Raw genomic sequence first — 59,013 nt, 5'->3', positions numbered from 1 at the left:
GTAGGGAAAACTGCCGAGCCTGCAGTGACTTGGAGAAAGGTGTAGTGAGGGTGTTCATCAGCAGAAGTCATCCGAGTGCCAGAACCTCAGTTATTGCACCGAGAGGGCAGGACAAAGAGCTTTGATATAATACTCCACAGCCTGGGGGTTGATGTCTCTGGGCTGTTGCAGAGGCTAGAACTCAGTTCCTGTGTGCTAGCAGAGAGGCCTGAACAAGAGCAACCGTTAAGATGTTCGGTTCACTAATGCATTTCCAGCCAGAGGAAGAGATGAGAATCCTACTGTTTGTCTGGGAAGTCTTTAACAGACTGATAGACCAGCAGAGAATCCCCCAAAGGTTTTCCATGTAGTGCTGCCAGGTGCACAGTCTGTTCTGTGAGCAGGATGCACACAAGGCTTGCAGGAGGTGCTTTGTGCTCTGTGTGACCTGCTTGGCCAAGGTTTGCAAGTAACAAACTGAGAGGTTGGAAAATCCAAGGCATCAGTGACCTTCCTTTAAGTCATCTTTCTGCACTTTATCAGCTGAAGCCAGGACCACTGGAGGAGACTTACATAGCTACTATTCTGAGAGAAATCCTAAAGGGTTTGGATTATCTGCACTCAGAGAGGAAGATCCACAGGGACATCAAAGGTAAGATTGGAGAGCTTGTAAGGGATGTTACTAACATAAGATTCAGAAGGATTATACAGTGATAATCTGTGAGGTTTCAAAGACTCAGTGCTGCTTTTCCTCTTGGGTTGCTTGTTTGTGAATCTGATGCTTGTCACTGTATCACAACTCATGGTTTTCATGTCTTTAGGGTTTGGAGTGACAGTAAGCATCTGTAGCTCTTCCCTGGCAGTTCAGCTGGACAGGCAGGGAGCTAAAGTAAGGCAGTCGATGAAAGGCATGCTCAGACATTAGCTGACTCTTATGTCTGGACATTTGCTTTGCTGCTGGACCACGAGGGCGTGTGGTTATAGCTCACAGTGAAGGTGAGCTGTCCTCACACAGGGTTCACAGCCCTAGAAAATCAGGGCAGCTTTTGTCAGCTTATCCTGTTACTGGTTTTTAAAGCCATTGGCTGCATGCAGTGTGGACAGAACTGGCATCTGGCTCCCAAGGAGCAGTGTCAGTGAGCCCAGGACAGCAGGAGGGTGGGAGGGCAGAGCTGTGGCACTGCTGGGTGCTCCCTGCTCTGACCTGCTGCAAGGAGGGGTGTGAGCAGGCAGAGCACAGGCACCTCGTGCAGGGAGGTGTGGAGTGAAGGTTCTGTTGTGTGTGTAAGGCTGCACATTTTTGTTTGGCTGCCAGCAGAGGGGAAATGCTGGAAGTTTGTAGGTAGGATCTCAGAATTAAAAGTCCTGCAGAAAACCCCCATTCCCAAACCTGCACAATGTCACCTGTACTAAGCTGAGTGAGTGGGAAGAAGTACAAGATCAGGACTTGAGCTGTTCAGAAGGATCTGCTATATAACCTGTGCTGAATGCTACTCTGAAAACAAAGCTATTTGAAGCCGTGTTACTCCCTTCTTTGTGTGGCCAGGAGTCACAGATTCTATGGCTCTTGACATCTACTCCTTGCTTCTACCCTAGCAATATTCCCCTTCTGATCCAGCCAAGTGCATGAACTTGTTCCATGTGTCCCAGCAGACTTCAGAGCGTGAGAGTGGTGTGAGGCTGGAGATCTGAGCTGAGGGTTACTGCTGGGGTGGAGGGGGATGGCACAGGAGGTCCCTTGTCAGTGCTCAGTCCTGTGTGGTTGGAGGTGGCCCAGCAGACCTAATGCTTGTTTGTGTGAGCAGCTGCCAACGTGCTGCTCTCGGAGCAAGGAGATGTGAAACTGGCTGACTTCGGGGTGGCTGGGCAGTTGACAGACACCCAAATCAAGAGGAACACCTTTGTGGGGACTCCATTCTGGATGGCTCCAGAGGTCATCAAACAATCTGCTTATGACTTCAAGGTGAGTTGGGAGCAGGAGAATTGCACTTGGGGCTGCCATGCATGAGGTGGTGCTAGGGCTGGAGCAGGGGTTGGAAGTGCTGCTTGCTGCAGGAGTGATTTTTTTCCTGTTCTGGTTCAGGGCCTGCTGGAGAAGTTTGTGATTTTATGTGATCAGTCTGTGCTAAAGCTGTGTGCTTTCATGTTGCAGAGTTGCTCCTTGCTGTTCTGTGCTGATACTGTTCTTGCTCTTCTTTCAGGCAGACATCTGGTCCCTTGGGATTACAGCCATTGAACTAGCAAAGGGAGAGCCTCCAAATTCTGACTTGCACCCTATGAGGGTTCTCTTTTTGATCCCCAAAAACAACCCTCCAACACTTGAGGGTCACCACAGCAAGCCCTTCAAGGAGTTTGTGGAAGCTTGCCTCAACAAGGACCCGAGATTTGTGAGTACTGCTGCCACCCGTGGGTTTGGGGGAAGCTCAGCAGGGTCAGAGATCCCTTTAGCAGGAAGGAGCCAGGCTCCTGGGGAGACCAAGTGCTGAGCTTCCAGAGCCTGGCAGGAGTTCCTCAGGAGCGGAAGCAGAGGGGCAGTCACACTCTTCTCTGGTGGTCAGCAGTAAGAGCCAAGGGAATGGCCTGAGGCTGTGTGTGTGGGGTTTAGGTTGGATATTAGGAAGAAGTTCTCCCCCCAGAGGTGTTTGGGCACTGAACAGCTCCCCAGGGCAATGGTCACAGCCTCAAGCCTGACAGAGCTCAAGGGGTGTTTGGACAGTGCTTGTGGGCACATGGTGGGATTGCTGGGGTATCCTGTGCAGGGCCAGGACTTGCACTCGATGGTCCTTGTGGGTCCCTTCCAGCTTGGGGCATTCCATGATCCCACTGAGCTCTGTGTTGCATGTTTGGTGTGCAGAGCTGGTTAGGTGTGACATGCTTTCCTTGTCTGCTCCAGAGGCCAACAGCTAAAGAATTGCTAAAGCACAAGTTCATCACACGCTACACCAAGAAGACCTCATTCCTGATGGAGCTGATCGACCGATTCAAGCGCTGGAAGTCAGAGGGCCACGGAGAAGATTCCAGTTCCGGTGATTCCGATATGTACGTACATGTTCTGCAGGGAAGGGTGTCCTTGCTGCACCCTATGTGCCCTGGGGGGCTCAGTCCTTTCCCCACCTCCACTGGAGATCTTGCAGCAGCTCAGAGACTCCTGTGAGCATCCGTGTGGGAGCAGGTGGCAGCTGCCTGCAGAGCCAGGCTGGTACCTCTCTGTGGAGCCTGGTTCTCTGTTCTGCTGTTACTCTGCCGGGTGTAAGAAATCAGAGCAGTGCCAAGAAACACCCAGTCTGTGTGTAACTAGTACATCAGGGCTCCTGGTGCCTGGATCTGTGCAGGTGCTGCATGTTCTGTTAACGACAGAGCCACAGGCTTCGGTGACCGTGGCCAGAGCTGTCGTGTGTTCCTGTACTCGTGGGTAGAGAGCTTTGCTGCTGCTGTGCAGGACAGCCAGGCTGTGAGCCTCAGGTGGGGAGAGGGCACTCTGGGGCAGCAGCTCGAGTGACCAAGGGCTCTGGGAGCTTGGCCTGTAACATCTAAGCCTTGTCCCTCAAATTGTGACCTTCAATTGTCTCTAAATTCTCCCAAATTGAGCCGGCACTAGAAGTGTCTTCCAGCTGACTGGAGTGGGAAGGTGGCTGTGGTGATTTGGAAGGATGGTGTGGTACTTAGCTCCGCTCTCTCTGGTGCTGTATATGGGCTGAAGGGACTGAAGCTGTTTCTCTTTAGGATGTTTTCTGGAACAGGGAAATGCTGAGACCCTGCAGTGTTATGGCAGGTGGGGCAAAGCGTGTGAGGCTGGGAATGCACAGGCAAACCCCCAACATGTGGAACTGTGGCTTTATCTCAACCTTCCCCTTTTCCTTGGCAGTGATGGAGATGCTGAGGACGGAGACCAAGGTCCCATCTGGACATTCCCACCAACCATTCGCCCCAACTCCTTGAGCAAGCTGCACAAAGGGATGGCTCTTCATGGTTCCCAGAAGGTCTGTGTGCTCTCTGCCCTTTCAGAAGTAGACTGAACTAGCACAGGTGTTTGGGTGTCTGGGAGAAGCCACCAGGCACTCCTGATTCTGACAGAAGTTTACTTCAGTCTGGCAACAAGGGCTGGTGCTCTGCAGTTGCCTCTTGCACATTGTCAGGGTGCTGTGACCCATGGCTTTCTCCAGACCTGGTGAGGGGAGTGCCATGGAGGTGCTATGAATTCACCAGAGGCGTAGTGAATCATGTGCCCATGGAGGTTTTGACCTGTGCTTGTAACTTCATTTCCTGTTGCTTTCCAGCCTACTGAGCCCATCAAGAGGCAGCCACGGTCCCAGTGTCTCTCTACTCTTGTTCACCCAGTTTTTGGGGAGGTCAGTAGAACCTTTTTGGTGTCTGTTTTGGTTGGAGATGAAGAGATACTTGACATGGATAAGTAAATGGGGCTGGGACTGGGCTTTGTGAAGGGAAATCTGACTGAGGTGCTGTTTGTTAATCTCTTACACACCTTGCCTCTGTGTGTGTTGCTGGATGTTAACACTCAACATGACCCATGGGGGTCATTAACAGGTGTGGGCAACTGCAAATCTGGAAACCTTGTGGGGCAGGGAGGGAAAATTACATTTGGGCCTGGAGGGCCAAGCAGTGAGCAGACAGTTGCCCTTTATGGCTGGGAGCTGTTTGTTTCCAGCAGGGGATGGGGCACAGGAATGACTGCTACTGGGGATTAGTGTTCACATTGTCCTGCTTTCTGGAGCATGGAGGGAAGGTGAGCTCCAACAACAGGAAAGGCTGATACTAGAATTGCAGGCAAAGAACTGAGTTTTATGTAAAGCCCTTTAATCTGAGTGGCCTAATGGGAGCTTAATTGAACTGGAGAGTGGTAGGCTGGCAGGCACTGCTTGTTCAACAGGGAGTTTGGTTGTAGTTCAGCTCCTTGTGTGATGGTGTACTGGGGAAGGGGCTGTCACATATCAGCAGCTGTGGGAACAAGGTGAGGATTGCTGCAGGGGGTGGGAATGGGGGTTTCCAGCAACAGACTCCTGCAGGCCGAGCACCAGTGCTGCCATGAGTACCTCCAGGAAAGGCTGAACCCCACACACTGGATTCCCACTTTCCTGACCTACAGAAAGCCTTTTTTGGCTTGTTCCAGTAGAGTGTGGGTGCCCTCCCGCACCGTGGTGGAGTCATACAGAAAGGGAAATGGCCCTCAGGTCTGTGCTGCACTGTGTGGCCCCGAGGTGAGGACCTAACCTGCTGTTTCTGGGTTGCAGCTCAAAGATAAGCACAAGCAGACTGGAGGCAATGTGGGAGCCATGGAGGAGCTGGAGAATGCCTTCAGCTTGGCTGAGGAGTCCTGCCCAGGCATCTCTGACAAACTGATAGCACACATGGTGGAACGGGTACAAAGGTGAGCGTCCCAGGGGGAGCTGGGGTGGAGCTGCGGGAAGGGTTGGTGCTGAGCATTCAAGGCAGACCAAAGTGAATGTTTATGACAGCTGACAGTCCCTGTGTCACTCCTTTCAACTGCTCTCATTGCATGCAAGCAGTTCTTCCTGCCTCAGAAGTCCTTCCTCACCCTGGACAGGCCTTGTTGAATGTCACTCCGTTGGCCTCAGCCCATGGGTCCAGCCTGTTTGGGTCCCTCTGCAGAGTCTTCCTACCCTCCAGCAGATCCACACTCCCACCCAGCTTACTGTCATCCACAAACATATGGAGGGTGTGCTCAATCTCATCATCCACACACCAGTAAAGACTGAACAGGACTGGCCCCAGCACTGAGCCCTGGGGAGCACCACTGGTGACCAGCCCCAGCTGGATGTACCTCCATTCCCCACCACCCTCTGGGCCAGTTTTGCACCCAGAAAAGACTGTACCTGTCCAGGCTGTGGCTGCCAGCTCCTCCAGGAGAATGCTGTGGGAGACAGTGGACAACATCCGTAGCCTTTCCCTTGTCCACTAGGTAGGTCACCTGGCCAGAGGAGAACAGGTTGGTCAGGCAGGACGTGCCTCTCCTAACCCCACACTGGCCTGAGCCCCTGGTTGTGCTGTTCGTGCTGCTGTGGACCAAAGAAGAGCTTTAGCTATTTGGGACCAAAAGCACTGCCCAGCCTGGAGGGCTTTGTTTCTGTCATCCAGGCTTTGCAGCAAACATGCCATGGGTCTCAGTAGATCCGTCACCTAATGATCACTTAAAGCTGGAGGAGAACACTCCCATCCTTCTGGCTGACCCACAGAGGTCAAGGTGTCCTGGACCCTGCACAACCTGAGCCTCTGGCCGAGTGGGAGGTGCTCGGGGGTGACTGCAGAGAAGCTGTTCAGCATCACTCTAGAAATGGCACTGCTGCCTGGGCTGGCGCCCAAGGCACTGTCTGGGGGCTGGCAGGACCTCAGAGACACTGGTGCTTGCTCACTGTAAAACACAAGTGTGGAAAATTTCTTACTAGTTTAGAAATGAATCTGAAGAGCCTGGAAAGGAGTTTGTCCTTCTGTTAAATTGCTACATTTGCCTTTCAGGACTTGTATCCAGCAAAGCCTGGCAGGGGCAGGAGTGTGGGGACAGACCCATCCCTGCCTGGGGCAGGGCCCCTCTCCCAGCTGAGTGCTGCCAAACACCAGTACTGACCTGTTCCTGTTGCTCTTTGCACAGGTTTTCACACAGTCGGAACCACCTGAGCTCCGCCCGCTGACACCCACGTTCCCTGCTGCTGCTGCCAGGGGGGAAGGATTTCTCCAGCTTCATAGGAACTACATCTCTAATCCAGACCACCATCTGCGTTGGATGTGACATTGTGTGACGGACTCCAGGACATTTCAGAGCCTTCGTGTTCACCGTGTTTCCATGATAACCCAGGGTGGGGTTTGCGATGCAAGTACAATTCAGACCTTTTGCAGAACCCGAGATGGGTGGTCTGATTGTTTTTACAAGGTAATCAATGCAGTTTTTAATTGTTTCCCTATGGATGTGTCCATTTTGGCTTGGTTTGATTCACAGCTTGTTCCTGGTAAATGCCTGGAATGAAGGAGTTCCTCCTCCACTGAGAAATGTTTCACAGGCGAGTCTGATGGGTTTAGCCTCCTGCCCTTCCTACAGAAGTGTTTGTGAGCAGTTGTGTGTGAGTGCAGGGGTGCTGGGAGGCTCTCCATGCATTAGGGCCTCTCAGAAGTGAGAGCAGCTCTCCAGTGGTGCTGGAGATCACTCCACCACCTTCACACACACGTAAGAAACACTTTCCAGGGCAGCAGCAGCTGAGCTGACACTGCTGCTCTTTCCCAGCCTGTCATTTCACAGGAGGATGACTTTGCTGACTGTACTTTTTTTTGTCTCTGGGACATCATTTTGTATTAGGCCTTGGTTCATCTACTTCAGGCAACAGCAGAACTTGCCTTGGCTCTCCAGGGACTGGAAGGCAAAGTGGGTACGTTTGCTGTGGGAACTCATGGAGTTCCTGCCCTCGGTGCTTTTGGCAGCTGAAGCAACCAGACAGGCAGGCTGTGCTGAGCTCTGAGCTGAGCAGACATCCCGGGGCAGGAGGGGTAACAGAGGGGTGGGGAACACCAAACGCACTTGCGGGGCCTCAGCTCACAAGGCAGAGGGACACTGCAGCACTTGGGGCAATGACTGTCCTCTGCAGGAGGCCTAAACCAGATGACTTACGGCAGAGGGGGCTGTGGTGGCACTGGGGCTTCCCACAAGCTGCTCTAGGCCTCTCTCCCCTTCTCAGCCTTCCCTTTCTGGCCCCTGGGATCAAAACTTGCTGCAGCCAGGGCTCTGCTCCAGCGAGCCAGGCTGGTGTTGGTAGCAGAAAAATTGAACCATCTACTTCCCTGTCATGGCTGCTTAAGGTATTCCAGCAAGAGCCATCCCCAAGGAGCTTTGCTTTCTGTATCATACTAGTTTATAAAGTAAATCTGTAGTTCAGGTAAGCACACAGACCTTAAATCTAGAGGTTAAAGGTCTAGGAACACAGGAAATAACTCCTGGCAGTGGTTGCTTAGGGAGCTGCTCTAGTTGTGGAGATTCCCACAAAGTCAGCACGGCCTTGGCTGTCTGGGTCTGTGTGAGTGTGTGTGGATGATGTGGCTCACCTGGAGCTGCTGAGAGCAAAGGCTGGAGCTGTTCAGCATTTTTTTTTAGACAGGCCCCGTGGTTAGAAACAAGGCTTGATTTCTGGTACTTGGGCTCAGAGCTGCAGGCTGTGAGTGGCTGCCCCTGGCTCAGGACTGCGCACTCACTCCCTCGTCCCGGGGTGTGGTGTTCCCTGTGGCTTACGACTATCCTTCATTCTTCCTGATGGATAAATCCAGGCTCAGCAACACTCTGAACTTGTCCCATGGAGAACAGGTGCTGCTCCTGGAGCTCTGCTGAGTTGTGTTCAGCTGTGGGAGTGCAGCTTGGACCCTGCAGGGAGGGAGCACAGAGCAAACCCACTGCTGCCTGGGAGGAAAGGTTGATGTGGGCAGGAGCCGTGGCAGGGGAGGACAGGCTGCAGGACAGCAGAACAGCTCCTGCTGCTCTCAGAGCTGCTGTTCACGAGGGTAGCAAACCGTGTCGATAAGGTACCTGTTGTTACTCACGCTCTGCAGTGTAACAAGTAAACTTTCTAAAGGAAACAATCCCCACACCCTTGTCCAGTATTCAAAGCAACTATGGGTTTAGTTTTTAAAACCGTTGAAGGGATCTGCCACTTTCAATAAAGTAACGAAACAAACGAGGCTGTGTAACTGTTTTTAGGGGAAAGGATTGGGTCCTGCTGCTCTCTGGGCGTTCTTGTCTTCCTCCCCATCCTGTGTCCGACTGGAGCCTGCACAGGAATGTCCAAAACCCCAACCTCCTGTGGCTGCTCCAGCTCCTTCTGTCTCCCAGAACACCTGGTACCCATCAGCCAGATCTGTGACCTGGTGACACTGACAGCTGATGCACAGAGGTAATTCAAAGCCCTGAAAACACACCCAGGCTGGTGGTACTCAGCTCCACAGAGGCTCTGCCACCTCCTGCACACCACACTGACACTCAGATGGAGCAGAGCTGGTGCTGGTGAGCTGAGAACCACAATCTTGGCAAGCTACCATTAACTTGAGCACAGGATGGTGAGTCCAGGAATGAGGCTGAGAGAGTTTTATACCAAGATGCTATTTACTTGGAACAGTTGTGTTCGGCCGCAGATAACATGTCTAGTCAATCCACATGGATGCACCTACAACAGGTAATTAAAAAAATAACAAAGGAAGAGGCTAATAAATTAAGTACATTAACTTAGCTGAGACAGTGGTGGCGAAGGTTGGATCTGCAGTCACTCCTCTTCTCTAGGATGCAAAAGCCAAGTGAGAAAATCCCTCTGGATTCCCCTACCTGCAGTCCTCATCCTGCATGTCTGAGACCATGTGCTGGTCTCTGTCCTTCCTGTTGTCCCAGGGCTCTCCACACTCCTCCGTCCTCACAACAGGCAACACTTCCATTTTGCTTTCACTGCACTATGGCATTGTTCCTTCTGCTAGTACAAACACTTGTCTATCTAATGACACACAGCAGTCCCCAGAGCCCATCAAAGCCACGTCCAGCAGCATCCTGTGGCACTTGGCAAGTCAGTCCTTCTGTGGAGGCACCCAAAGGTGACAGGTTTGCAAAAACAGAACAAACTGCAAACATTTCCAATTTAATACAGAGATTTAATGGAGTCCAGACACTAATGCTCTGTCTGGAATCCAGTGACCTTCACACCTTCATGAGAAAGAGAAGATGGTCCCACCCTGAACTGAAAGGTAAGAATAGGGATTTTCGGAAGTCTTTGCATGACAAAAGCACAAGCAATGGTGACTTTCAGAGAGGCTTGCTCTGCTACTGTGCTCAAATGCCTTGAACACATCAGCCACACCAGAGTGCAGTGTTTGCCATCCTGTGCCTTACCTAATTCCTTACTACAGGACAAAGAAACTGGAGCTGTGATAGAGAATAGCAGTTGAGTTCAGAGGAAAACCATGCACCCCCTGCACCACCCCTCGGTGCACCGACCCCTCAGCAGAGCTTCACTCCTGCTTCCCCAAAAACCACAGCCAGGGCAGCTCCCGAGGAGCAGAGCTGGTCCAGGAGAGCTGCAGCTTCTGCTCAGCAGGACCTGTGGGAGAGCTGACACAGCTGTGTGTCCCCATGAGCCGAGACACGGACGGGGGCTGTGCAGCCACCAGGCTGAGCCCTGGCACCTCTGCTGGCACCTCTGCCGCAGGCTGGCACCGCCCTGGCGCTGCTGACCGCCCATCCAAGGCGTGCAAACCAGGGGCACCTGCCTTCAGGGCAAGTGAGGGTGTCACTGTACAGGCAAACGGGCCCAGAGCCCTTCCACAGTGTGTGCACACCAGGGGTGTGGGGTCTCTCTAAGGAGGTTCAACTGGAACGGACTCGACCCTTCCACAGCGTCAGGAATGGATGGGATCCCCACCTGCCAGCCGGGGGAACGAGCCTCCTGGGGCTTGGCTTTGTCAACTCCAAAGTCTCCTGTTCCCACCTGCCCCTCGCGGTGGTGCTGCCCGCAGAGCTCCAGCTCTGCCCCAGTCAGTCCGAGTGACTGTCCTTCTCCTCCCTGGGCAGCAGCAGGCTCGACCTGGCCGGAGAGCTCGTGGCTCTCTTGATCACCTCCATCCACCTGCCAAGCAAGGACACGGGAAATGCTCTACCCTTCACTCACAGATCATCGTCCTTCAGTTAGGAGCTGCATCCCCTTCCCAAACCTCCCAAAACAGCCATTTCCTTCTACCAGAGTTCTAGGAAATTAACTCTTCAAATGAACAACTTGAGAAGTGGCAAATCCCCTCCAGGACGTGGCTGTGGGTCCAAGGCACAGTCCCAGCACTGAGCTCCCAGGAGAGCTCACCATGTTCTCACTGCATATTTGTCAAAGCTGACAAGCTGACAATAATTGCTGCTTATCTTACAATAAACTAGGGATTGGGAAACAGCCTTGCTCATGTGGAAGAAAGCAGAGCAAGAGTGAAAAAAGCAAGACAAACCCAATTTTCCCCCTGAAATCACTCCATGAGCACAGTGGATTACAGAGCACAATTTATGGCTCGGGTAGCTGACGCCAAAGGTGCTCCCAAGTGTGTGACACGTCCAAGGAAGGAGGACAAATGTGACACCTCAGTAACACCACACTCCAAAGCAGCCAACACAGCCCTGCACAGCAGGACCCACTGCAAGGGTTCTCAGCAAAGGTTTGGGCATGATTGAGACATGGTTTGCTTTGGACCCTGCATGGAAACCCCTAAGAGCAATTAACTGTAACTACAGAGAATAGTAAGGTAATTACAGAGACACCAGGTGAAAGGCAGCCCTGCATGTGTTCCTCAGCCTTGTGCTGCAATTCCTGTTTCCAGAGATCAGAGACAAAACAAGTGTCTTTCCAGACCCTGGAAATCTGACTCCCAGAGCTGGAGGGGCTGCCTTTCCTCCCCAGTGCCTCCAAGGAAGGCCCAGCTCTGAGGGTGCCCCCAGCTCTCCCTCACACACAGGAGGGATCTTCAGACACCATCAGTGGGGAGAGGAAGGGAACATTGTCCCTGAGAATGTGCTGGAAGGTCACTCGGAGCGGGAGGACAGAGAAGGCTCAGGATGACCAACCCCCGAGCTAAGGGCAGAGAACACAGAAATTACCTCTCGAAGGTGTATTTGCTCTCAGCCCTGAAGAAATACACGTGGGACTTGAACTGCAGCTTGAAGACGTAGTCCTTCTGGATCCTGTCAGCCTCGGCGGGCGCGCTGACGGCGTAGCCCAGCAGCGGGAGGCTGGCCAAGGGGTAGTCGTCCTGGAAGAGCCGCACAGCGCTCAGTGCCAGGCCCTGCCACCCCACAACAAACCCCTCCCCAGCTCCTCTCCTGTCTTTACAGAGCTCTTTGCTTTAGTCACGGCAGGAGATGTTTCCCCTCACCCACAGAAGGTCAGTCCCATCAGAACTGGAAATGCTGACTAAATTCCACACGAGGGGCCCCAGAGCCTTTCAGAGAGCAGCTCCACTAGGAGCTCCCACCTCTTCCACTTGCTGCTCTCCTCCAGAGAGCCCCTGGAGCTAAAGCCAAGGCCCTCCAGGTGCCCCTGAACACTGTGCCCTCTCCTGCCCCAGCTCACCTGGTGCGTTTTGTAGAAGAACAAGCAGAAATTGGTGAAGACAACCCACAGTTTCTGCCAGCCATTGCTGTTCTTGAACTTCCTCAGCAAGTACCCAGAGAGCTGGTTCTGGTGCAGAGGGAAGAGAAGCGCAGTGAGCAGGAGGTCAGCGCCCGCCGCGGGCACCACCACCCTCCTGCTCCCCGGGCACAGCCACCAGGGCCCTGCCCTCAGCCACCCCCGGAGAGCAGAGACCGTGGGAACACGCTGGGGAGGGGGGAGACAAAGCAGAGAGGAAACAGAGGGTGGCAGAGCTGAGAACAAAGCCAAGCAGTGTGGGCTGGGGGTGCCCTGGGCCAGTCAGTGCGAACGGGGAGTTCACGGCCTGGAACCACAGTGTGTGGAGTTTGCAGCTGGAGAGAAAGGCAGGACATGTGGCAGATTTGCAAGGAGAACCATTTTGGGGAGCACAAACAGGAGGAAATCCTGTCTCAACGTGGCACAGTACAACTTGCTGCTGGGGAGGAGCATCCTCACACCAACACGCTGCAGTTACAGAGCAGGACATTGTCCTGGGCTCCCATGGCTTCTCCCCACAGCAGAACATGAGGCATCTTTACCTGGATCATGCACAGGTAATCAGACAGGGATAGGCTCTGGTTCCGGTACCAACAAACATGGGTGATTGTGTTGGGCCGTTGGGCCTGGCCCAGCAAATAGCGAGGAGGAAGCTCTGGAGAAACAGCAAGAGAGCAGAAAACTGAGCAGAGAAAGGGGGAGAGAAAGAGAAAAACAAAGCGTTAGGGTGAGAGGAGTCATGCAAGACAGGCAGCTGTTGAAGGCAAATGGATTGTGAAAAAAATGATGGTGTTAGAACATGGAACAGATGAGAGCGAGAGCGAGTGCAGGAACTCAAACATCCAACCCCAGAGCCTGGAGCAGGGTGGTCTCACCACCAGGCACAGAATGGGGACGGAGCCTTTCCCAGGGGTGGCAGCAGGGAAGGACAGGCCTGTTCCCTCCACTAGGGTCCACTCTGCCAGCTCAAGTGCCCAGGTCACATCCACAGCACCTCCCTTACCCAGCTGACCCACATGTCCCTGCATCAGGAAGGCCCAGGAGTCCCAGAGCTCAAACTTCCAAGCCTCCAGGAAGGTGTCCTACCCCACTGCCCTGTCCAAGTGCCACCAAAAGGGACACCACAGTGCCAGTGCAAGTAGATCTTGCCTGGATGTGGGCAGGACACAGTACCCAAACATGCCACCAGTGCTGCACCACACCATGCTCAAGGGCAAGACCTAACAAATCTCTGCTCAGCGTAACAGGACACTGAGGGGAAATGGCACTTTCTAAAGCTTCGGCTCAGTCCCACCAGTGAGGGAAGATGTATCCCCACCGAGCCAAGCCCCCTCCTCTGCACTCTGGGTGCAGTCCAGCAGCTAACCACAGCTCAGCACAGCAGAGACAATCTCTGCAGGGAAATATCATGGACAGGCAACTTACACAATCATGGAGTCATTAAGGTTGGAAAAGACTTCCAAGATCATCAAGGCCAATGTCGACCAAATACCACCAAGCCCAAGTGCCACGTCTGCTCCTTTTCTGAACACTGCCAGGGATGGTGAATCCACCACGGCCCTGGGCAGCCTGTGCCCATGCCTGACCACTGATTCAGGGAAGAAACTTTTCCTGATATCCAATCTAAACCTCCCCTGGCACAACTTGAGGCTGTTTCCTCTGGTCCTGTCCTTTGTTCCCTGGAGCAGAGCCTGACCCTCAAATATTTCCTCTAATATCCAACCTGAATCTCCCCTCATGCAACTTGAGGCCATTTCTTCATGTCCTGTCCCTTGTTCCCTTAGGGCAGAGCCTGATCCCCACCTGGCCCCAACCTCCTGTCAAGTAGTTATAGTGAGTGAGAAGGTCCTCCCTGAGCCTCCTTTTCTCCAGGCTGCGCCCCCTCAGCTGCTCCTCATTAGACTTCAGCTCCAGCCCCTTGCCCAGCTCCATTCCCTTTCTCTGGACACCTCCAGCCCCTCCATGGCTCAGCCCAAAAGTGAGCCCAGGATTCGAGTGCCTCACCAGTGCCCAGCACAGGGCACACTCAGTCCTGCTGCAGAGAGGACGAACCCCAAAGGAACAACTGAGCCCCAGGATATCCCAGGACTCCTTTCAGCTGGCCTGAGCTGGCATGGGACGGACACACGGACACACGGACGGACATCACTCGGCGCCCCAGGGGCCAGGGCTGCCCGTGGTACCTCGACGGCCACACTGTGGTCGGCCATGGAGACGCTGGTGTTGCGGTACCAGCACACGTGCATGGTGGTGTTGGCACGGTGGTGGCTCTGCCTGTCCAGGGAGCTACGAGAGGAGTGTATGTCATCTTCGGACTCCTGTTCTAGAGAGACCTCATCAGAGGATCCTGGGGGAGGAGAATTGGGCAGTGGTTTAAGAAAACTGTGCAGCACCAAGAGCAAGGGAAGCTGAGCTCCTGAGAAAGGCTGTTCTCCTGCCACGGTCCAGTGTGAAGTACATCGGGTTGAACTGGTTACAGCTCCTGCCACTCTGAGCAGATCCATGGGGCTTTGGTACCCAGCTCTGCCTGGGGCAGGGTCGAGATGGGCTGGGATGGAAGGGACCCGAGAGCTCATCTCATTCCAACCCCTGCCCTGGGCAGGGACACCTCCCACGAGAGCAAAACCACACAGTGGTTTGGCTCGATGCTGTGTCAAGCAAAACACCCCACACTTCATCTTCAGTCAGCTCCCAGTGAGGAGCAGCACAGAGCTCCAAAGGGGACACCCGTGTTTCAGCACAGACCACCACCAGACAGGCACGGAACACTGGGCCATAAAACCTGATCTCGAAAGACCACATTGTGGACAACTCACCACGTGGTACAACTGAGCAAAATTATCTAAGAGATGAATAAAGACCCCAGAAAATCAGCAGTTCTGCAACGGGAGCATCTTTGCTGCATTCAAAGCTACCCTGAACATCAGGCCAGGAAGACAAGCACATTTCTTTTGGTTAAAACCACAGCACAGTTAACTCTCCATTACCACATGAATCATAAAACTGCTCCATTTATGTCATCTAATTCACAACAGGAGAAACAGAAGCACAGGACAACTGCTGCTTCCCAAGGAGGGAGGGAATGCCACTTACTGTTGGAGCGGTTGCACACAGAGTTTTCCAGAAGCATCTCGGATTTCTCAGTAGATTTCTTGGCCATTTCAATTGCCACGTTCAGGTCTTCCATCCACTTCCCCATCTCCAGACGGGTGCTACAAGAGAGGCAGGGAATGGAGAGCTGCAGCCAGAGCTGTGTCTGAGTGTGGCTCACCAGACCAGGGGCAATCCCTCTCCATCAGTAAGTACAACCAGAACTCCCCTGGGGCAGGAGCTTCCAGGGCTGAAGGTGACCTCACACAGCCTGCACACTACACCCAAGCCTTGAAACAAGACTGAGATATCCACTGAACACCAGGACTACGAGCAAAGGGAATGAGCAGACACTGGGGGCACCAAGTGTCACCCACACCTGATCTATAAATGTCCTGCGGGGGTGTTTTCAACAACAGGTCACCAAGCAGTAAAATACCCTGTGACTTCAGTGCTCCCACCCTGCATCCTTGGCATTCCCAACCCCAGCTGCCTTCCAGCAGACCTGCAGCAGGACAAAGCCTCCTGGAGCTGATCCTGAGAGACATCCCAAATACATTTCAGCTAGAAAGCAAAAAAGGCACCAAACTCCCTGCCCAGGGACAAGTCAGACTGCAAAGGGATTGCTTTTATCTCTACATCAGCCTTTAATTTTCCTCTCCCTTCCTGGCTTCCTCCACGAGATCCTGCAGGACCTCTCCTCTCCTCACAGCCATTCACATGTTCTGCATTTAATCCTTTGGGGTCTCTCAGATCCCTGCATGTTCAGGTTCCATTCTGTCTCCTGCAGTGGTCTCAAGGACGACACTGGTAACTCACAAAACCCCAACACAATGCCAGTGTTACTGCTGCTGTGTGTCTCGGGTGAGCCACAGACTGGGTTGGGTTGGAAAGACCTTAAAGCTCATCTCATCCCACCCCATCCATGGGCAGGGACACCTCCCACCAGCCCAGGCTGCTCCAAGCCCCATCCAGCCTGGCCGGGAACACTCTCAGGGATGGAGCAGCCACAGCTGCTCTGGGCACACTCACAGTACAGAATCCAATCCAACCCTGCCCTGTGTCCATGTGAAGCCATTCCCCCTGTCCTGTCCTGCAGGCCCTTGTCCACCAAAGCTAGAGACAACTCAGCAAAAGCAGAGTTACCTGGCGGCCACCACGATGGTTTTCTGTGCAGAGTAGATGGTGAAGCAGTGTGGGACAGCCCATTCATTCTCACTCTCCTCCACCTGCAGGAAAACAAAGTTTTTGTCATCTCTGCTCAGTCACTAATAAACACCAAAACTGTCCTCCCTGGCTGGGAAGTGGAGCCAAATAGGATTCCAACCCGGCTGCAGGAAGTGCAAATAGCTACTCTGACAAGTATCACCTACTCCCAAGTCTATTTTGGCTCTATATGAGAAGCTATTGTGTGTTTCTACTGCAGGAGCACAACACCACATCCAGCAGGGCAAGGAAAGATTGGGGTGGAGCAGATTTGGCTCATTACTCACCGGAGGGTCAAGCACTATCAGCTGCAAACCAAAGACAGAAAGAACACTCCCATTAGAACAGGGGGTGAGGAGCCAGGAGGGCTGGTAGTATGTCTAGGTGTGTGCAAGGGGACAGAGATCCAGGCTAAAAAACCCCCTATTTCCAGATCAGCTCCTCGCAGCAGCATCAAGCAGAGTGGACAAGAGGGTGTACTCCAGCTGGTCGTGGTAATGTGGCTCATCTCCTGCAGACAAGGACCTGACACACAGGAAGGTCCAACTGCTGCTGAGACCAGCCTGGGAGCAGTTTATGGCTTTGGTCCTTATGCCCCGAAGGAATTCTTCAACCTGCCTTAGGCAAAGGCATTTCCTTAACTGTGATGAACCTCGAACCACTTACCAACATGCCATGCAGAGAGAGGTGTCCATGGATCTTGAACTGGTTTGTCCCTGTGACCCCTTTGCTTGTGTACAGTAACATATCTGAGAACTGGAAAGGCAGGAAGAGGACAGTCAGTGTTCTGAAAGCAGCAGGCAGGGCCATCTCCTCAAAAATCTGTTGTTTAAAGGCCAGTGTTTAATGGCCACACTCCACAACGGAGCCATGTCATTCAGCGGCCAAGCTGACCAGGCAGTGGTGCCACAGTCACACTCTCTCTGAACATCCCTCAGGGTGAGTTTTCAGTCACCTGTGCTGGTTTTTGACACAAGCACATGAAAACAGACTTTCCCAACAACCTTCTCTTGAAGCCTTTGGGTTTATGAGAGCCAGAAGCAACACCCACCAGAAAGAACATCCTCTGCTGCAAACCCTTCTTAGTGAGCTTGTACAAGCAACCTTCCCGGATAAACTCCTGCAGTGCAAAAGACAAAGTCAGACAAGGCTTGACCTTTCCCCAAGTCCAGAGAATCTCATTTTCACCCCAGAGCACACAGATGTTGATTGGTGCCCAGCAACGGTCACTAACAGATTTGTTCAAGGACAGATGACACTTTGCTCCTATTCTGTGACAAGAATCAGCTCTCTCTGCAGCCAGCATTTAAATCAGTGGAGGAGGAGAAGGGAAAGGAGCAGAATTCCTGTTGGACACCAGCAGTTCACCTATCACACTTACATCCCACCGCAGTGACTGCCAGAGCATCCCCAAAGCACCTGCGATGCTCCTGCACTTATGCCCAGTACATCTATTAAAACAAAGAAACAACACACCAGGCCGGAACCAACCACACTCCTGTGAAACAGAGGCTCCCACGCCAGCTCAGCAGGGCCACGGCTCCTGCCACTCCTGTGCTCCCCAAGGCTGCACCAGGCAGACACACACAGGGCTGGGAGTGGATTTCCACCCAGCAGGACACACTGTGTCCCACCCAAACACCCAGTACCACTCAGGGTGCCCAGGAGCTGCACTAGACACATGAAATGCAGTCACAGTCTGACAGAGGCATTTCTGGTCTGTCCCTCAGGACACCACCAGGGTGGTGGTCCCATCACCCATGGGACTTACTGTGGGACAACCACACAAAGCCTTTGAGTCGTCCCACAGACCAGAGAGGCAGCAATGGCAAACCCAGGGCTCAAAGGCACTTCCTGGGCAATGACACCACTCACACCAAGCCGAGGCACTTACCCTGCCAGGTGCTGTGAGGTTGTCTATCCCAATCAGGTCATGCTGCAGCTCTGTTAGCTTCTGGAAGTTCTCCAGGCGGATGAGGCTGTTCTGCAGCTGTGATGTCATTTCTGTGACTTCCTTCAGCGCATCTGCATGGAAAACAGCACCAAAGGGATCAGAGCAGAGACACCTCAGCACTACACTCCTGGAAAACTGAACCTGAGGTGTAGATCTGAAATTCATAGCCAGATTTAGAACAGAACAGCTCAGGTGGAAGGGACCTGCAATCATCACCCAGCCCAACTGCCAACTCCTTAGTGTGATTTCAGAGCTACTCAGAGAGCAAACAGAGACTAGCAAGCAACTTCTTAGCATTTCCAATGCTTCTGGGGATCGCTGTGTACCTTAGGCATTCCTCATATAAGAAGCATTTAGCATGCAGTCAAAAGCAAACTTAAAGATCAAAGCCAAACAGTTCTGCCAAAGATTACTTGGCATGAGTGGAATTTGCCACACACACTTTTGGTGCTACAAAACAAGCACTTTATGTCACACTTTTATTTCTAAATGACAAAATGTTCCTAAAAACCCCTGGGTTTTTTTCTCTGCTAAAAAAGGAGACACAAAACCAATTCATTTCACAGCTTTGGTTGAAACACTGAGGTCCATCAAGACACCAGGAGACACAGCTCTTTGGAATGCCAGAAGAAAAGCTCTGAGTTTGTGGATGCAATTGAACACAAGTGAATGTCAGCATTCTAGGCCAGGTGGATGTGGCTCTGGACACCCTGGGCTGGTGGAAGGTGTCCCTGCTCGGGGCAGGAATGAGATGAGCTCTAAGGTACTTTCCAGGCCAGACCCTGCTGTGATGGCCTCACTGGGGTGGAGAGCTGTGGGTGCTGTGGGAGCAGCTGCCTGCAGTGGGCACAGGCTGGGGACTCACTGCGGCAGTCGGCGAAGTCCCGGTGCTCCGCCGTGTAGTGCTTGCACAGCCTTCCCAGGATCAGCTTGTAGTGCATCAGTCTCTGGATGGGTTTGAGCAGAAAGGTGTTGAGGGGCAAGTAGCAAACCTTCTGCAGCTCAAACTCCTTATAAACCATCTCCAGCCTCTTGAGGCGTTTGGTGGCTTTCTCCAGTTCCGTCAGGACCTCGTCGTGCTTCTGCAGGTAGCTGGTGAACTCCTGAGGAATGGGACAAGAGACTACTTGGACACAGCCTTCCCTCAGCAAGGACAGGGGCAGGGCAGAGCAGGTGTGTGGCACTGTGCCTGTGGGAATACCAAACGTGGTGGTGGAAACAGAGTCCCTCCCTCCTGCACACCCATTCGAGCCACAGGTTTTAATGGATCATTGCTCCACCACTCCAGCACAGGTGCAACTGTTCCACACAGGCACTGCTCCAAACAGAGGAGACTTCATTCCAGAGGAGACTCCTCTGCCCTTAAAACATGTGTATCTTTGGATCAGGGCCTCAGCAGGGGAGCCAAATAGATAATTTTCATTGTTTTCTGCTGAACAACCAGCAGTGACTCGGAGCCTTCCTGCAATTATTGATGTCCTCTCTTTAAATTGCTTATCGACAGGAACTGTCAGTGACTTCAGGACTGACTGACAGAGGAGGTTTAGGTTGGATATTGGGATGGAATTCCTTCCTGTGAGGATGCTGGGACACGGGCACAGGTTGTCCAGAGCAGCTGTGGCTGCTCCATCCCTGGGAGTGTTTCAGGCCAGGTTGGATGGGGTTGGAGCAGCCTGGGCTGGTGGGAGGTGTCTCTGCCTGTGGAACAAGAGGAGCTCCAAGGTCCCTTCCAGCCCAAACCATCCTGTGATTCCATGACCAGTGGAAATACTAAACCTTGAACACAATCCTTGACAAGCTGAACAAAAAGAGACTCAACAACCCCGAAATTCTTTGATCAATACTCTGCTCCTGTACCTACCTTTAAAGTTCGCATGTTCCTGAGCATGACGTCTCCGATGCGCTGGTGATCTCCTCTCCCGTGGGCATTGCTTCTGCCTTCCCTGGAACACAAGGGAGCAAACATGAAGGCAACAGACATGGGGGGCACTGAATTTCTGTTTCCTCCCTCCATCCTCCCTCATAGCTCAAAACAGACTCTTTAGCCACTTGATGTTCCTGTTTCACTGTTCAGACTGAAAACTTGGTTCAGTAAATATGGAAACTGCAGGAAATCATGCTCAGAAGAGTGAGAAAGGAGAGCAATGAGTAGTGTTAAAGTCCATTTGGGAGTTCAGTCCCCTAGACCTCTGACTAAATCTCACAGCACAGTCCCACCCAAGCTGCTGAGTTCATGCTGGGGTTAGGCTGAGCACCAACTTTTGAGCAGCAATGGCCTCATAAGATGTAATATCTCAGGTCAGGAGAAAGGAAAGGAAAGGTTAAAAGACTAAACATGGCTCTGTGAAACAAACTGTGCTGCAAGACCCAAGCTCAACTATAGAAAGTGTTTCCTGCATTTTCACCTGGAGATTCATTAACTGGAAGGTGTGGAAAAAACACACACATTATCTTTTTGACCTTGTGTTCCTTCTCTTTTCTGAGGCCTGAGAGACACCACCAGGTTTATTAAGAATTGGACTCGGTGATCTTAAGGGTCTTTCCCACCCTGAGCGATTCTGTGGTTATGAGACCCTCGGCCTGGGGCACAATTTGTGTGCCTGCAGGATATTGCACACAAGGCAGAGCCTGAGAAATGGGGTTGGCACCACACAGCACCTTTATTCTAACTATAATTTACTACAAGACTTCCCTGTGTTCTGTGGGTGCAGAAACACCTGCTCGAACAGCAGTTAAGTCTGGTTTGACGTGAGGATGAAGAAGCAGCTCCCCCCGCTCGCTTACCAGAGAGACAGCCTCTGCTCAATCTCCTTCAGGAAGCCTCGGTGGAACTCGTAGATGGGGTCTATGTTGGAGAAGAGCAGCGTCATGAGACCCTCTGGCATGGCATTCTCCTTGAGCACCGCGCTGCGGAACCACTGCCAGAAAACCAGAAATGCTGAGGGACCTCTCTGCTTCAGAATCTCATGGTCAGCATGAGAGTTCCTGTCCCTGCAGGATGGGGGAGCAGGAAGTGTGCACAGGGAGAGAGCAGGAAGGAAGAGAACTATGGAGGCAAGAGGTAATTTGTGAACAATGAAGCAATGGGATGCGTTCCCTCGTCAGACACTAGGCAGATGAGGCTCTGGGCATGAGCAGGTCCCTGGATGCAGTGATTGATGGGATGGCTGGGACAGCTGAGTGACAGGGCAGTTACCCAGTGCTGTCACTCCCACGCAGACACAACTGCTCATGCACCTCGGGGCCTGTGCACGCTCCTCAGCAGCTGGAGACACCTTGTTCCAGGTCACGTTCTGCACCTCCCTACTCTCTGGCAGGGACAGGGATACCACAAACGCCTCTGAGGTGCCAGGCATCACCCCACTGTGAGGAGAAGTGCTGGGAAGCCTGCAGGGAGAACTGGAGTGAGATGGTGCTCACTGAGCTCGTGGGGAGCACCTCGACTGAGACACAGGGCACTAAGGGACTCCAGCTTTTCTTTGAGGAAACTGAAACCACAGCTCACAGCAGTGCAAGTCACACTGGAGTCTGTGAACACAAAGCTCCTTCAGAAACAAAGCTGGAAGTTCACACTGCCCTCCAAGTCAGGGCTCAGCTGTCTACTCTGGCTGAAGGGAAGAGAAAGAAAACAACAACAAAACAAGACAAAACCCCTCAAACTCCCATGGGCCCTTGATGCCCTTTGCAACTGCCATCTGCTCTCAGACCTAGAGGCACGAGGATAAAAGCTTCTTGAGGAACACTGCAGAGACAATGGTCAAGTTACAGGCTGAGCTGGCAGCGGCCACTGAAGCTCAATGCAAAACATTTTTAGGCTGTTTGGTTTTCAGAGCAAAAGTTTGGCTAAGCCATCAGGGTGACATGGGATGCAGCTGCTGGAGCTGATGACAGAAGACCAAGGACAGTCCCTGCTCTCTCATAGGGAGGACCTCTGGAACAAGGAGGGGAACAACTACTCGTGTCATGGGTTGTGCTATCTCATAGGAAGAAGTCCCGAGTTTTTTCCCAACTAACAGTTGCAGTCTGTAAAGAAAAGAATCACAAAGTCAAAGCTCCTTACCACTGTGATAACTTCCAAGTCCTTTAAATAGGTCCTCTCTGTGGCCAGAATCTCCTTGGCTATGAAGTAGGCCTTGTCCGTGGGGCAGCGCTGGAAGGACACGCAGCCATCAGTGAGGAGCCAAACACCTCTATGGACCACCAAGCGTGAGCTCAGCCTTGCAGCCACTTCCCTCGCCGTGTGCAAGTGGAGCAGCTCACTGCTAACTGCATCACATTCCCAAATACTACACAATACAAACCACCAAATGCTTCTGCCTTTCGAAATTATTAAAAAATAACGCCAGTTATCACAGCACAGCAGAATGGGTCGGGTTGGAAGGATCTCACAGCTCCCTCGGTTCCCTTCCAGGACTGTCACATCTACAAACCAGTTTCGGCCTGGAGGAGAGCACAAGCTGCTGAACAGCAGACTTTGGGCTTCAGTGCTTCAGGCAGCTAACACAGCCACTGCTCACTATTTCCAGGCTAGAAGGACAGACCAGAGGAAGTATTTTAAAATAGCAATGGAAACTAACAGTGCAGTGATCTGCTAAAGCCATAAACTCCACCTCAGCAAGCCCAAACAAGACAGGGAGGCCTCAGCTGGGAGGGCTGGGTGGTCTTCAGCTCAGATCCCAGTTACTGGTCAACCCTTCCTCTCTCCAGCCAGCACTTCTGACACACCAGCCACACGCTGGGTGGTTCCCAGCAGCACCACACGCCCTGCCTGGGGGAGCACTGCCCACACAGCTCTGCTGACAGGAGATCCCTAGGGGAAGGGTCAGCCATGGAGAGGACACAGACAGCTCTGCTGACCAAACCCACAATGGACCTAGTGCAAGAAACCTGCGTGTCGTGAACACCAAGGCTGAGCTCCCTCCACATCACCTCAGGACACCTCTAAAGGTCCTGCTATGACCAGAAAGCAGGGCCTGGAGGACTGGGATGAGACTGCATGGGAAGGAAGTACCCTAGAAAGGACAGCCCTTGTACATTGACAAATCTGGGTCCCTAAGGATCGTTGTGTCCCATTCCCTGCTCCTCGCAGGGACACCAAAAAACAAACCATATGAGCATTGTCCAGATGCACCTTGATCTCGGCAGGTTTGGTGCTGTGACCTCTGCCCTGGGGAGCTGTTCCAGGGACCAACCACCACTGGGTGATTGATTCCAAAAGGCAGAGGTCGAGCCCAGTTCCCTGCCACATTGTTACTGCTGACACAGGGTGGTGTGGTCCCAGCAGCAAGGCCAAGAAGACCCGAGAAGATGCCAGGAGGGCAGTGGGGACTCCTACCACAACAGACACACAGAGCCAACCAGACCCTCAGCACTGGAGTTTTTAACACAGTCACCAAACCATCTATTCTACCACAAAATAGAACACACAGCACACACAGCTCCTCTCCTGACACCACCACGACTTCCCAGCTGTGGTCCCAGCAGCAAGGCCAAGAAGACCCGAGAAGATGCCAGGAGGGCAGTGGGGACTCCTACCACAACAGACACACAGAGCCAACCAGACCCTCAGCACTGGAGTTTTTAACACAGTCACCAAACCATCTATTCTACCACAAAATAGAACACACAGCACACACAGCTCCTCTCCTGACACCACCACGACTTCCCAGCTGCATCAAGACCTTACCTTCCGTCTCATTTCGTCCTCCTCTTCCACCCTGGCGCCGCCAGCGTCGCTGAGGACAGGACTCAGCAGAGGGGATGAGCCCTGGGCAGCTGCACTCGAGTTCACCTGAAAGGCTGGGGCCAAGCCCAGGGGACTCTTCAGCACGAGGGAGGAGAGCTGGGGATGGTCCACAGGGAGGCCTGGGTGGGAAGAGAACAAGAAAATGGAGTGGAAAAGGAGAGAAAATTATTTCAAAGACAGTGCAACTATCCCACATTACTGCAAGGCAGAATTGCAATCTCCTACGACTTGTGAAACAGGCAAAAGCAAAGGAGCAAACAGGCACACAGATCAGACCTCAGGGTGCATCTCAAGGCAAGGGGAGTGTTCCCTGCACCCCACGGCTTACGTGGCAGGGCAGGAAGGATGGACACAATTACAGCTGCAGACAAGGAAGGGCTAAACTGCTCAGAGCCACTGCAGGATTGTTGAGGAGTAGCACACAGTTCACAGCACAGGGTTACACTGCAGGGGTAGAATACAGCTTCTCCCTTTTCCTTTCTAATGCAAGAGCTACTGTTCAACCTAGGGAAAAGCTAGGGCAAATCATTCCATGACTTGCCACTGCAGAAGGCAAAGTATGTTAAAAATCCATTCAGAAACCAGCGAATTTCCCAAACTGGTCCAATGGGAGAGGAAAATGTGTTGCTACACAAAGAAGGAGCAAGCAAGGGAGTGAACTCCTGGCTCCTCTAAGCCTACGAACAGAACAACCTCAAGGAAAACAACTGCAGCACTGAGTATCAGCTGGACAGACACGACCCACAGCAAGACCTGACAGAAGCAGGAGCAACTTGTACTGTTTGGCTTAGACTATTAACTGTCTTTTAAAGAAATGCTGTTATTTAATAAACCTTTGGAGGTTTCTGACACATCACAGTGGGTTGAACCTCCTCTTGGCAGCACATGGATCTCCTCAGGGGTTCACAGGGAAAGCGACTGTTCAAGATTGGCTTTTTGGAGCCAAACAAATGCAACAGACACATCAGTTACTCACACTGCACCCACGAGATTCCTCCTGACCTCACCTAGTACTTTTTCTGACCTTCCCTATGACAAACAGGAGTTTTCTCAGACCAGGCAACGGAACAGGTGCCAGCTCTCCAGACCTCCTGCTCATAAGGCCTGTGCTCCCAGCCCTCCCCAGCAGGATTTGCTGTCACACCTGCCCGAGGCAACCAGCCAGCCCCAAAGGGCAGGCTCATCATGTCCAGACTGCAGGAATCACCACAGCAGGGTTTAGAAACCAGCCCCATGGGCACACAGTGTCTCCGGGCACGGGCACAGGAGAAGGCACTGGGAGCTCTCCCAGCTGCTCCAGCTCCGCCGCAGCCCCAGGGCGAGGCAGCCCCAGGCTGGGAGTGCACATGGACAAACGCAGGAAGCTAAACAGTGCTGCATTCGGTCACCTGGAAGAGATTCAGACGATCCAGGCTGCGCAGTTAACTATTCAGACACTAGTCCAACGCCAGGTCTGGAGCAGATTTTTGTTTCTGCCTGAACATTTGCTCCTTTCCCACTGCTTTAAACATCAGCCCAGGAAAGCAACGCTGCCTGGCATTTATTTCACCTATCTGGGGAGAGGAGTTCATTGCAAGTTTGCTTTGCTGTGCCAGGAATGCTGACACAACAGCCTCTGAACAAATGAACAAATGCAGGGGTGAGGAGCTTCTTTAATTTCTTGGAATTTAACTCAGCACAGGGACAAGTTCCAGAATCTTACAACTTGGATTGCTTCTGGACAGCCTGAAAGCTCAGAGATAGCCTGAGAGCAAATGGGATACAACTTTTTCCAAACTCCTCTGCCTGCCTGTTTCTGTCGGGTTGTTCTGCCTTTTCCCCCATCCAACAGAAGCTGCCCAGGAAATTAGTTCCAAGTGCTGCATCTGAAGCAAGAACTGCCCTGCCCAAAGCAGAGCCACTGATGGACAGGACAGGCACATTCACAGACTCCCAGGCTGGTTTGGGTTGGAAGGACCTTAAAACTCATCCAGTGCCACCCCGGCCATGGGCAGGGACCCCTCCTACTAGCCCAGGCTGCTCCAAGCCCCATCCAGCCTGGCCTGGAACACTCCCAGGGATGGAGCAGCCACAGCTGCTCTGGGCAACCTGTGCCAGTGCCTCGGAACCTCCCAGGGAAGGATTTACTCCTAGCATCCCATCTCAATCTACCCTCCTTCAGCTTAAGGCCAATCCCCCTTGTCCTGTCACTTCCCAAATCTGCCTTTTCTAGAAAGGACTCGAGAATGTCATGGAGCAACTCAGGTTAGCTTTGTGTCTAACATTTGTCTAATTAAATGTTTGACATCAGCTGACGATGTCTTGACAGATTACGTTCTCATAATCCAAGTCTTCTCCACCAGAGCAGCACCGGGAGACTCCAGGCAAGGAGGGAGGACGTGCAGTGACTCCTTATTCTCCCGGGGAAGGATGGTAAAGGGAAAGCCATTTCAGCAGTTGTTCAACGTGGAAAGCTCCTAATCACGTGGAGATATCGATGCAGATCAAAACACACAAATGATTCCCTCTGACATCAGACCCTGCTGCTCCAAGGTCTTCCCTTCCCCACAGGCAGCTTCCTCCAGGGACGGAAAGGGATGACTTTCAGAGGCTGTTTCCATGTTTCACCGTTCTGCACGAAGTGCAAATCTGTTCTCCACAAACACCCCGAAGTGGTGCCTGCAGGTGCTGCCAGGTAGAGCTGCACTCTGTAGACAACAAACTTCTCCCACATCACAGCTCGATGTGCTCACTGCAGCAGCCAAAGATGCACCAGCTCAGTGTCGTCTCACACACTCAAAGATCTCCAACTACTTCTCAGTGAGTTGTACCACGGAGTTAAACCAATTACCTTACGCAAACAAACCCACAGTTCCACAGAGAGACCAGCACGTGTGCAACTGAAATAAGGAATACCAGCTAATCAATAAGCCACTGCCAGAGCTCTGTAGTTTGCACGAGCACAGCTACAGACTCAGGTGGGGACGATGGTCCTGCCCTCCACAGCCACGTGCAATGCTGGCTCTGTGCAGCAGACTCCGTTTGGTCCTCGCTGAGATAACACAGACTGAGAAGATAATAAGCTTCTGGCACAGTTATTTTTTCAGGAGGATCTCCACTCTTCCATCTTCAACCCCCACGACAAAAAGGCAGGTTTGAGTACACAGTTTGGCCAAAATTAAACGCAAGTAGAGATTCTGTAGACTTCATGCTTGGATGCTTAAAATGATTCAAGGACAACTAAAAGAGCACCCCGATCCCAGAGAGCATTATGGGACGGACCACAGCTCTGTGAGGGTCCCGTGCCCAGTGCTCACCCAGTGGAGTGCCTCCTGCACTTCACAGGCTGATTCCTTTTGGAGAGGGAACTTCATTGCTATCACTACTACCTCAAAGAGATGAGACTGTTCTGAGGCCCAAGCCCTGCAGGGGGTAACCAAGGATGGTTCATAGAGGGAAGTCATGAGCAAGCTGAGGTACTCCAGGTGAAATCCTGGAAAATACCCTCTCCTCCTTATTCCAAAACATCACAACCAGTACATTTCCCCTGCAAATCCCTTTGATAAGGTAATTGGGAGATGAATCTTGACAACTATCTAAGAGCCTAAAACCCCTAGTTAAGAGACTCTAAATTCAAAGTACTCTTTCCTTCTCATCCTCAGACAGGTCCAGGCCACACTGAAGGTTAAAGCAGGTTTACAGCACTTGGCACCTGTAAAGTCACACCTACACGTGGCACTGTCAGAGTCCCAAGGTTGGTCCTGGTTTCGTGGTTACACCCAGGACCTGAAACCAGCACCCTCCTTTCGCCACCTTCCCCCCTGCAGGAGAAGAGAACATACCTAACATGGGTCACAGATCCTGAAGGAGAGCTCTGCACCCAGAACACATGCAATGGCCTCCACATGCTGTGTCTGCCACAAAGGACAAACTTCCAGTAAAACACATGTACAGGAGAGACTTGAGGGACACACCCAGTTCACAAGAAAAGGTCTCACAATGAATGTAATTCCCACAAGGAAATCCGAACTCCTAATTCCATTTGTATCCTGGGCAAAAGGTCTGCACAAACCAGGAATCAAACCCACACAGCAGAATCTGCCCCAGCTTTTAACAAAGGGTACAGGGAAAACTGCCTGGAGACAGCTGGGAATAAAACTCTACGATGCCTTGGCCAGGAGAACAAATATTTATTCTAGTTCAAACACAGGGTAACGAAAATAAAGCTAAAAAGCCCATGGTGTCGTTTATATCAAAGTTTTCCTTGTTTTATTGCATAAACAATTAAAATTATGGATTAGTACAAATCTGCAGGTTCATAATTGGCAAATCTGAACAGACACAAAGATATTCAAACCCAACATATCATTCAATAAACATTTACCATATAAAAGATAAAGTTCAACAGATCAGTTAAGAAATTCCAGCCTTCTCTGTTGGAATGCAATGCTTTCCTGGCAAAGGTAGCACCTATGGAACTGGGCAGCCCCCTCAGCCAGACCCACGGAAGCACCGTGGGACGTGCAGGAACAGCTTCCCACAGAGCAGGTCCTGCTGACCATGCCCCAAATTCAAACCTCCAAAGCTCCAGCTCACCTGCTGGACCAATCCTATGGGAGCCCACCAGGAGGTAGTAAATTTAGTGGATTTTATGGTGTTGTAAAGTCTCTCCATCCTCCCACAGAGAGTGTACGTGCACCACCACACACACCCCCAGAAACTGCGAGGAATGAGGTGTCAGAGCCCCTGAAAACAACAGGACTACACTGAGAACTGAGTCCAACCCATCAGTACTGAGCACCTATGGCTGAGAAAGCTTTGCAAAATGACAATAATGGGGATGACTTACCGACAGGTTTGCACCAAAATAAAGTTACAATGGCTTTTATTAGTGTCTTTGCAAAACCTTACCAAGACGTGCAACCAAACAAAAACTACCACCACCAAAAATGCCCAACACCAAACCACAACCAAGCCACCAACAAAGCAAAAACCCCTTAAACAAAACCACCGAGACCACGATACAAATAAACACAGGAGATCAATACTTGCTATTATCCAGTAACTATGAAATTCACTGGAAATTAAAGGCAGAGGTGAGAGCAGATCAGTATCTTGCGCTGTCCACCCTCAGATACAATATGGCAAGTCCTGGGAATACACAGCATGTACCACTTGGCTAAGGGATGAGTCCTTTACAAGGACAAAGGCTACACACAACAGGTAACACAGGTTAGCAAATCTACCAAAGCGCAGCCAGGGGTGGGTAGGTCAGGCAATATTCCATGACCTGTGTTTTGTGCAAATTAAGAGTCCCACTGCCTGCAGAGGGAGACCAAAACCTCTGTGACACAGTGCTTTACATCTAGCAGACGTGTTTAGGCAGAGAAAGGCAGCAGGAACACCCACGAGGAGCACACACTGAATGGCTCACTCGAGACACGTTCCCATGTCTCAGTCGCGGCTCAGTGCCACAGAAAGCTGCCAGCAGCTCCCTGGGAAAAGCCACGAATATTGACATGGCTCCTGTGCCTGCTTGAGTGTGCTACAGAAGGTGGAAGGGTGGAAAACTGCCCTCCTCCCCACGGAGCAGGAGCGATGGCCCTAGCACACACGGCAAAGGTCAAGCCACCTCTGCCACAGCTGCAGGGCACACTGCGTGGGGCAGGAGGAGCAGCCTGGACAGCCCCTGTGCTTCCCCCTGGGAGCAAAACACAGCTCTAAACCCTGTGCCTTCACTAGGAACATGAGTACCTGTGACTATCCCCAGCCTCCCGCAGAGGCGAAAGCAAACACAAGGACCTACCTGCAGAGGTGAGTGCTGGGGAGGACAACCACTCTACACCTAGGCCTCATCTGCTCTACCACAGCTCCTCGAACGCTTTCTTCTTGCGTGGGACACTTGAGAAAGATGTTCTCACTTTTCCTAAGTCCTCTCCCTGTTTTCCACACCACGCAGCTCCTGCGGCAGCGACGGCTGCTCAAGGCTCTGGCGAGGTGCCTGGCACCAGAGCCACAGCTGCCAGCTGAGCACTCACCATCACGCGAGGAGAACTTGTGTGCCCAGGCAATAAAGAAATCAGGACTGGGAACTAAGCTTTAGTATCGACGCTGTGAAAAGAAAACGGAACAGGTCACAGGGAATAATGCTGGAAGCTGAGCAGCACTGCCCACCTCACCACACTGCCCCAGCTCCCTCACACTGCCCACACACAGGTAGGTGATGGGGACAGAGCAGCAGGAGTCACTCCTTCCTGCTTCCCAGACACCTCTGGAGGCAGTGGGGGAGAAGAGGATGCCTGGCACAGGTCCAGTGCACTGAGATGCCCCACAGAGTGCTGAGCTCCCTGCGAGGGTGTGAGCCACCCATTCCCCCCAGGGCAGCTGGTTTGCTCTCCACATCGACTGCAGGGAGAATTTGGACTCCCCCTCTGAAGGACCTCGCTGGAATAAACACTTTACTTGCAAACTAAATTTTCTGGCCTTGGAAGTCGAGAGAAGCCCAGGGGAAACCACAACAGCTCAGTGCTCAGTCAGCCAGAGCACAGGCACAACTGGCACAGCAGCAGCACTGAACTCACTCTGTAACTAAAACCACCAACTCCACAGATCCGTACCAGGGTCAACGGTCTCCTCACTCTGCCCTCACCCGTGAGCCACACAGTTTGCCCGAAGCTGAAGGACTGAGACCCTGGTCACTCCCACTCCTTGGAAAACACAAGGGGCACTAAACCAAGACTCTCATTACTTTCGTTAGAAAAACTCCCTGAGATTTAAAGCTGCCAGCAAAAGATCTGCAAAACTGCAAGATACCAGAAGGAAACCACTGACGATGTCTTTTCAAACCAAGCAAAGCAAACTGGCAATCCTGTCCATGAAAATACAGGCAGTTTTTTCCCAGGATCCTTTGGAAGCAGAGAATGGAGCTGGATTCATTCTCATGCCAAGCAGTTCTAACACATGCAGAGGGAGTGAGTGTGAGTGAGGCACAGGACATGAGGCAGAGGCAGAACATGGTTCCATGCAAAGCTTTATCCTGACTCCTGTTTTAAAAGGCCAAAGAAATGAACAGCCGTTCTCTACATCTTCGTCCCTGACGCCACCACCCAATACAGACTTTGCAGACAGAATTCTTTTTTCTGGCTTTCTTTTCCCTCCTTGTGTTACACAATGTAGTTTGTCTGGGAAGAGCTCAGACAAACCACCTGCAAAAGCCTAGGAAAGGCACCAGCTCTGGGCACACCACAGACCTCCTCCAAGCCCCATCCTGACACGTCACACCACACGCCCACGACAGCATCTCCACAACCTGAACAGGTCAGTCACCCACTCCAAGGGTCAGTCACCCACTCCACAGGAGAGAAACACGAAGAGAAGTAACACAGAGCACTACAAACACCAAAACCAGAAGCAAACCGATGTACGCTCCTGGAGCTCCAAGCTAACACTTTGTTCTACATCTGCTTTGGCTTTCTGTGCCACTGGCAAAGGGTTTTCCATGGGACAATAGAGATTCCAGTCAAACTCAGGAGCCATGAGGTAAGAGCAAGTGCTGTGCAGAATAACCATATCCCAGTAAAACTGAACTGGAAGAAATGGGTGACTAAGGAGGTTTTACCTCTCTCGTGTTCTGCCTCAAGGTAAGAACTCAGAGCTTCAGTGATCAGAAGTCTGAGAAATAATAGTCTTTTGTCAATGTTTGAGTAAACCATGAGGGTCTTTCACAATGTATCAAGGCCACATTTAAACTGACACCAATAATATTGAGCATGAAGTTATGATTGTAACCACGGTGCTTCTTTCGGAGGCACTGACTGTGTTTGTCCTGCTCTCTCTCTGTGAAGGACTGAACTGGGCAGCAGGGAACCCCAGAGCCTGGGGTTGGAGGAGGTGATGCTTTCCATCACGAGATCTGGGTCAGGTGCCATGGATTTCACATCCTGGCTTATACAACAGCAAAACACTCTAAAAAATGCTACTACTAGCTGAAGGTCAGAATTTCAGCCCCACAATCCATGCCAGATGGGAAGGATATTTCACTCTTCCTGTTTCACCTCAATAAATGTTGCTAACTTAGCTGTGACCAGGTCAGTAACTCTCTCCAATTACACTTTCAAACTTACAGCTCAAGCCTCAGGTCAAAGACACCTGCCTAAGAGAATCTGTGAAAGCCCTGAAGCTCTCTCTGACTGTCACCTCCAGCATTCACCCCTCTAACACCTCAGTTTGTCAGAGCAACTGCAGCATTTTTCTGAACACAGCCCATGTTCTGAAGCAAAATTCAAAGCCATTGCCAGGTTTGGCACCACTTGTCCTTCACAGATACAGGACAAGCATTTTTGTGCAGTGATTCAATGATGAAAGAAGGTGAGCCACTAAGTGCTTTGATAGTCTCTGTCTCTCCAAACTGCTGCGACGTGTTTGCTGCTGCACTGCTGAAGGCACTTGGGAGTCAGCAGGTACAGTGATTGTCTTCACAAGAAGTTTGGTGCTGCTGTTTTCAATTTGGTTGTGTGCACATTCCAAACTGCCACATGGGTCAGTTATTCCTCGAAGCTCCAAGCAGGCAAGTTGCATAGGTTGATATTTTCAAACTGTCCCTCAGAGGTGATCTGAAGACTGTTCATTTTTCATTTGATTGTGGAAACAGAAACACACCCAAACTGAGGATCTTGCTACAGTACAAGGAAACAGGTACCTTGGTGGATGCAGCTGCTGGTTAACAAGGACGTGCAAAAGTGACTTGTATTTGTGTGCTGGAGGAACAGCACATTGTCAGACTGACAGAAACATTTACAGCTGAGGAAATCCTGCAGTACACTGCAAATCGTCTGTGTGAGCCAGCTGATACTGAACTTCTCTGGAATGAGTGGTTTCTCCTAAATGCAGTATTTTCCAGCATTGTGGCCCATTACAGCCATTCTGGATGCACTGGATGCATAGAAACAGCACCAACGCTTGGATGCTCCGAGGGAAAGTGAAGAGGCACGTGAATTAAAACAAAACAACTAAAAGATCAGCTATGTTATGTGATTTAAAATCCTGCCACTGGATTGGGGTTTTCTTCTGACATCACACCCTTTTGACTTCCCAGCCTGGACAGCACAGAGGGATCGATGGAGGGAACTCAAGGCTCCATCAGTTGACATGTGACTTCTCTGTCCAGTCTTCTTGAGTGAGATTTTTCAAATTGTTCTGGAAGTCAAAGGCAAAGTTATCCCCAGCGGCTTGAGCAAAAGGGTTGCTAAAGAAGAGGTTTACATCCAGAGGTGGCGCGGTTCCAGAGTCCCAGGAGTCCGTGTCCGTGCTGCTGGAGTCCTCCGTGGTAGTAGGAGGGTAGCTCAGCTGCTCCAGCTGGTCGATGATGTCTGTGAACTGCAGGGCGGAGCTGGACTCGGAGCGCACGGAGTAGGCAGGGAAGTTGACCATGGAGCTGGCCTCGGAGTGGTTGGTGGAGCCGTAGGCGGGCAGCGCCGCGCCGTTCAGGTTGTTCAGGGAGCTGCTCTCCGAGCGGTTGTTGAGGAGGGAGCTTGTTTCGGAGGGGCTCAGGAGGCTCTGCATCCTGCTGGCTTGGGCCTTCACCTCAAACAGCTCTGAGGTGTCCGACGGCCTCTCGTTGCCATTGAAATCACTCCCCTCCTCGAATTCAAACTCCTCTTCTGTGTTCATATCCACAGCCTCGGTGGAGTACCTGTCGGGGCTGGACTGCGCCGAGGCTGCGCTCTGCTGCAGAGCTTCTGCAGTCAAGCCAGGAGACTCTGACATGCCTTTGAAGAACTCGGAACCCTGCAGCTCTAACCCACCGTACACAAAGGAAAACGCCTCAGAGCCCCCAGCAAAAAAGGACATTTCTGCTGGGTCATCATCTATGAACTCCTCTGACACCTGCAGCTGTGAACTGGTCAGAGAGAAGACAGGGCCCCCCCGGCTGCTGTGCTGCTGCTCCTGCTCAGCAGAGAACACACCTGCGGCGAAGTCATCCTCATCATTGTCATTGGCACAGCCAGTGCCCCTGCCCCCCCGACCGCTCCTCTCTACCTCTGCACCTGCACCACGACCCCTCTCCACAACAGGACACGGCGGGTTACAGTTCCCTGCAACACTACCAAACCCAACACCTTGGAGCACAGGAGATCCAGGCTGCTGCATCAGCTTCCTCCCCACGTCCTCCGCTGGAGCAGCGGTGTCCGGAGCCCTGGCGCACGGCACGCGTGAGTCCAGGGAGGCAGCGCTGGAGTCGGCGAACAGGGGCAGGATGGGCACGGCACCGGGCGAGGAACGGAGCGAGCGGAGCGGGGCAGCTGCTGAGGCAGGAGACCCTGGGGCTCTCAGGCCCTCCGTGAATGGGACGCTCTGAGAGGGGAAAAAAGGCAGAAACACAACAAATAAAAACATTCTGCAATACAGAAAACCAAATGTAACATTCAGCTCCCAATGCAGAAGGAAAATGTGCTTCAGAGGAGCTCACTTTACAACAAGCCGAACACTGTAAAGTAGCTGATCCAGCAGCCCCTGTAAGGGGCAAGGTCTTTTCTTCCCTACTGGATGGAAAATTAAATCCATGCCTTTTATAGCCTCTACTGAACAAGCATCCGTAAGGGAAAACACCCAAATGAACGTGAAATTCCATTACACCTCCTTAACCTTTCCTGTATAACACAAGTGCACCTGGTGAAACACTGGTTTCTTGCCATGGCCTGCAGAAAGCATCTCTGCAACAACCTCAGGACTGCCAGGGAGCAGGCACACAGTACCTCTGCAATAACAACATCCTCAAAAGTCTGACATTGCCCTTTCCGTTCAGCTGAGCCTTGAAAAGTAAAATATTCCTCACTTTTCACTCTGCTGGCTACAGTTATGAGCCAGGAACACCCACAGAAAGAGCAGAGCAGCAGGGGCAAAGCTCACACGTGCAGGAGCTCCTTCCCCACGGCCCCCAGGCTGCCTGGCACTGCCCCTGCCCACACTGCCGAGGCTGCAGAACTGACCTGTTTTGGCACATCCGTGTTCGAGGCGCGCGTGGACGCTCTGACCTTGCTGTGCCTCCTGAGGAACAGAGCAGCCTGTGAGCATCCAAGCCAAGAGTCCTCCCTCCCCCCAGCCACCCACCAGAAAGAACACCTCCAGCTGTAGCTGATCATGGGTTGCTAACCACTAGTTCAAGATTCAAAAGGTAAAGGAGCTGTAAATGAAACAATGCAGCAGGAACAAACACACAAAGTGGGATCAAGCAAGGCACAGATCATTCACAGAGTCATCCAGGTGGGAAAAGCCCCCCCAGATGATGGAGTTCAACCTCAGCACTAACCTATGACCTCACCTATGACTAACCTATGACATCACATTTCCATGTTTTTTGAATACCTCCAGAGATGGTGACTCCATCACTGCCCTGACAGCTGTGTCAAGCCCTGACCACCCTTTCAGGAAGAAATTTTCCCTGATATCCATCCTGAGCCTCCCCTGCCACAACTTGAGGCCATTTCCCCTTGTCCTGTCGCTTGTTATGTGGGAGAAGAAACCAACCCCCCTGGCTGTACCTCCTTTGGGGCAGCTGTGGACAGGTGGAGCTCAGTCCCCTGGTGACACTGACCGAGAGCTCGAGAGCAACTTTGGGCTGAACACCAGGCTAAACAGCACAGCCACTCTAACTTCCTCCTCTGCCACCAGTACACACACCTACGAATGAGTGGCTCCGGAATCAGAATGAATTCATCTAATTCAGTCAACCACAACCTTTGTGGCACCTAAAATTCTGTGTGCTGCACCCAAACAGTGGCACACTGCGTCACCCTCGTGGCTGGATCCATCCTGTGCCGATAATTTACTAGAAAATCAAGCTTTCCCATAGAAAAGGAGCTCAAATGGAGTCTGAGACATTAAAAATATTCATTAACAGGGGATTAATGCAAACTTCTTAAAATTCCCATTAAGTCCCTATAACCTTTCAGAAAAAAAGACTAGGAGGAGGTTTCCACATGGAGAATGGATGGATTTGGAGCCAGGTAAGGAAACCACAAATTCATAATGAAAAGGCACAATCTTAATTTCTGTGTCTAGAGACTAATAAGCATTTAAGGTCCCAGTCTGAGCAGAGCAGACCCCGAGCTGAGCTGCGTGCTCCGTCCTCGTGGCTCCTCAGCAGGCTCAGGGAACCTGCAGCACATGTGGAACTCCAGGGTGGCCAAGACATGCACTGTCCACAGACACCAAAACGTGACCCTGCAGCTTTCCAAAGCTTCTCAGATCAGCACAAACAGTAATTTTTAAACCCTTACATCTGGAGGAGGCCTCAGTAACTGGGAATGACCATGCCTCAGGAAGCACTCAAATCACTGCAAGGTGAGCACTCAGGCGCCGTGGAAGTTCAGCTACATTGCACCTTACACAGCCATCTGACCTTACCTCTCATATGGGGTTCTCTTCATCCCACTGTCCTTAATATAATCCACCAGTTGCTTCTGTGTTCGGCCACTGTGAACCCACAAAAGTACAACGTTACCAAACACAGGATGAGAACCAGAGAGGGAATGACTTCAGGAGACTTCTCCCATTTGATCTGTCTTTCTAGGACATGCAGAATTCAGCTTTGCTGAACCTGTTTTCTCCCTACCTGTATCTGAACGAGGACCCTCTGGTGAAGAACACTGCTTTAGCCTTTGGCTTTGGCTGATCAAAGAGCCTGAAGAATGTGTGATACTCCACACAGATTTTCCAGAAGTTTTTACACTCATCTCTACTTCCCAAAAGAAACTCCAATGTATCTTGATAGGGGCCCTGGGAAAGAAACCCAGAGAAGTTAAATGACACATGGCAAGGAGGAGGAGAGGAAAGCACAAAGAGATGCCAACCAAAGGGCTGAACTGCAGCGACGCAGGATTTTGCTGGTCACTTCCACAGGCCTTGGAGCAACAGGAGTGATCTGAGAGCAGTGAAATCACTTAACAGCTTTCAAAACTGGAAAGGTGTTTAAAAGGCACTTGGCTTTAGAAATATGCTCAATATAACCCAACCTTAGAAACTGGAAAGGAACTAAATCATTCAAGTGAAATAGTAGCAACTTTCAAACACCTTTCCTTTTTCAGGAGTTCTGATGCTTCTCTTGCTTCCTGAGACCACATGAGACTGGAAAATACTGTATCACCAGGTGAAGCTTCCGAGGCCTCTGCAGACATTGACCACACAGGCAGTCAGTGTCCTGCTCAGCCCCTGAGCCACACAATTACATTAGGCCCAGAGGTATTTTCCCTCTGTTAATCTAAGTTACACATTGAATGCAACCCAGTCACCCAGTGTGGAAGCAACAGCAACCCTGATGACATCTGCCATCACAAACATCTGCTGTACATCAGCCAAGCACGAACAGCAACACTTGGGCTATACAGACGTATAGAAAAGGCAAAGCATCCTTAAAATTAAGCTCCAGCAATATAACCTCAGCCACCTACTCTGTCCTGAGGAGTACCAGGTTATCTCATCTGAACCAAGGGACTGGATGCAACGTGTTCAGAGCAGGAGGACTGACACACCAAATACTTGGGTTTAGCAGTTCTTTCCACTCTGACACTTCTACATGTGTATGCCTATGTCAAGGGTAAGCTGAGGCTGGAGCACAGAGCTCAAAGACCCAAGGTGACAGACATGGGGTGAGAAAGGAAAGATGTGTCCTGGAATGACACAGCCAAGCCTGCCCTGCTGATGCTGCTTTACAAACCCACAAACTCCACAAATGCTCCTAACAAAATGAGGCATGGGTATCTTTTTCAACCCTGACCAGTCTGTATTCAAGTCAAACTTACACAGACCTCTGGGTGGAGCTTAATAAGGAATCTTTTCCTCTTGAAGCTCAGTTTACGGACCTTGGACCAGTTGAAGGTGTTGATTTTCGTGTTACCCTGAGGGAAAATGAGAACAGTTAGAAACTGGCAGAAGTTTCAGAAGCAAGAGCAGAGCAGCAAACAAGATTCTGCTGCAGGTATATAGACATGTGCACATGGACACACCCCGCACCCCAACACATTCCACTGGATTTCCAGTTCTGGGGACAACATTCCCTCGAGCAAGAGAGGCCACTGAGGAGACCAAGAGGCACCTCCAGAAACAAGTTGTGCCACAGTAACCGAGGAACAAGTAAGACACCAACTGAAGGGAAAGTGAGTGCCCAGACAAATATTTTGGTAGGCTGGCTGCCTCTCTGTCCTGGGGAGAGGAGAACAATGTATTGCATCCATAAACAGGACCGAGGTGCTTATTTAGTATAATAACGTAGGAACATTTTGGTCCAATCACTTCAGTCAATCAGCACTTTATACACTGAAAGCAAAGGTATCCCAGCAAAAATACACCGGAACATGAACAGGAGGGAACCTGAACCAAACTCTAGGAGGGCAGGCCTGTTTCAAATGAACTGATGACTCCCTGAACACACACCTAACTGTCAAACCAAACCACCCTCCTTCACTCTCACCGCTGGCTTTGATGCTCTTCACTCTCAACCAGTAAGAACAAACTGCACCAAACAGTGTTTTGGGGGCTTAAATGACACTCCCTGAACACCACGTGCACTACATTTGACAGTCAGCAGACACCTGCTGTGGATGGACAGATAGACACAGCCCCCAGCCCTCCCTCCTGGCCGTACCTGGAACACCAGCACGCCCATGTGCGACACCGCCAGGTGGATTTTGGTCCCCTCGCGGTCGGAGGCAAGGTGGAACCTGATGCCATACATCTCCAGTTTCCGAGCGATCTCAAGCACTTGAAAGTCGGATTCAGCCGGAGTTTGACCCCTACGGTGAGGAAGAAGAACAAATTTTTGTTAACAGTCTGATGCTACAACAGTGCCAACGTGGCTAATGCATCCAAGTATGAACTCCAGTGCCAAATGTGTGTCCTGTCTCACCGAGCTGGGCAGATTCACTCCACCACACCAAGCACCACACTGGCAGTTCTGTAATAGAAGCAGCGTGCCATGGCAAACGGCGAGCCTCAAACCACCCCAAACAGAGGCTCAAACAGATGTTAACTAGCTCAGAGCTTTCTCAGGTTATAAACGATAAAGCTGAACAAATCTCAATTCAACCCCCAACGCTCCTCTACACACTGGCACTGACCAGCAGGGAGTGAGAGCTGGTAGAGCTGTGCAGCCAGTACGACACACACGCAGCAAACAGTGCAAGTGACCCATTTCAGGTCTGATTTGGGGACCATGAAACTTATGACCCTAGTACTGCCAGGGGCAACATGTTCTGCCAGGCTTTGGTTGGCTAATTCCCTCCCTGCCAAAGAATCCAGAGAAGCATTTTTAAAGCAAAGCATCATCTGCTGTGGAACTCACTCTGAAAACAGGAGGAAGCTGTACACAGACAGAGCAACTCCTCTTGGAGGGTGCACAATATCCAGAGCAGGGTCAGAGACTGCTCCAGACTCCAGCACAGACCCATCACCGACTGCTTCCCAAGTGTGCTGATGTCAAACCACTGACATTTTGTTTTCCTGCATGACAAACGCCCTTTCTTCCCCTACCCCTGTTCCTCTCCATGTGCCACGTGCAAGTTCACTAGAATAAAGGTAATGACACGAGGGAGACACAGAGGAGAAAGCTTTTATTCTATTTACAGCCAGTGCTGAAAAAAGGTGAGACTCCCGCACACATTAAGCCGAATTAAAAAACCCTCTTTTCCAAGGAAGTTTTCCTTCCACAGATCTGCATTTCACTAAAACAGATGACAAACTGTTTGTGGTGTGACCTATTTTCGTGTGCTACGCAGTGCCAACCACAACACAGATACCAAATCAGTTCTCCTGCTCCTGACTTGCCTTTCTAGTCATGCTCCTTAAAACGCTTCCTTCTCCCTACCCAGTCACGTGTTAGCTTAAACAACTGTTTAGCTCCACATAGATTGTTTTTAAAATACAGAGAATATTGAAGTGAGTTTCTGTTAGATCTGAATTTATCAGGACCAGGGACGATGCCAATGTATATTAACTCCATGTAGGAACTGACTCCACAATTCAGAGGGCAGCTATTGAGTGTGCCAGTGTTTCAAAGCTGGGAGCTGGGACAAGAAGCAATGCTTCCCTAGAGCCTGGTGAAACACTCCTCAGAGTAACACACACACAGTGCCCTGAATTTGACACTGCCAACAGGATCTCAGCACTGTCCTGTTGCCTTATTCATTCTGGAGGGGGGAAAAAGAATCTAAAGCACTGCCACAGGAAATCCCAAATTTATTTTGCCATCTGCAGAAGGCAGGGATTGAGTGACACTCCCAACCTTCAGTTCAGCCCACAATCCACCCTCATGCAAACGTCAGCACTGTGTGGCTGTGTGTGTAAAGGGAGTGCAAAGAACACACAGAGAACAAAACCTGACTTCAGACGGAGAAAGACATGCCAAACTACAGCGAGTTGTGGCTGCATCTCCACCAGTGCTGCTGCCACTGTGCTAGTTAGTCTGAGAGCTTCAGCTGCTGAAGATTTCCCCTCACTGAAACAAGTCATGCTTTTAAAACTGCCTTCAAGTGCTGTTTCTAATTCTACCTCAGGTTCCTGAACTGTGTCAGAAAAGCTCCTGTTTAGTAACACATACAAGACAAGGTAGATCACAGATCCCACCTCTGGCCAGAGCTCCCCGAGTCTCCCTCAGAGCACTGTGTGCAGCTCCCACCCACGCTAATTCCTGCTACAACTCCTCTGAGGGCAGCGACATTCAGAATCAAAGTGGAGCTTTGTCTGCTGAAGAGGTTGGGAAGGAGGGTTGGAAGGCAAGAGAGACAAGAATAACATGGCAACTAGAAAACTGGAGCTCTGCAGTCCCCACAAGTCTTGGCAGAGCGTTGGGTGTAAGTGGTGTGGAACCACTGAGCACTGCTCCCCATGCCCTGGGCCTGAGCCAGGCACAGTGCAGCTCAGACAGGCAATCCCAGGAATGAGCCAGCACTGCCAGAGCAGTGAGGAGCTGCAAGGACAGGCCCTGCAGGCCCTGCCCTCAGACACTGCTGCAGGCTTAGCACACAGCCCAGCCCAAAACAATCTGCTCTAATTCCGTTCAGCCATTAAGCAGATAAATCTCCTTAATCTTCCCCAGGTCAATGGACAACAGACTATCCATGACCAGTATTTTCTAGCAAAAGCTGCTGTTAAAGCAACAGCTTCTTGCACAAAGGCTCCTCATGTCCTTCCACCTAGGCAGATATTGGTGGTGCGCTGAGATATTCCTGTGGCTATGGGTTCAGAATAAATCCTATTTGCCATTACTGCATTTCCAGAGTGTTCCCTGGGCAGGGACACCCTCCCCTGGGCAAGGCTCTCCAAGCCCCATCCAGCCTGGTCTCGAAAGCATCAGCCTGGCAACAGGTCAGTGGGGGAATAATAAAGTCAATGAAGGGACATAAAAATGAAACTGTTGGAGCAAGTCCACAAAGCTGATAAGAGGACTGGAGCATCTCCCCTATGAGGACAGGCTGAGGAAGTTGGGGCTGTTCAGCCTGGAGAAGAGAAGGTTGTGTGGAGACCTCAGAGCACCTTCCAGGAGCTGAAGGGGCTCCAGGGAAGCTGCAGAGGGATTCTGTGTTAGGAGCTGCAGTGACAGGACAAGGGGCAATGAGCACAAATTGAAGGAGGGGAAATTTAGGCTAGATCTTAGGCAGAAGTTTACCCTGTGAGGGTAGTGAGACACTGGCCCAGGTTGCCCAGGGAGGCTGTGGCTGCCCCAACCCTGGCAGTGTTCACAGCCAGATTGGATGAGCCTTGAGCAACCTGCTCTGGTGGGAGGTGTCCCTGCCCAGGGCAGAGGTTAGGGCTGGGTGAGCTCTAAGGTCCTTCCAAGCTAAACCATTCCGTAATTCCATGACAAGGGACTGCATGCATTCTGATGAATACTGTTTCTCCCCCACTCCCTCCATCCTTCCCCACCTCCTTCGTGCCTAACGAGCACTTTATGTGTACACTATGTGCTCAGTGAGAATGAGCATGATGCAGTTGGTTCCTAATGACTTACACAAAAGCAAGACCTATGTGTTTGCTGAGCTCAACTTTGTAGACCAGAACTTCTGAAGCATAATTTTGCTTAAACCATTATTGCATGATTACTTTCTTTGGCACGTTAGTAAAGGTACTGCAAAAGAAAGAAACACTGCCAGACAACTCAGCCACTTACACATGCTTCCTGTGGAACTCAAGGATCTTTCCTTCAATTTTCTCCTGGTTTGGCAAATACTGGTTTGTCTTAAGGTGTTCTCGATCCTCTGTTTCATCAAAATCTCCTATTTCAGCTGCGACAAAAACCCAAAACACTGTTAGAGTGAGAAGAAACAATGGAAAGGGAACAATGAAAAAAACCCACTTGGTAAGGAATTACAGAGACCCCGAGAGCAAGAATGAATATTCCTTAGAGTGCTTTGAATCAGCTTCGTTTTGCCCAACTCTCACACTTGTCCCCAGCAGATTTCCTGTGGATTACAGCAGGATTTGTCTCCACAGCCACCATCCCCGGGCACAGGGAAAGGGGGAGCGAAGTGGAGGGAGCACAGGGCAGGTGGGAAGAGCTGTGTGCCTGGAGGGTGCAGAGCGCTGGGGGGACAGCGCGCTGAGCCAGGGAGCACAGACACCACATGGGGCTTGGGTTGGAACAGCCCTACACAGCCCAAGTTCTCTCACACAAGCACCAGCTGCTCCTGCCCAGGGCCAGCCCTGCTGCCCAGCCCAGGGCTGCAGACCAAGGTGTGTGCGGCAGAGGACACGCGTGGGGCAGGGAGTGCCATGGTACTCACACTGCAGCAGGTGTGAGACCAGCAGAGCCGCCGTGTTGTCGCTGCAGGTCAGACGCTCCTCTGCCAGGTCCCTCTTGATTTGCAAGGCAAACAGGTACCTGAGGGAGAGGTACAAGGGCTGGAGTCACGTCCTGACAGACGAGAGGATGACCATGACTGCGCAGGAGCTCACAAAACCAGCGTCTCCTGGTTCTGCCTCTCTCCCAACCCCAGCCAAGGGCAGCACATCAGACCAAGTCACCTGGGACTAACCACGTGCAATGTATCAGCACAAATGGGCTCACACGAATGAGGAAACAGCAGGAAAAACACAGGGGCTCCAGGGGAGCTGCAGAGGGACTCTGTGTTAGGAACTGCAGGGACAGGACAAGGGGCAATGGATTCAAATTGAAGGACAGGAAATTTAAGTTAGATAGCAGGAATAAGTTTTTCCTGTGAGGGTGGTGAGACACTGGCCCGGGTTGCCCAGAGAGGCTGTGGCTGCCCCAACCCTTGTGGTGTTCAGGGCCAGGTTGGATGAACCTTCAGCAACCTGCTCTGGTGGGAGGTGTTGGGGCTGGGTGATCTCTAAGCTCCATTCTAACCCCTAAAATTCAGTGACTCTATGAAAATACACACTGATTATTTTACATAGGCCCTGTTTATAAAGTTCAATATTTTCTATACACTCTGACTCTTCTGACGCCCAAGCCGTGCTGCTTTCTATTTTGAGAAGTACTTTTTCTGACAACATCCACGTGCCAACACGTGCCTCTGAGACACAAGTGCTCTTCCATTCCTCCTCCACCTGAGTTTGTCTGGGGGCAGCTGCACTGCTCTCCTCCCCTCACCTCCCTGTTAACCCAGCAGGTAATGCAGATCCAACAGTTCCAAAAATACTTTACCTCGTATATTCCTCTTGCAGCTGACCTGGGTCTGGAGGGAAGAACTTCACAGCTAGACGAAGCATTGTAGTCTTCGGTCCTGGAAGAAAAGTTGGTCATTTCACAAGAAACCCGGTGTTCTTCACAAGCACATGCACATTGTTTGCAGAGAAACACAGCACACACTAAGCCTAGTCAGACTTCAACTCCCAGCCAGCCACATCAGGTTCTGGGCGTGGATTGTCCATGTCAACAGAGACACAGCCACTGGTTTCCAGAGGGCTTAAAAACCAATGTTGGCAAAAGTCAACATCATGACCTTAGAGTTGAAAAATTAGCTAGAATTGGCGATTTGATATTTTCTGTCCATCAATCTTAGGCAGAAGAATAACTGAAAACTACTTCCCAGTACTAATTTTCCACAAATTTCATCAAGATTTGGAAAGGAGTTGGAATCCACCACACCCTCCTGATCTCACTCTTCCACAAAGCCTCCACCACGAGAACCAGGAGACAGGCAAACAGTTTAACTCTGTGCTAAAGGGGAAAAGAAAGCTGGACCTACTCTTTCGACACCAGCAAAGCCAACCAGCATGCTGCGTTCCCCAGCCATTCCTGGCCTTGGGAGTGCCTCTCACATTTCCCTTCTGAACGGTGCAAAGCCACTGCAGTGTCCTCTAGGCAGGGAGCAGAACACTTCACAGCAGCTGCAGAGCCTCCCAGGTGGGACATCCCTACCCCTGCTCCACCAGCAAGGCTGCTCCCGAGCACATGGGAACTGGCCAAGATGTCCCATCTCCTTCCCACCATACGGCAACACAACTGCCAAGAGCTCACAACCGCGCGTTCCGTTTCACGCCAGCGTGACAGCAGCGACCCAATCCATCGAGATAATCATCAGAGAATCAATCCTACCTGCCCCAAGTTTCCATTCCACCCACACGGGACTGTGAGAGGTGCCAGGCTGGCATGCCCCAGCAGGAACCATGATCCCCCCCACCACGTGCAGTGTGCAGGGAAGCACAACCAGTAAATCAAGTAGTCACCGTGACAGCAGCCCACAAGATGCAAAGCAAGGAAACTTCCTTTTCCAAAACTACTTACTCCGTACTTGTTTAATAACAGGTTTCATAGGCTCCAGCCAAATCTGAAATTGAAGAGAAAGAAATTGCAAACTGACGTTCTCATTTGCATAGAATATGAAAACATCAGAGTCAGTTCAAATGAGCAGTGATTCAGGAGCAGCATTTCTCCCACTACACAGGAACTCCTTAGCTTCACGGAAAGTGTCCTGATCTACCTGGACTGACCTTCCACCCATCGCTGGCCAAGCCACAGTCTGTGCCGCTTCCTCCAGCACTCTCACCTACCCACTCCAGGACTCTGACTGGCTAGTAATTTCCCACCACGTTTTCTGCCTTAACAAACACATTTCAAACAAAAGACTTTGCTGTTCTAGTGAAAGGAATACCCACAAAAGCAATGCAAAATATTCTGGATGCTCCACCTTTTATTCTCCCCACCCCTCTGAACAGAAATTATTACAAGGCAATTATGTTACTCTTTACTCAGAGAGGCAGCTGGGGATTTTAAGAGCCTTATTAGCTGCAGAAACAGTTTGGATACTGTGCAGAAGCAGTGGAAACTAAGTGAGTTTTACTGCACTTCCTTGGCTCGAGAGCAGCATGGACTAATGCCATTCCCTGTTCTCACTCACATTTCCTGCGTGTGAGGCCTAACACTAGGAAAAGTAATAAGAAAAAAAAAAGAGTACAGAGTTTGGGGAACATTTTCTAGTTTAGAAGCTCCATTGTCCTCTTCGCAAGGTCCAGGATAAGCGACTAGGAGGCTTAAGGTGTCAGCACTGATCTAGCTCAGGGAGCTGAAGCCAGAGAGGCTCATGATGGCTCCGCAGGGAAACCAAGCGAGGACAGGTATGAACACTGCCACACTCTGTCAGAGCTGCACAGAGTGCTCTGAGTGGTGCTTCGCCTTTCAGGGGGAAGGAGGACTTCAGTTCTGTCCCTGAGAGTGGAACATCAGCACCTATTTCATTGCTTTACACATTGAGATTTAACAAGGAGCAGAATCTGGTTCCTCCCCTCTGCTACAGTAGTTGCTTTGGTGAGCAAAACAGATGTACAGGAGTCCAGGAGATAATCCCACAGGAGACTCCAGCAGACTTGGAAACTCTCAGCACTGATGGAACTGCACTCACACAGCCTTTTACACCACCAGGCTCATCAGTGCTGCACTCACCCAGTACGACTGCACGTTCTGGAACTCGATGCCGAAGTAATCCGACTCGATCAGATTCAGGTGCTTGTAAACCTCTGTCAGTAATGTCTGGCCATAGTATTTCGACTAAGGAAGCAACGAAGAGAACATACAGTGAGATTAACAGGAGTCAGCTCACAGCACATTAAAAACCAAACGATGGTGTATTTGGAAATTGCAGAAAAACATCACAGAGATTTTGCACGTCATTCTTGTCACTGCAACACACAAACATCTAACACGTGGACATTTCTCCACACAAAAACCTCCACAGGCCCAGAGGACCTGAAGCTGGAAGGTGCCACTGGAGGCCACCACATCCAGCTGGAAGGAAACCTCCTTCTGTTCCACCTGACACACCTGGATTCACCTGTGGAAGATCCCTGCAAAACGTCAGACAAGTTTTACACCCAAACCATGCACGGAGCTGACACAGGGATCTGTGTCCTGCCCATGACTAGTTACACACAGGTGCTAAAGTAACTCAACCAGAATGTGATGCACAGGTTTCTCCCACTTAAACTGAGTTCCATCCCTGTGGCTCCATCACGCTCCGTGCCTGAGGACCATCCAGCGGCCTTCACCTCTCCTAAGAGAAGGAGCCTGCATGGCACATGTCCCTGGCAATTCTCTCCTTCCACTGTCAAGTCCAGGCTCTCTAAAGAGAAGCTGGAGATGTAGAAATTAAGATGTTTGGGGCTTGGAACACTAGGCACCTGATCCAATTATAACATCCATGTATTGAAAGTGTAAAAGAAGTTTGGTTGGGCTACCAGCTATAATTTTGGGTGTCATTTACAATGGCAAGCTAAGGAAAAACCCAGTCTAAGCTCAGGATCATTTCACGCCCTTCAAAGGATAAAGTGACAATAACACCACATTTCGAAAGAGCAGTGTTAACTTCATTTTAAAACAAAAACGGGTCTCAAAAGCTTGAGATGGAACCCAAGATTTCACCATTGTGCTGTGGGAAAACTCTTTAGTTCCACAAACTCTTTACTACATTTATAACCATCCTGTCCGAGAAGCTGAACATCGAAGTGGGCAGAAACGAAAGTGACACAGGGAGCAGCTCCAGGTCATCCTTTAACTTGCACAAAAAGCAGCACAGAGCAAAATGTTTCCAGTAACTCCTTAATGACTGCAGTTCTAACGTCAGGGCAAGCAGCTGCACCACTGCATCTCAGCACAAACTCACAGCACAGCATACTTCCCATTCCAGCCTCCTCAATTACTCTTTATTTTCTGCCAAGACAACAACCTCTGATATTACTGAACGGCTGAATTATGTCTCTCAGAAAAAGAGGAAAAAAACGGGTAAAACCAATGAAACAGGCAGCTGAGGACAGCTGTGCCCAGAGACTGAGCTCTAACGGGATGTGACTTGGCATCCAACCCATCTTACCTGACTGGGTAACTGAGGATAATTTTAACAAGTCACCATTACAAGACTGCTCAGTACAACAGGTTTATTTCTCATTGACTCCATCTATCCCTGCCCTCTGGCAGTGTGAAGCCATTCCCTGTGTCCTGTCCCTCCAGGCTCTTGTCCCAAGTCCCTCTCCAGCTCTCTTGGGGCTCCTTTACACACTGGAAGTGGCTCTGAGGTCTCCTTGGAGCTTCTCTTCTCCAGGTGAGCAGCCCCAGCTCTTCCAGCCTGGCTCCATGGCAGAGCTGCTCCAGCCCTCGGAGCATGTCCATGGCTTCCCGGGGACTCACCCCAGCAGCTCCACATCCTTCTCGTGCTGGGACCTCAGAGCTGGGGCAGCACTGCAGGTGGGGTCTCAATCAGACTGGAGCAGAGGGAGAGAATCAACCCAACTGTTACTTGCTCTTTTCCCAAACATCACTACGTACATGGCACATCCTCCCTGTGCTGTGACGTTTGAGCTTAGGAAGAGAGGAAAACGAAGTGGGAACACACAGCCAAAATTTTCAGTAGAGCATAGCTCAGTACTACTGAAACACTCTTCCTCTCTAACTCCCAAACTTGTCTCCCAGAACATCTTAACTCTCTGCTTCCATGGACTCTAAACTAAAACCCAAACACCCCAATAATTTCACAAGGAGTAGTACTCTCATCCTGCCAAATGGACAAACTGCCCTTGCTCCAACTTTCCAAAAAAGAAATACACTTTTGGCAGCTGGAGGGGGAGAAGAAAAAAAAAAAAAAAATCAGTCTAAAAGTCAAGAGCTTGGAAAAAACAGAGTTATAAAGCAGAGGCAGAGCATGGAAACTCTTGCTCAGCCAGAGCTAGGGGAGCCACTGTTCCCCAGTGCCAGCAAACACCTTGGAGTCTGTGCTACACTAATGTGCAAATGTCAGGAGACCAAATCCTCCAGTAAACAGTGGATCTGCATGAGAGGGAAGTTTAGGTTTGCCATGATCACTGACAGGCAGCCAGTGCAGAGCACCCTGCAAGCAGCTAAGGCAACTGCAGTGATGGAAATGAAGGTCCCTTCACCAGTCACAGATTTTTGTTGGTTTTTCTTCTTTGGGGCACTTCGGTGGTCTTCCTAATGAAAAAATGTTTTCTCATCTTTTGGCAAATTGAAAAAAAAAAAGACAACTGACAAGTAAACATAGACTTGTGATTTCCTTTCTTAACAGAACTATGCAAACATTCCGGGAGTTTATAGCCCTGTTTATCCCAGCCCCTCTGTAATCTGTTAGATCTCTGTCCAAATGCAGCGTGAGACCGAAAAACACACCCCCAAGACTCCCTGTTAATGACTCCCACCAATGCCACAGACAAACAAAACCTGCACTCCTGGACACTGGGTGGACATTCACACCACATTTCTGAGAGAGCAGGAAATAATCCAGGGCAGCAAAGGAATACCCTCCACTGACCTGGTGTTCTCATGGCTGAGACAGGACAACCTGAGGGCTCCAGACCTAGCACCCAGTGTGGAGACTGGAAAAGGAAGGAGTAACTTTCTTCCTTTCCACTGCTTGACTAGTTTCTTCAATTTTGGTTGGAACTACTAACTCAACTGCAAACAGTTCCCACAAAAACAGGTACCTGGTGACAATTGTGTCCAGTTCTGGCTTCACATGCTCAGACAAACTGCTCGAACACTATTTCATTCAGATCCTCTGAGGATTTAAAAACAACTTTCAGCTTCAAATACTTTCAATTTTTCCTTCTAACTCTTTATGAAGAAAATGGTGTTTCAAACACATTTACTTGTTTCATTCATTCTTCCATACTGACTTTGTGCTTCTCCCTTGAAAATTCACCTTTTACACACTGTATCCCAGTGTTTCTACCCAGCACTGAAATCCAAGTTATTCAGTATGGAAGCTGCAAAACCAAATACAAATCTCTGAGCTATTTTAAGTTCCATTATTGCACTCCATATTTGGCATAATTTTTTTGTTTCAAACAAAATAATTTTAACACTCCCTGACCATGATTTTTTTTTGTCCCAAGATTTCAGTGGTTGGTTTTGATGTGGGTTTTGGTGGTTGGTTTTTTTAAACAGAACCCACAGCCAGACAAATCATCCTAGAAATGGAAGCCTCTGGCTCATTTAATTAAGGCTAGCTTTAAAACTGTGGCCATTTAAAGGTTCAAGCAGTGTCAAAGCACCTCACTGCCAAATGAACCAGCTCTACCCAACAAACATGATTTTCCAGAGTGGCTAGACTTGCTGGATACCTGAGAGTAGGAAAACAACAACTGGCTGACATGGGAAAAGATCTCCAAGGAGGAGGGAATCATGTGAACAAGATTGGGAAATGTACAGTTAGGTACATGAAGAGACAAAAATGGTACCAAGGTTTATAGGTGGTGTGTGCTGAAACACCTGGAGCGATAAAACACACTGTGCTCAGAGAAAAACAGTGACACAGGGTCCCCAAGGGCTCTGTGCATGGAACTGCTGGAGCAAGGCCAGAGGAGGCCACAGGGCTGGTAAGAGCACTGGAGCATCTCCCCTGTGAGGACAGGCTGAGGGAGCTGGGGTTGTTCAGCCTAGAGAGGAGAAGGTTGTGTGGAGACCTCAGAGCACCTTCCAGGAGCTGTAAGGGGCTCCAGGGGAGCCAGAGAGGGACTCTGTGTTATCACTTCTCATGTGTGCACACACAGAAATAAAACTCTATTTCTAAGTCATGTTTAACACAGACAATACTTGGTTTTCCTCTGCCCTTAAAAAAAATTACAAATTGCAAGTCTCCCTCCATTAATTATGCTTTTGCCTCAGAATCATTATCCATGCCCACACTGACAATATTCGATCTGGGCTTTCAGAGAATTCCAGAATGGTTTGGCTTGGAAGGACCTTAGAGCTCATCCCATCCCATCCCACCCCTGCCATGGGCAGGGACACCTCCCACCAGCCCAGGCTGCTCCAAGCCCCATCCAACCTGGCCTAGAACACTCCCAGGGATGGAGCAGCCACAGCTGCTCTGGGCAACCTGTGCCAGTGCCTCAGCACCTCACAGGGAAGGATTTATACAGAATGGTTTGGCTTGGAAGGACCTTAGAGCTCATCCCATCCCATCCCACCCCTGCCATGGGCAGGGACACCTCCCACCAGCCCAGGCTGCTCCAAGCCCCATCCAACCTGGCCTAGAACACTCCCAGGGATGGAGCAGCCACAGCTGCTCTGGGCAACCTGTGCCAGTGCCTCAGCACCTCACAGGGAAGGATTTATACCCAGTATCCCATCTTGCCCTGCCCTCTGTCAGGGTGAAGCCATTCCCACTTATCCTGTCACTCCAGGCTCTTGTCCCAAGTCCCTCTCCAGCTCTCTAGGAGCCCCTTCAGGCACCTAAAGGCCACACAAAGGTCACCCTAGGGTCTCCTCTCCTCCAGGCTGCCCAACCCCAGGCTCAGCCCTCCCTGACAGGAGAGGTATCAGGGTATCCAGGGCTGTACCTCCCCTCCAGGTGTCCAGGCACTCCAGGTGGACGCACAGCTTTGAGGAAGCCTGACCAAAGCACAGAGCTTAAAACAGCAAGGAATTGAGATGGTCAGGAAAGACTCTGTACACAAACTAGGAATTTCTACAGAAAAGGCCTGTTTTCGCTTCGTGCCACACCGAGGTGGTACCAGCTGCCCCAGCCTGGCCCATGCTGCACTTTGAGCGGAGGTTCATACCACGGCCATGGGTTAATGAACACCTAGGGACAGATTAGATAAGGCCAAGTGTGGCTCAGGCCCCTCCTGGCAGGAGCCTCTCGTGCCTGAAGTGGGCAGCTGTGTCCAGCTGACCCTGGGCTGTCCCTGGGGTTGGCACTCGTTGGCTTTGCCCTCCAGGCTCCATATATGCTACAGAACCACTCACCTGTGGGCCCAACTCTGAATGTCACCCACACCCAAACGAGGTTGCCAGTTTTGCTTTTTCCCCATCTTTTGTTTTATGCATACGACACTTCCTAGTCACTTTGACGGAATGGGGTAAGTCTGATTTCAGCTAATTGTCACTCTCTCACGTCACTAGGTTGTGCAAACGAACACCTGCACAGCCACACGAACTGCTGTGAACTCACCCATTACATTCCTAGTGCAAGGACTGTGATAACACATTTTCCTGAATGGTTTCTGTGCTTTAAGTCATAATATGTGTACATAATAGACTTCTCATACAGGAATATTGAACATTGTTTCTCCTTTGCTGCAGTATAACTCAATTTTCTTTTAACTTAATGGAACACCTGATGTCAAGAGAACTCTAAAATTTTACATTGGTTTCATAACACAGTTTAAGTCCACATCTTCCTTAAAAAAAGCCCAAACCAGCAGAGCACCAAGTGAACAAAACACACCCCAAATGTCTGCCCATAACATGACTGCAGCTTTACCTTCCCCACCCAATCCCACAGTCCTACACAGCACCAAAAACGTCAAGACCCCGAACACAAAATAACAGGTCTGAAAAATACATAGCAGAATCAAACAGTACACAAATTGCAAAGCTTCAGTTACCTTCTCTCCAAACCCTATAATAACCTCAAATTTTAAACAGCGAATTACTAACTTTCTCTTCTGAGGTCGGACAAAAATAAATCCTAAGGCAGCTTATTTGCCATACTTAGGAGAGTCAGAGCGGAGCAATGACAAACATCTGGCTATGATTCTTTCTGGAATCTTGACTATTTCTCTCCGGCCAGGGAAGACAAACACTGAGCTGACCAAGAGCACCTCGACTGCTCTGCTTAGCAGGACTGTGCTGAGTGTGCTGAGAGGGAAACACTGTCCAAACCTCGGGACATCAGCACTGTCAGGCTGCTCCCTCGAGAGCTTCTGCAGCCCGAGCCCAGATCCTGGTGCCAGGCCCCCCACAGCTGGTCAGGAACAACCTGAGGGGGAACAGCCCCCGTGACACCTTTTCAGCTGTAGAGAACTGCAGAGACCACAGCAACCAGACACATCCTATTCCATCCTAACCACAGGGATGGAAAGCAGCTTTGCACATTTAATAACGCAGTTTATAAATTTAGATGAGCCAAGGAAGAGCCGTGTCAGTGGCCAGCAAAGACAGAATCAGACTCAGAGTAACCATCAGTGCCTGTTTCCAGCTTAGCATGGAATAAGCCACTTCAGTTTCGTAGCAAGGTAACAGTTTCACAGGGCACATGAATAAACAGCAAAGTCAACATAAGCAGTGACAAAACAATACTTAGTAAGAAAAGAAAGGAGGGGGAAACTGCAATCTTATCTAATTAGCCTGTCCCCAAGAACAGCAGTGGAGTGCAGCATCTCCCTGCCAGGAGTGGGACAGGGACACCTCACATGGAGCCGCAGGGAGGGGGAACATCATTTCTTCATGACATTCCCAAAGTTAAAACGAACAGACCTGTGTGCTGAAAACAACCCAGCAAAACCGGCAGGAAAGAAAAAATTCCAGCTGCAGTTTTCCCGCTGAGTGGAGCAGGCAGACCCGCCTGGACCTGCCAGGAACTGTGCTACGACTTCACAACGGCCATCACAGTTCTACCAAACTTGTTCTCCAACAGGGGAATACAGAGAAAAATTCCACTTTAATACAATGCAAAAGTATTTTCCACTCCCAAATTTTATTTGGCGTTCAAGCAGAGGGAGAAGAGGGAGCACATGCTACTGAAGAGGGGGCAAGTTTCCCACAACCTGGTAAACCTGAGGCATAATAATCTAAACTATTTTTCTGGGGCACTTCCTCATAGCAGAGAGGATGATTCATATGAGAGAATTTCCTGCAGAACCTATTTCCTACGTAAAGAAAAATATAGACCATTGAACATCACTCTGGTGAATTCCACCCAGTCCAGGCCCTTCTGCTGAAGAGTCTGCCATACTTCTGCGCTGATCAAAGCCCTCCAATCTCCAAAAAAAATCAGGAAAGCTGGCACAATTTCTACTGCAAAACTGGTGACTCTGAAGTGTGCTCACAGTCTGAATCAGACTGAGTTTTCCATTCTGTGAATCCACACTCTGGACCTTGCTTGGCAGGAAGGGTGCAGGTACCCCATGGCATGGCACACGCACCACCTGAAGTGACTACACGAGATGGTTGCAAAAAGGGGATAAAAAACAGCTCACAAAAATAATGCACATTGCAGCCTAGCTGCGAATGAGTATGTTTCACTCTCTTTTCTGGTTTGGGAGCGAAAGGAGAAACCGTAAGTAGCCCATTTTCAAGTTTTTTAAACTCCAGAAAACATCAAGCATTTCTCCACCCTTAACATTCAGATCAGATTCCCTGAAGAAGGCTCTGCCCCAGCAAACTTCAACCTGCATGGATTGAACTGCTCTTGTGGTCACTGTTTCTCTCATATGGTTAAAATCGCTGCCGTGGCCCATTTTAGGCAGCGAAGCATGAACAGGGCTGTGCATCAGCTCCCCAGCCATACTGCTCAGGGAAGGGCTTCTCCAGGAGCTGACCCTGTGCCCACTCTCTTCCACTGACACACCACTTTTCCCAGTAAAAACTCGTTTGCTATAGTTCTTACAGACAGAAGGGAAAATTATTTCAATAGGGGCAAGGAAAACAAAACCACATTTTGCCATCAGCTCCACCTCCCTGTGCAGGCAGTGCCAACTGCCCGTGGGAAAGGTCTGTGCCCCACTGCACTGACAAACTGTGCTGACCTGAATCACACAAACCCCCAGGGCACCACCTCTTCCACGCCCAGTGAACAAAGCTGCAAAAGCAACGAGGAGTGGGCAAGTGGCACCGCAAGCAGAGCCTCCAGTCCTCTGGGACAGCTGCTTGATCACCAGCTCCTCTTACTGCTTTCAACTGTGCTAGCTCTCAGCACCTACTCAGCAATGTGGCTGCCTTCCCCTAACTCTTGCCCTCAATCCCATTTTCCATCACAAGCAGCAGTCAGCAGCTCCTGCTACTCCATCAGCTCACCAAAGAAGTAGGAGGCAGAGGGGCACACTCAGTAACTCGAGCCTGTTTGCAATCAGGGCAGAGGAGGCAGTGTATTAGCAGGACTCTAATGCCACAGCTGCTGACTCTGGAGCACTTGGTGCTCCATGCTCTGGGACTGACCAAGGCTGACCCTCCTCACTGCTCACAGCACCAGGCACGAGCTCCCAGGTTGTTCAGTTCCCACTGAAGGTGCAAAGAACAGCACGACCACGGCCTCAGCACATTTGGGTGTCTCTGGGGATGCCACAGTCAGAGAGCTTTCCAGGTGAAAAAGCTCAGATTCCCAATTATGGGAAGCACAGCCAACAACACAGGCTGCTCAAGGCATTGTCCAGCCTGGCCTGACACTGATGGTTAAAACTACAGGGGTGGAAGTGTTGCTAGGGGTGCTATTTTTATTCTTTTTTAAATCAAAACACAACAGCACCAACCTCTACACCAACTTGGAAAAACATAAAATAACCCTTGAGAAGAACCAAAGTCAGCAGATTTAAAAACAAATTCTAACATAATTTAAAGGGGGAAAAAAGAGGCTTTTGTGTTCCATGCAGCACTTGAGGGATGGGTGGGTTTACAGTACCCTGTGTGCTCAGGTGGGAGGATAGAGGCACAGCCTCAAACTTAACAAAGCCAAGCAGATTTCATGTCCGAGAGAGGAACAGCTGGGCAGAATCTGTAGAAGATATCCCCAAAAGCCACTATTTCTCCAGGACTCCACAGGCATCTTTTTCACTCTACTTGGAAAAACTTGAGTCTATACAACAAACTAAGGCTACAAGTGCTAATTATAAAGTCAACCTGACACTAATGCAGGATATCTGATAGCTGAGTAGTTCCACTAGAACAGAGCTGTTTTCTGACAACAGATCTCACACAAGCCAGAATTAAAGCCTGAGGTTAATGCCGAGAATGGAACAAGAAATGGAAGAATAAAAATTTGCTTCACAGCAGAACTGCCCCAATTTATACGTGGTTTGTATGTCCTGTGGCTGTATTTAAAGTAAGCCTGGGGAAATCTATCTTCAGAACATTGCTTTGGTGTCTGCCTCCCAAAGTGTGGCAGCCAGCAAGGACTTTCAACTAGGAGCAAGTTTCCCTGAAGAGGATACAAGCCATTAAAATAATGAATAAAGAGCAGTAACTAAGGCAAAGCTCTTCTGCTCTCCCAGCTGCCAAACTGACAAAGCTGCATGAGGCTCAGGAAGCAAGAAGAGTTTGGCAGGAGACAGTTGGTGTTCCCTCAAAGCAAACAACAGCTAAAGCTGCTTGTTACAGTATGTGCTTGTATTTAAAGTCTGTTAAAAACACAAAACATCTGTTACACTCATACGATTTTTAAAAACAAGTCATGCAACTCATTTAACTACTTGTAAGTAGGTAAAAGCCCTACTGGAATCTTAGTCAGATGTCACCTCAGAACACCCCAGCTCTGTGCAGAGGCATATCCTGAGAGCTTGACATGAAATCAGGTTTCAGTCTCTCTTACCTCAATGTCAAGCACTTCCACCGTGTTGTCCAACATCTTGATTCTGACGGGCAGGTCGCGCTCGTGCACTTTGGCAGGCGACAGGGCCATGGCAGTGGAGAGGTTCTGCCCTGGCTCCAAAGTGCTCACTCCTGCAGTCTTCTGGGCACCCAAACGAGAGCCTGGGGTCTGCAGAACTCTGTACGTCCCCTCTATCTCTCCCATCTTCCAGCACCGAGCAGAGTCTAAAGTAACACAGAGCAAAACAAAGGATTACAGCCGGGAAGGTTTTCCACAGACATTCTGTATGAAGATACTACCACTGAAGCACTATCACAAAACCCTCCTTCAACATTCTTGATCCCATCTCGCAAAACCACTAATAAGGTTGATGAAACTCCAGTCAAAAATGGAAGTGTTCCAGGCCATGCTGGACAAGGCTTGGAGCAACCTGGTCTAGTGGAATATGCCCCTGTTCATGGCAGGGTGAGTGTTAGGAGCTGCAGTGACAGGACAAGGGGTAATGAGCACAAATTGAAGGAAGGAAAATTTAGGTTAGATGTTAGGCAGAAGTTTTCCCTGTGAGGGTAGTGAAGCACGGGCACAGGTTGCCCAGGGAGGCTGTGGCTGCCCCAACCCTGGCAGTGTTCACAGCCAGGTTGGATGAGCCTTGAGCAACCTGCTCTGGTGGGAGGTGTCCCTGCCCAGGGCAGGGGTTGGGGCTGGGTGATCTCTAAGGTCCTTTTCAGCCCCTAAAAATCAAAGATTCTGATTCTTCAGGTTTTTGTGGCCACACAACCAAGGAGAAAAATTTTCAGGCCATAAATTTAAAACCACTCCAGCAACACAATTCAGCAGAGAGAGGTGCCCAGGCTTCACCTCCAACTGCTAATCTGAAGAGAAATCAGAGTTCAGTATCATCTGTAATCCCTTGGTACTGCTGTCCCTTATCATGTAACAGCAGAGTAAGATTTTTGGTGCTGCCATTCAGGAGCTTATGAGCAGCTGGAGCTGCCCAGAATTGGTCATACTCCTCACGAGGCTGTTATTACCCACCCGCTCTTAAAATTAGTGCTCGGTGAGCACACTCATCCCCTTCTGAATAAACAGCTCCTGGAAGGGACAGACGCTGCAGTTACTCAAAAGGAAAAAAATGCAAGTGGCGACAGCCAAGGCAGCGCCCGGAGCAGTCCCGTGGCAGAGGCCTGAGCAGCCTCCCCTCCAGCTAGAGCCAGCTGCTTCCCGAGAGCAAGGCAGGCAGCCCACCCAAACCCAGAGCGAGGTGCTCCTGGGTGCTCTCACCAGCCTTGGTCACCAGCCAGGAGAGACCAAAGGCATGTCAAAGTCCTTCCCCACAGGTGGTAACAGGAAAAGTGAACTCAATGGGGCTTGGCCTTGCATCTTGCTGATGACATGTTCCTAAAAACATTTCCCCCAGCCAGCACAGACTCAGATTTTAAAGGCCTAACAAGCACCAGGCAGAAAATACTATGTGCAGATACAAGCACCATGCCTGAAGAGCAGTGTCCTGCCTGCTGTGGCAGCTGGGAGCATCTCCCCACTGGGGCACACTGCTAATGCCATCACAACTTTTAACAAGCCCCAAACAGCCTGGTCTGCTCCCACTGCCTCCAGCACCCGCCGTGTGGGAGTGTTAGCCAGACACTACTTCCATTTCACCACCAATCACACTCAGCATATCGTGCTGTATGTACACTGACTACATATAGCATTTCTTGACAAGAACCACTGTGCCATAGTTTGGGAAACACTTCAGTTCAAGGGGTGTGAGAGGAGCAGCAAGACTAAGGAGTGAAGCCTGAGACAGGCTGCAAGCACTGGGAAGACAGAGGTTCCACAAGCAGAGCAGCGTGTCATAGAATCATGGAATTTTAGGGGCTGGAATGGAGCTTAGATATCATCCAGCCTCAACCCCTGCCCTGGGCAGGGACACCTCCCACCAGAGCAGGCTGCTCAAGGCTCATCCAACCTGGCTGTGAACACTGCCAGGGTTGGGGCAGCCACAGCCTCCCTGGGCAACCTGTGCCAGTGTTTCACTACCCTCACAGGGAAAACTTCTGCCTAAAATCTAGCCTAAATTTGCCTTCCTTCAACTTGAACCCATTATCCCTGGTCCTGTCACTGCAGCTCCTAACACAGAGTCCCTCTGCAGCTTCCCTTAAGCCCCTTCAGCTCCTGGAAGATGCTCTGAGGTCTCCACACAACCTTCTCTTCTCCAGGCTCAACAGCCCCAACTCCCTCAGCCTGCTCCATTGCTCTTATCAACTTCGTGGCCTCCCCTGGACTTGCTCCAACAGTTCCATGTCCCACAGCACTGAGAGCTGCCAGCCCCGGGTGAGCCACAACATCTCATTTACCTCGTCAGCTACAAACACAATATTACCACAATATTAGCAGCTCCAAGATAAAAAAAATCTTCCTTCCCTCCCTCCATGTGCTTGCACCTTGTGTCCATCCTGGTAAGTTCCTATAAACTGAAGTACCAAAGCTAAATCAGCTCCCTGAAGCACACTGACTACATGACTCTCAGCCCCAAGGGAAGGGGCAGATAAAATAAACTGAAAATTCTACCTAGCTGCATATAAAATTTTGTCTATTTTTTTTAACTTTCTGCTTTTTGTTGCCTCTGAAATAGCTTTGAAGTGACGATGAATTTTATCTTTTGCCTGGATGGAATAAATTTATTTTTTAGAAGCAAGACAGCATTTCCAGCTAGCAGCAAATCTGGTAAGGCAACTTAGACCTGAGGATATGTGAGATCATAGAAGCACAGAACGGTTTGGGTTGGAAGGACCTAAAAGCTCATCTCATCCCACTCTGCCCTGGGCAGGGACACCTTCCACCAGCCCAGGGTGCTCCTAGCCCCATCCAGCCTGGCCTGGAGCACTCCACGGATGATACCACGAGTTTTCAAAGGACATCCTCTGAGCACAGTGTCTGTCGATGAGCCACAGAGTGGGTACAATGCTCCATCCTCAGCACAGCTGAGAGCAGCTGTGGAGTAAAGCCAAGGTCCAGTGTGAGAGGTGATCCCTGCCTGTCTCAGGGCGTTCCGACCCCTAAAACTGTGATCCCCTACCGTGCACTCTCAATCGGGTCCCTCCAGCCACCCCAAGCAGAGTCTCCTCTGTAAGAAACTCA

At 50.6% G+C, this 59,013-nt stretch overlaps 2 protein-coding genes across 2 annotated transcripts in view; one reads left to right on the top strand and one right to left on the bottom strand.

The window, feature by feature from the left end:
• The window catches only part of STK25 (serine/threonine kinase 25), a 15,120-nt gene extending 8,150 nt beyond the window's left edge, over nucleotides 1-6,970 (top strand). The window contains 8 exon segments of the mRNA XM_009074070.1: nucleotides 523-631; nucleotides 1,785-1,942; nucleotides 2,181-2,366; nucleotides 2,873-3,018; nucleotides 3,845-3,959; nucleotides 4,257-4,328; nucleotides 5,229-5,365; nucleotides 6,605-6,970. Of these exon segments, the coding sequence (XP_009072318.1) occupies nucleotides 523-631; nucleotides 1,785-1,942; nucleotides 2,181-2,366; nucleotides 2,873-3,018; nucleotides 3,845-3,959; nucleotides 4,257-4,328; nucleotides 5,229-5,365; nucleotides 6,605-6,644 (963 nt within the window). The 3' untranslated portion in view covers nucleotides 6,645-6,970.
• A 3,534-nt stretch (nucleotides 6,971-10,504) lies between these two features.
• FARP2 (FERM, RhoGEF and pleckstrin domain protein 2) lies at nucleotides 10,505-56,076 on the bottom strand. The gene is made up of 27 exons (XM_009074071.1): nucleotides 55,873-56,076; nucleotides 46,002-46,106; nucleotides 44,847-44,889; nucleotides 43,764-43,842; nucleotides 42,880-42,977; nucleotides 42,267-42,381; nucleotides 38,748-38,895; nucleotides 37,906-38,001; nucleotides 36,720-36,883; nucleotides 36,512-36,580; nucleotides 35,095-35,152; nucleotides 33,261-34,459; nucleotides 25,272-25,321; nucleotides 24,068-24,246; nucleotides 22,442-22,531; nucleotides 21,166-21,299; nucleotides 20,243-20,324; nucleotides 19,247-19,484; nucleotides 18,322-18,452; nucleotides 17,479-17,547; nucleotides 17,094-17,183; nucleotides 16,368-16,450; nucleotides 15,225-15,343; nucleotides 14,315-14,478; nucleotides 12,075-12,182; nucleotides 11,603-11,754; nucleotides 10,505-10,595 (listed from the first exon to the last, which is right to left on the bottom strand). The coding sequence occupies exons 1-27, from the start codon at nucleotides 56,074-56,076 to the stop codon at nucleotides 10,505-10,507; spliced, it is 4,158 nt and encodes a 1,385-aa protein (XP_009072319.1).
• Between the last annotated feature and the right edge of the window lie 2,937 nt (nucleotides 56,077-59,013).

This window comes from Acanthisitta chloris, unplaced genomic scaffold (assembly GCF_000695815.1).
Source record: "Acanthisitta chloris isolate BGI_N310 unplaced genomic scaffold, ASM69581v1 scaffold23314, whole genome shotgun sequence".
In the NCBI taxonomy this organism is placed as follows: Eukaryota; Metazoa; Chordata; class Aves; order Passeriformes; family Acanthisittidae; genus Acanthisitta; species Acanthisitta chloris.
The sequence above is the reverse complement of the archived record's forward strand: the minus strand, read 5'-3'. Positions and strand labels throughout refer to the sequence as shown.

Coding starts and splice junctions, on each gene's coding strand:
- FARP2 (XM_009074071.1), bottom strand. CDS start 56,076: ATGGGAGAGATAGAGGGGACGTACAGAGTTCTGCAGACCCCAGGCTCT. Junction 44,890..46,001: donor AGAACGTGCAGTCGTACTGG/GTGAGTGCAGCA, acceptor CTTCAATTTCAG/ATTTGGCTGGAGCCTATGAA. Junction 43,843..44,846: donor TGTTATTAAACAAGTACGGA/GTAAGTAGTTTT, acceptor CTTTTCTTCCAG/GACCGAAGACTACAATGCTT.